Here is a 72,089-nt window from a genome sequence, read left to right as displayed (position 1 = left end):
GTTTGAGACCAGCCTGGGCAACAAAGTGAGACACAATCTCTACAAAAAATTTCAAAAAATAATAGATACGGTGGCATATGCCTATAGGGCTAATTCCTCAGGAGTCTGAGGTAGGAGGATCACTTGAGCCCAGGAGTTGGAGGCTACAGTGAGCTATGATTGTGCCACTGAACTCCATCCTAGGTGAGAGCAAGACCTTATTTCTCAAAAAAAAAAAAAAAAAAAAGTGTTCAAAATATACAAAAAATATCTAAAACTAAGAAGAAACCAAAAGATATGAACAGAAATCTCATCAAAGAAGACAGGCAGATAGAAAATAATCATGTGAAAAGATGCTCAACATTATTTGTCACTAAGGAATTGCAATTATGAAAGAGCTTGTGCAGGGAAACTCTCATTTATAAAACCATTAGGTCTAGTGAGACTTATTCACTACCATGAGAACAGTTTGGGGCACAACCTGCCCCGTGATTTAATTACCTCCCTCTGTGCCCCCCTATGACACATGGGAATTATGGGAGCTACAATTCAAGATGAGATTTGGGTGGGTACATAGCCAAACCATGTCACCTAGAAATATAGAGTTTGGGACCTGCAATTTTTATTTATTATAATATGCCAATTTAGAAAACACTTTCCTATTTCAATCTTAAAATTTTAAAAGGAATTCATAATATGTATCCCAATCTTTAACTCAGATCAGTTTTCTAGTTATTCTATTTTGATTATTAATGTCATTTTTCTTTGGTCACAGAAATATGGGCAGTATTTTAGTTTTCCTCTTTGCTCACAATTTGCTTGCCATTATTCACAGCCTTTTTTTCAATTTCTAACTTAATCCCTGCCTCTTTGCCTTTTACCTACACCAGGGTTGTCAAATATCCTATGAAATGCTGTCATTCACATCTCTTAGCCTCCTGAAGAAATAAATATCAAAATTTCTATTTTCAAGAACTAAAACTTTAAAAAATTATTTGGTGTTTCTTCATTTGAAGAAAATCTACTTAAGATGTTTAATGCTTTGGCATGTTTTGATGATAGAATATTATTATCTGGCCAGCATAAACAAATGGAAGTAAATATATTAAGACTTATCCAAAAGTTTCCAAACTAAAAAATAGTTGGAAGTCTGGAAGCTACTAAACTATTTTAGGGATCCTTCTATTTGCCTCAAATAGAATGGGTGACTGAGTAAAATATAACAAAATTATTTTTGAGTCTATATTGAAATAAGAGTTGTATAATTTTAGGATTATAGATAAAACTTAAAGTCAGAGAAATGTGTGATACCTCAGGAGAATTTATACCAAATATAAATCTTAACCACAAGTGTTGTGTCTTTAATACCATATTGGGAGAGAAGTCTGTGCAACAGGCTCCATGTGAACAATAGTTAAAGTGAAATATGAGATTAAAGTTAAAATGGATAGAAAAAAATCTAGTAAGTACAGCACACAAAATAAAATGCTATAAACGAGTTACCTATATTATAAATATTAATAAAAGTAAATGGAGTAAAATAATCAACTAGAATAAATAAACTATATTATTATGAAACTTTTAAAAAATTATTAATTAACATCAGTCCTTCTCAACCTCTTTCAAATTCATTTTATGATGTCACCATTATTCTGATACCAAAGCCAAAGATACTAGAAAAAATTATAGACCAATGTCCATGATGAACATTGATGCAAAATTCTCAACAAATGCTAGATAACCAAATTCATTAGCACATTAAAATAATATACACCATACCAACTTGAATTTGTTACTAGAAAGCAAGGATGGTGACTCAGCCCATTTTGTGCTATTATAGCAGAATACCAGAGACTGGGTAATTTATAAAGAAAAGAAACATATTTCTCACAGTTCTGGAGCCTGGGAAGTCCAATATCAAGGTGCTGGCATCTGGTGAGAGATTTCTTGCTGCATCATCTTATGGGAAGGGATGAGAGGGTGAGAGAGATAAAAGGGAACCAAATTCATCCTTTTATAAGAAATTTACTCATGCAATAATGCCATTAATCCCTTTATGAGGGCAGAGCCTTAATGGCCTACTCACCTTTTAAAGGTCTCATCTTTTAATATTATTCCAAAGGCAGTTACATTTCAACATGTGTTTGGGAGGGGACACAGAGTCAAACAATAGCAGATGGTTAAACATGTAAAAATCAATTAGTGTAAGGTGCCACATCAAGAGAACGAAGGTCAGAAACCACATAATCATCTCAGAACAAGAATTTGATGCAGAGTAAGAATTTGATAAGATTTGACTCCCTTCATAATGAAAATTCTCAACAAACTAGGAATTAAACAAAATACCTCAACATAACAGAGGCCATATATGAAAATCACATGGATAACATTACACTTAACAGGGAAAAATGGAAAGCCATTCATCTAAGATCAGGGACAAGAAGGGGATTCCCACTCTCACTACTTCTATTCCAATAACACTGGAAGTCCTAGTCAGAGCAATTAGGCAAGACAAAGAAATAAAAAGTATACAAATTGAAATTGCAGAGGTAAAAGTATCTCTGATAGCAGATGACATAATCCTATGCGTAGGAAACTCCAAAGAGTCCACAATTAGTTATTATAATTAATAAACGAATTCAGCAAAGTTGTAAGATCTGAAATCAACATGCAAAAATCAGTCACATTTCTATAAACTAACAATGGATAATCCAAAAAGGAAATTAGGAAAGCAATAACATTTACAGTGGCATCAAAAAGGAAAAAGTACTCAACAATAAACTTAACCAAAGAGGTAAAAGATGGACACTGAAAACTACAAAGCATTGCTGAAAGAAATTAAAGACACAAATAAATAGAAAGACATTCTCTGTTCATAGATTGAAAAACTTAATATTGTTAAAATGTTCATTCTACCGAAAGTGATCTACAGATTCAACACAATCCAAGTCATGAGTGAACTCCCATTCACAATTGCTACAAAAAGAATAAAATACCTAGGAATACAACTTACAAGGGATGTGAAGGACCTCTTCAAGGAGAAATACAAACCACTGCTCATGGAAATAAAAGAAGACCAAACAAATGGGAAAACATTCCATGCTCATGGATAGGAAAAATTAATATTGTGAAAATGACCATACTGCCCAAAGTAATTTACAGATTCAATGCTATACCCATCAAGCTACCATTGACTTTCTTCACAGAATTAGAAAAAACTACTTTAAATTTCATATGGAACCAAAAAAGAACCATATAGCCAAGATAATCCTAAGCAAAAAGAACAAAGCTGGAGACACCACACTATCTGACTTCAAACTATACTACAGGGCTACAGTAACCAAAACAGGATGGTTCTGGTACCAAAACAGATAAATAGACCAATGGAACAGAACAGAAGCCTCAGAAATAACGCCACACATCTACAACCATCTGATCTTTAACAAACCTGACAAAAACAAGCAATGGGGAAAGGATTCCCTATTTAATAAATGATGTTGGGAAAACTGGCTGGCAATAGGCAGAAAACTGAAAATGGACCCCTTCCTTACACCTTATACAAAAATTAACTCAAGATAGATTAAAGACTTAAACATAAGACCTAAAACCATAAAAACCCTAGAAGAAAACCTAGGCAATGCCATTTAGGACATAGGCATGGGCAAAGACTTCATGACTAAAACACCAAAAGCAATGGCGACAAAGCCAAAATTGGCAAATGGGATCTAATTAAACTAAAGAGTTTATGTGCAGCAAAAGAAACTACCATCAGAGTAAACGGCAACCTACAGAACGGGTGAAAACTTTTGCAATCTGTCCATCTGACAAAGGGCTAATATCCAGAATCTACAAAGAACTTAAACAAATTTTCAAGAAAAAAACAACCCCATCAAAAAGTGGGCAAAGGATATGAACAGACACTTCTCAAAAGAAGACATTTATGTGGCCAAAAAACATGAAAAAAAGCTCATCATCACTGGTCATTTGAGAAATGCAAATCAAAACCACAATGAGATACCATGTCACGCCAGTTAGAACGGTGATCGTTAAAAAGTCAGGAAACAACAGATGCTGGAGAGGATGTGGAGAAATAGGAACACTTTTACACTGTTGGTAAGAGTGTAAATTAGTTAAACCATTGTGGAAGACAGTGTGGTGATTCCTTAAGGATCTAGAGCCAGAAATACCATTTGACACAACAATCCCATTACTGGGTAGATACCCAAAGGATTATAAATCATTCTGCTATAAAAATATATGCATATGTATGCTTAATGCAGCACTGTTCACAAGAGCAAAGACTTAGAACCAACCCAAATGCCCATCAATGACAGACTGGATAAAGAAAATGTGGCACATATACACCGTGGAAAACTATGCAGCCATAAAAAAGGATGAGTTTATATTCTTTGCAAGGACATGAATGAAGCTGGAAACCGTCATTCTCGGCAAACTAACACAGGAACAGAAAACCAAACACTGCATGTTCTCACTCATAAGTGGGAGTTGAAAAATGACACAGGGAGGGGAATATCACACACCGGGGCCTATCAGGGAGTAGGGGGCTAGGAGAGGGATAGCATTAGGAGAAATACCTAGCATAGATGACGGGTTGATGGGTGCAGCAAACCACCATGGCACGTGTATACCTATGTAACAATGCTGCATGTTCTGCACATGTACTCCAGAACTTAATGTATAATTTAAAAATTAAAAAAATAAATAAATAAATGATAACAAAAAAAGTTCAATGGCATTTTTTTGGAAAAATATCATAGAAAAATAAAATTCATATGGGAACTCAAAGGACCCAAATATCAAAATCCTACTATTTTGGAAGGAGAAAAAATGTTTTTACAATTTTATGCTTCAACTTTATATTCTGCACATTGAGTATTATATAAACATTTCCTTGGGATATAAATATTTGACTTGGGCAATATTATTTTGTCTGAATTTATGTGAAGATATATATATACAACTTAGCTATTCTGCATATAAATATCTAAAAATATACCAAAAATTGAGAAAGCAAACAGAGCTGTAGGATTCACAGTTTTTGATTTCAAAACACACTACAAATTTACAATAATCAAAACAGTAAGGTACCTGCATAAAGACAGACACATAGACCCATTAAACAGAATGGAGAGCACAGAAATAAATCCTCACATATATGGGTCAAATGATAGTTAGCAAGGGTGTGAAGAATACACAGTTGGGAAAAGATAGTCTCTTCAACAAATGGTGTTGGCAAAACTGGATATCTACATGCAAAAAAAAATGAAGTTGGAATTTTACCTTATGCTATATGGAACAATTAACTCAAAATGGATTAAATACCTAAATGCAAGACATGAAACTGTAAAATTCCTGGAGTAAACCATCTGGGAAGCTTCGTGACATTGGATACAGCCACAAATGTTTTGATGTGATCCTAACAGCACAGGCTATAAAAGCAAATATAGACAAATGAGGCAATATCAAATTTAAAATCTCTGCAAAGCAAAAGAAACAACGGTTTGGCAGGAAATGAAAGACAATATTTGTAACTATTTTTAGATAAGGGTTTAATATTCAGAACATATAAGAACTCCTATAACTCAAGAACAAATAAATGAATAAATTATAAAATGGACAATGGGCTTAAGTAGACCTTTCTCCAAAGAAGATGTACAAATGGCTAACAAGCAAGTGAAAAGATGTTCAACATCATGAATCATTAGGGAACTACAAATACAAACCCCAAGGAGATAGTACTGCACACCTCTTAGGATGGTCACTATAGAAACAAAACAAAACAACAACAACAAAAAAACAAACCTAGAAAATAACAAGTGTTGGAAAAGGTGTGGAGAAATTGGATCCCTTGTGCTACATGGGTGAGAATGCAAAGTCATGCAGCCACCATGGAAAACAACATGGAGGTTCCTCAAAACTTTAAAAATAAAATTACTACATGATCCACCAATCTTACTTTTGGATATATATTCAAAAGAATTGAAAACATGATCTTGAAGAGATATTATCTCATCCATGTTCATTGCAGCATTATTGACAATGCTAAGAGGTCAAAATAACTTAGATGTCCAGGATATACATGCAGTGGAATATTATTCAGCCTTTAGAATAGAAGAAAATCCTGCCATGTGATGCAACATGGATGAACCTTGAGGACATTGTGCTCACTGAAATAAGCCAGTCAGAAAAACCAATGCTTCATGAGTCCATTTAGATCAAGTGCCTAGGCTGGATAAATTCTGAGAAGCAGAAAGGAGAATGGTGGTTGCCAGAAGCTGGGAGAAGGAGGAAAAGTAAAGTTGCTGCCAAAGGATATAGAGTTTCAGTTTTGCAAGATGAAAAGTTCCAGAGACGTGTTGTATAACAAGATGCATATCATTAATGCCAGTATACTCTACATATTCTATACTTAAAAGATGATTATGATAGTAAATGTTGTTGCTTTTTAACCACAGAAATAAGAAAATTGCAAAAAGAATTTATACTTGTTTGCCATTACAGCAAATTGTGCTGCTCGGTTGTGAAATTTCATGTTTGCAATATAACTTATAACAGAGTTTATTTTTAACAAAGTTTTGGGAAATTGAACTTTATTTTCTTTATTTGTTTGACAAAATATCGCGTTTTAAACATTTTTTAAAAGCTAAGTTGTGCTATCTGAAAGAATCTCACTTAAAGGAAATTTTTTTAAGTTGAATATTAAGGGATGAAAAAAGATATAGCAGGAAAATAGTAAGAAAAGGAAAGCTGTGGTGACAATATTACTATTATAAAAATATTATTGGCTGTGCACGGTGGCTCATGCCTGTAATCCCAGCACTTTGGGAGGCCGAGGCAGGTGGATCACGAGGTCAGGAGATCGAGACCATCCTGGCTAACACAGTGAAACCCCATCTCTACTAAAAATACAAAAAATTAGCCAGGCACGGTGGAAGGCGCCTGTAGTCCCAGCTACTCAGGAGGCTGAGGCAGGAGAATGGCGTGAACCCAGGAGGCGGAGCTTGCAGTGGCTGAGATCACACCACTGCACTCCAGCCTGGGTGACAGAGCGAGACTCTGTCTCAAAAAAAAAAAAAAAATTATTGATGGCAAATCACACTAAATAGGAGGAAAGAGAAACACCCCATAGTGGTGAAAAGGAAATACCAACCAAGAAACTATGAAAGTAATCAAAAACTATGAAACTATGAAATGAAACTATGCAGTAATGAAAAGAGTCTTTCATACATAAAGCAGAATTTTATGAAAAAATGACATTTCCACCGACCTAATAATATTTATTAATCTTCTCTCAAAATCTATGGTATGATATTTTTTAAGGTGGCTTTAGAGGAATAGTTTGTTTCTTGTGGCTGCACCTGCTCAGGTTTGGGGGAGTAGAGGGCAGTAATTAGGGTGTGACTGTTTTCTCTGGAAGGAGACGGTGGTATCTTTGTGCCCCCAGGCTTCTGAGATTGAGCCTAAGTTGCAGGTTTACTGTTAATTTTGGAAGATACTTAATGTTTTTCAATACAATCTTTTATTGCCTAAGATAAACACATAAAATAAATACATGGACAGAGAAGTGAATAGACATAAAATATTAGATCAAAAATAGCAAGATACAGAATGTTTAAATTGATGAATGAACAAACTTTATAATGCATCTATAAAGTATATTTATACATTTATCATTTATGTAAAAATAAAGTATGTAGATATATTATTTTTAAAAGCAATGGGATATCTAGCAAGAATAAATGAGAAGACACCAAATTTCAATATAAGAAATGCCCACAAGATATAATTGCAGATTATATAAATATTAAAAGATCTTAATGTGACATTACATGCAATTTTCTTAAATTGAAAAGCTTTAAAGAAGTTGACAAACTAATAAATCTGAATGGATTTATTGGTATATTTTTACTATCCTGACTCCATAATAACTGGTGGAATCAGTAAATTCTGGTCGCATTAAAGTCGTCTCTGCACTGTTTCTTCTCAGTATTGTGAATTAGTAGTAGTCTTCTTGAGCTTTATCTGATTTGTAAGAATTTCTCTAAAGATGATAGTGATAACAAAATAACAAAAACAAGTCTGTTCAAATTAGAGTGATAAAGGAAAGGCCTAGCGCTACCTATTGCTTAAGTAGTTGATATTATCATGAAGTCATTTTATGCCGATTCTTTTCAAGTACTCTCTCTCCACCCCATGATTTCTTTTTTATATAAATTCAAATGGAAAGGGAAATTATATATTGCAAAGTACAATGAAAAGGGGGCCAGTTCTAATCTTCTACCTACTATCTTTTATTTGCAAGTGACCTGGGAAAATTAAGTCCCTTGTAAGTTTTAGTCTGTTTTCTAACAGAAAATAAACAGATGAATTAGGTAACATTTAGGATCACTTTTAGTTTTAATATTTTAAAATTTGAGGTAAAGTAATTATTATATTAATAATTTAAGTATACAATTTTTTTCATTGTTCAAACCACATTTGTAAGTTGTGAAAATACATTTCAATTGTATGCACATATTAGTGTAAGCACAAAGTAATACATTACACACTTTAATAAAAGAAGAAATAAATATCTAGTATATGTCTTATAGTTCTCACCTTTTCTTCTAGTGCTACCACTCTCTCCAAGAGTAATCACAAGATTATGCTTACTTTTTCATTTTCTTTGAGGAAAAATGGCCTCACCAGTTCCATATACCAAACTGGATTCTGAAAAAATAAAAACCTTCAAATTTTATGTCTGACACAGAATCACAGTCTTAAAAGAAACAGTATTCTATTTTATAGTAATTAATGTTTAGTAAGCATAGAGTGTTGTTTATTTGTTACGAATACAATGTTATAAGTTTTAAGGAAATGGATACTTTCATTATTGATTTAAATCTATTATTTAAAGAAACAGTTTTTAAATTCTAAAAGTATTATAAGTTGAAAGGTTACAAAACTGCCTTAAAATGTAAATATTCTCAAGCATACTTTTACTGTATGTATATGCGAATACTATTGATTTAAAAGCAATCATTGAGAAATGACATAATTGAATCCGTGTGAAATTGGTTTATCACTAAACTCTTATGTATGCTTAAAACATTTATTGATATGAACCAGTCTGTCATATTGAGAATTAAGTTCCTCAGTGGGACTGAGGTAGTTATTGATATTAGAACTCATACTCTGGTGAATGGTGAGATAGTAGAAGTAGTAAAATGAGGTCATGTGACATTTTAGGGCAGTTTTCTTTATCATGGGGACAGTACTCCGTCCTTCCTTTACCCTGAAATATTATTATACAACTATGGTTAAGAGCCACAGTACACGTTGTATCTTTCATCATGGCAAGTGGAGCCCATATCTTCTGGGCTCAGTATTTTTGTGGTTGCTGGAGGAATATAATCAGAAGAACAAATACACAAGCACTCACATAAACATACACATGAGTACAGTTTTAGTCCTCACATAGCTTCCAACCAAGATGTGACAAAATTTCTTATATCTCAAAATATGTAAAACTCTGAATTGTTTCAATATATTCTGGGTCCCTTGAAAGGAGGAAACGTTCACGTTTATGGAGCTAAGACTTGACAAAAGGACAACTTGAAAGTTTCGCATGCAAAACATTTTGCTCAGTGATTTATTTAATGGTAAGCATTTATCTTCCTTACCCAATGATGCCAAAAATCATGATAATATGTAGATTGAGATGTTGAATTGTTTTTGTAATTAAGAGAGTTAAAACATTAGCTTTTGTTGTCGTCTTTTGTCATGTGAAGACCTTCCCTTTTCTCCATTTCAGTAGTGAATGACTGTTCAGGTGAAATACTTTTCCATAGCAATTGATAGTATTACTTGGCATCAATATATGGGATTACAATATTTCAGTACGTTACACACAAAATAAAGATTTAATGTACACATGTATAAACAATGTGAGGACATATTGTTTCTTTGTGGTAAAATATCACATGTCCTTTCCTTCCTAGGTTGCTGGCTCATGTATTTCACACTATGGTGTTACGGTAGCTAAAATGTGCACTCACAGATGTGCCCAATAGGAGAAGCTGTGATCCACAGGTAGTTTACAAAGTTGGTTATAGAAGCAATAGGAAGTAAACTACTAAGTAACTTGAGAAGCAGCAGGATTTGATTTTCAGCTGAACGACTACCTTCCTTTCTAGGATCATTTTTCTTTTCCCTTCCACCTGTGATTCAATTATACTTTTCATCTGTGCTGCGCACAATATGTTATATCCTTTTAGATTGTTGCTTTTTATGGGACAAAATGCAGTGTGCAGTGTTGTTTTAACCCACACTGGATTAACCTGCTTGCTTGTTTGTAAACTGCTGCTGTGTGGCATTTACATTCTCCTCATTACATTCTCTTCGTTAAGCTCAGGTGCACAGGACTGGAGATGACTGCTACCCTACATGCTTGCATATTGAAAAAGGGAGAGGGGCTGTAATTTAAAAGTGACAATAAACTGAAAATTTCTTAGTTTATGAAATTTTCCCCAGTTCCTTTCTGATAGGATTTTCATGGAAAGTCATACTTGTTTCCCTAGTTCTCTGACAAATACAGTCAAAACAATTTAACAGTTTGCTTTTGAAACATGAAAAAATTAAATGATTTCCTTACTTTTTCCTTTCCAATATCTTCAACCTTAACACCTCCCTTTTTGGAAAACAATGGGCACAAGTTATTAAAATAATGTTTTAGATTTACGTGTTATTACATGTTATTAAATAGTATCTTAGGAAAACTGGACGGTTTTAATTTCTTGCTATTATAATGTTTTATTTCAATAAATAAATATTCATATATTACAAAAACATATAGACATTTACCAGAGGATATATTTAAAATAGAATTCAAGTATTGATGAGTATATATAATATACATTTGGGTTGATATTGCCAACTTGTACTGTTTAGTCCAAGCTAAATGATATCGTAATAATGAATACTTTGGTATGAGACAAGTGTCATTGGGAATGCTTCCATTGTTTTGCCATTAAACATACAGTAAATATAAATATGTTTGAGTGCGTGGTGTGTGTATGCATGTGTGTGTGTGAGAGACAGAGACAAAGAGAAAGAAAGATGATGAAACTATTGATCTATTTTAATTTTGTTTGTCTTTTGCTTGTTCATATGAATGTGTAAGAATTTTCTCAAATGCCTTTACAATATCCATTGTGATGTTGCACTTTCTCTTTTGACCTAATACCAAGAGTATCATATTAATCAATTTTCTAAACATAGAGCATTGTTGAATTTCAGGAATCTAGCTCATTTGATCAGGAATTTAGCTCATTATTGATCATGATGAATTAATTTTTAAATAATGCCTAATTTCATCATATTCATTCATTCATTTATTCATTATTTTCCTAGACAATGCTAAATGAGATTGGTTGAAATATTTTATTGATCTACACTTTTCTATGGGGAATAGTAACTGTCTTCTTTCCTTAAAAAATGTAAAAACTGTTCCTTTTTTTCCTATGGTATGACATGGTCAAATTAGTATTGAAATAATTTACCGTTGAGAGTTTGAAATTATTTGTGTATGAAACCATTTGGATCTTACTCTTTGAAAAGAGACATTAACTGAATGCTTTGTCAATGTCTTCATATTTTTTGTTTGTTTGTTTTGGATTCTTACTACTTCCGGGAGCAATTTTGGTAAAATATTTTTCCATCAATTAATCTGTTTCATTGAGGATTTAATACATACACCTATTTAAAAAATTACTTTGTAGCTATAACTATATTCCCTTTTACTCTTTTGATATTGCTTCCTGTTTGTATTTCTATATTTTTAAGATAATTATTTCCAACTAGTGGCTGTTTCATTTTATTGCATTTTTGTGTGTGCTTGTTTTGTGTTTTTTTCTTTTTTGGTTTTCTCATTGGTTCTTTGTTTTACTGTAATGTTATTGCCCTTAAAAAAAATAAATATTTGTGCTACATGGTAACACCGTCTATTTAAAAATCCTCTTGGTTATTTATTTGTGCAGTTATTAAGGCTATAAATTGTCCTGTGAATACAGTTTTAGCTATATTCCATGCACTTTGATTTATAAATGTTTTCATTATCAGATAGTAATAATTTATGTATCATCTTTAGTGATTGCTTACTAAGTGTTGCTTACTAAGATTTCATAACTTCTAGATATGTTTCTGCTTTTTGTTTTTTCTATTTTGATTATAATTTTATAATTTTATTTTCCATGATCAGAAAGTACAATCTACATTCTGTTTCCCTTTTGGAATTTATTGTTCTTTTCTTGATGATTGTATATATTTACAATTTTAATTAAATGTTTTATACAACTTAACATATATTTCTATCGAGATATATTTTATTATTAGTTTAATCTTATCAATTATGTTGTTTTGATCCCTTACACATTTTCTTACTTTTGTGTCTTTGCTTTCTCTGAAGAAGTGGAATAGTAATCACTACAATTTCTGAACTGTATGGGTGAGTTAGATTGTGCTAGATTGCTGCTGTCTGGCACATAAACATTTTTGCATAAAACCTCATTAAACATTGTGCTCTTCATTATTATACCTTGCTTCACTGGATCTCACTGATCTCACTCTGCCTGTGGAAAACCCACTCAGCTTTCTTTATGTGAATATTTACTTAGGGATTTCTTGTCTATTTTTTTTTTATTTTGAGGTTGAATCTTTTGTGTTTAACATATACTTTTTTTTTCAATTCAGTCTTTGAGTCAACTTTATTAAGTGGGTTTATTATATCTTTATTGATATAAAATAGATATTTAGACTTTATTCAGATATCCTTACTACTTTTATTTAATCATATTGCATATTCCATAAGGCCAACTACTACACATCTTTTGGGGGTTGAATTATTTTTTATTGAATGTGTGAGTCTACTATAGACATAATACAAGTTCAACTACATGCAAGCACAAAATCAATTTTTCCAATGCTAACATGAATGTTTCAAATTCTATAGCTCTCATACTCCACAAAATCTTGTTTCCTATATTAGGTACTCTGGGGCCCTGTCATGCAATAATGGTAAGTATTGCCTTATCCACTACATTAATATTAAATTTAATATTGGTGAAGTAAAGATGTCAGTGAAAGCACTTGATCAATCTTTCTATATCAAAGTATGTTGTTAGCTCTTTATTAAAAGTAGAAATCACATTCTGCAATCAATTTCCAAGAGCATTAATGTTATATGCCATTAATCATGCTGTATTCTCCAAATAAAACATCGTGAGTAACGGCCAAAACTTAGTTACTGAAAATAGTAGCAGAAAAATAAAATCTCTGTATTCCACAAGTAATTTATGGTGCTTTTGCCAATTGATAGAAATTTCTTGTTATTAAGTGCTAATTAATTTGTTGGCTAGTTTACTCTATAGTCTAGCTGGATGTTCTCTTTTCTCATGCATATTTTATTACTTCAGTTAAGTAATTAAAGTTTCCTAAATAGCTTGTGTTTTGCTGTTTCTGTAGCTTATCTATGAATTTCAATGAACATGGAGTGAGTCTCTCTCAGGCAATCTATTTCTGAAAGCCACAAGCTGCACTTGGGAATGGCTTATAACTCTCCAAGTGCTGTCTACTTCTGCTGCCCTACGCTGCTGCCTGTGATGCCTGGAGCCCAGGGAAGCCTGGCCTCCTGTTGATGTAGCCTGAATGAAGTTGCCTTTCCTGTTTCCTAAGTGCCTGTGATCCAATGGAGCCACCTGGAATCTGTGGCTTCATAGGGATCGAGTTTCACAACACTCTGGATATGGAAACAGAATTTGGGAGATAGTCCTTGGTGTCAAGGGGCTGAAGGACACATCATTCCGTGCTGTGCAGGTGTCAGCAAACAGCATCCTCTCGGGATGGTTCTCCCACAATTTTCTTTTGATTATTCTCACGTTCTCTTATTTGAATTTGATCTTTGCATTTCAGATAATTAAAATGGATTATATAGGTAAATGTCATTGCTGGGAGAAAGTACATGGAACAAAATGCTTCAATTTACCAAAAAAGACACATTTGAGACACGATCAAAACGCTAGGCCAGACCGTGAGGAGTAAACTGTTTTTGTTGATTACTGTGTCCTGTCCCTAAGAACAAACATGGAGGAAGCTCATGGGCGAGTAAGTCTTCCTCATTCTATGCATTCTCTGTTTGCTTCACGGTATTAGTGCCCCTGGGCACTAGTGTCCCTGGGTGTACCTCATGGACAGCCTTATCCACAGCATGGTGACAGCAGCTAGAAAGGCCAGTGCCTCTACCTGAGGTTTGTCTGGTAATATCATTTCCGTATTACTGTTGAAGGTTTTTTTTTTTGGTGTATAAAACTTGCTTTGTTTGTTTGTTTGTTTGTTTGTTTTTGAGACAGAGTCTTGCTCTGTCACCCAGACTGGAGTGCAGTGGCATGATCTCGGCTCACTGGAGCCTCCATCTCCTGGGTTCAAGAGATTCTCTTGCCTCAGCCTCCTGAGTAGCTGGGACTTCAGGTGCACAACACCACGCCTGGCTAATCTTTGTATTTTTAGTAGAGACAAAGCTTCACTATGTTGGCCAGGCTGGTCTCAGACTCTTGACCTCAAATGATCCACCCACCTTGGCCTCCCAAATTGCTGGGATTGTAGGCATGAGCCACTGCACCTAGCCTGAAACTTGCTTTTTATAGATAAATGAATACTTAGTGTTGTGAGAAGACCTGTTTTCATGTGTAAATAGGTAAGTATGCACATGAGGCACTACTTCCACTTTATTGCAGGGGTCAGTGCTAGTTTTTGCTTTTCTTCTTAAAGCACTAGGATTTTTAATTGAATGTACCTTAGTTCTGAGTTTGATTTGCAGAAGCGTACAAACCATATATAGAGAGAGCAAATAATAGTCTCATGATTCAGCCTCAATGTTATAATGTACTATGTAATTTATAAAAGCCATGTACAGAAGAGTGAGGAAGTATTTGTTCGTCCCGTTCATTACTGAGCTGAGTTAGGTCTTGCTAGTTTTCTTTTTCTGAATCTGTTTCATCATTCATAAAGTGAATGAGTGGATATCTGCTTAGCTTCTAATGTCACTATCTGTGTCTTTCATTTTGTGAGAGGACCCATTCCATTTTTTTTACATTAGACATCTAAGAAATACTAAGTTAGAAAATACCCAACAATATTAAACATTCCAGTGACATTAAACATATTTTAAAACTTCTTTCAAAATTCAAAAAAGGGGGTACAATAGGCGACAGGAATCTAATAACTGAGGTTTACTGAATTATGAAAAATTATTCTCTGTAAAAATTCACAAGTTGAACACATGTATTTATAGAACTGATCTATTAATATGGACACATTAATATTTAATGTATATGAATATTTGAAGTAAAAGAATGTTCCACATTTGAAATGAAATTTTCTAAAAACATCACTGTTTTTAACTATGATCAATTGAAAAACTCTTTCCTATGAATAATTATAAACCTTGAATATGTGTTTATCTCATGATTATTTATATTTTCTCTCTCATTAGCCCTTTGTTACATATTTAGGCAATTTTTTATTCAATTATAACAATGCTAGTGGGCACCTTTCTATGAATTAATATTTAGCTACAAATTTCAAACATCTGGGCAGTGAGTAGCAATTTATTTTGTTGAACACTGATTTTTCATAAATATTCAATAAGAAAAGTAATTAAAGAATAATTTCATTTGCCAGCTACAGAACTCTTCCACAATATTTTTCTTTGGTCTTTACCTAATTTTCTTCTTGTAAAAGTACAACTTCTGACCTTCATTGGCAGCCTATTTTTCATAATCCTTTAGTAAAACCTGAAAATTTCTTTAAGAGGCCACATCTTTGAATCGAGAAAGGACTAATGAATTCCCAGATGAACTGATATCCTGTTGCCTCAGCTTAGTAAAAAATCTCAGACTTTAAAATAAACATGAGAAATAATATATTAAAATAATTATTACCTTCCACATACAAAAATGCTACTTAGGGATGCCATCTGCATCCACCAACCTTGGTGGTTATTCAGTACATATTTATAGAACCTCCCAAATTATCTTTGGAGCCTAGAACTAGCTTGTCTGAATATTCTAAGTGGCAGCAAACTTTTGTCTCTTGTGTGTGTGTGTGTGTGTGTGTGTGTGTGTGTGCGCGCGCGCGCGCGCGCGCACGTGTGTGTGCTTTAAAATCCCATTGCTATTTAGAGCAAAATGTGCTTGGTGGCTAACCCTAATACTATTTGGGATCAGAAATAAGAGGTGCTTACAAAATAATGAAATTTATTTATTCTGTGTTTCATAAGCTGTTCCTAAAGTCAATTCCCTTGAAAACATTATACAATAACTTTGAACAATAGCAGCTTCATTATAACAAGTATGTAACCTTTTAAAATGAATAATTTAAATAGTGTTATAAATCATAGAGCATCACGGGTTGACAAGTGAAAACACCATCTATCAGATCAAATGACCAAAGCATCTGGCTGTAGGAATGGCTACAGGGGTGCAAATGTTACCTGCACTTGTTTTCACCTCTCAGACTATCTTCAGTTATATGGACTTGGGTATCTGACTCCATTTAAGCAGACAGCCATGCATTCCTGTCTGGCTGAGAAGGATTTATCTCTAGCTGGCAACCTCAGATAAGTCTTGGAATTTACTCTTGCGAAATAAAATTGGGTCCCAGGGGATGTAATTGCATTATTGGGCAGATCCTAGGCCATGTATCTATCAGTGAATCCATTGAGTGAAAAAGTTTAATGTTCCATTAAATGTAACCTTCGTCACATGCTTCATCCTTGGGCTGCCGTTGGAGCCCCACCCTGACACCTGGACCAGAGGAGCAAGACGCTTGTTTCCTCAAAGCAAAGTCACTGTTAATGTAAAAAAGGAAAATGGATATTGAGGTGGCAGAAACAACCTGTTAGCCTACAAACTGATGCTTTTGAAATCAAGTGTTGGCTTATATTGCTGAAAAAGAAATCTCATTATTGTAAGCAATCAGATGTGAATGTAGATGTGAAGATCTGTAACATAACCGTGTGCACACATCCATTTCCACTGCTGTAAAAGAATACCCGAGCCTGGGTAACTCATAATAAAAAGGGGTATATTTGGCTCATGGTTCTGCAGGCTGTACAGGAAGTATGGGGCTGGAATCTGCTTCCAGTGAGGGCCTCAGGAAGCTTCCAATCATGGTGGAAGTTGAAGGGTAGCCAGTGTGTCACATGGAGAGAGACAGAAAGAGAGAGAGGGAAGAATCACACTCTTTTTAAACAACCAAATAACAATGAACTCAGAGTGAGAACTCATTCATTACTGTGAGAAAGCCACCAAATCATCATGAGGGATCCACCTCTATGACCCAAACACCTTCCACTAGGCCCACCTCCAACATTAGAGGTAACATTTTAATATGAGATTTTGAGAGGACAAAACATCTAAGTCATATTCTTCTGTCCCTGGCCCCTCAAATGTCATGTTGTTCTCACATTGAAAAATACAATTACCCCTTCCCAATAGTTCCCCAACGTCTTAACTCATTCCAGCATCATTCAGAAGTCCAAAGTCTCATGTGAGACTCAAGGTAAGCTCCTTCCACCTATAAACCTGTAAAATCAAAAATAAGTGATTTGCTTCCAACATACATTGGTGGTACAGATATTGTATAAACATTTCCATTCCAAAAGGAAGAAATCAGCCAAAAGAAAGGGGCAACAGGCTCTACACAAATATGAAACCCAGCAGGGCAGACATTAAAGCTTAAAGCTCCAAAATAACCTTTGACTCTATGTGCTGCATCCTGGGCATACTGGTTCAAGAGGTGTGCCCCCAGGGCTTCAGGCAGCCCTGCCCCTGTAGCTTTGCAGGGCATAGTCCCTGTGAACTGCTATCACAGGCTGGAGTTGAATGCCTGGGGCATTTCTAGGATCACGGTGCAAGCTGCCAGTGGCTCCACTGTTCTCAGGTCTGGAAGGTGGCAGTCCCCTTCCCACAGCTCCATAGGTGGTACCATGGTTGGGACTCAGTGTGGAGGCTTCAATCCCACATTTTCCCTTGGCATTTCCCTAGTAGAGTTTCTCTGTGGGCGTTCTGCCCCTGTGGCAGTCTTCTTCCTGGGCACCCAGGCTTTCCCAAACATCCTCTGAAATCTATGCAGAGTCTGCCAAGCCTCCCTCACTCTTGCATTCTGTACATCTGCAGGCTTAATACCATGCACAAGCCACCAAGGCTTATGGTTTTTTTGTCTTCAGAGTGGTGACCAGTGCAATATCTGGGGCCCTTTGAGCCAAGGCTGGAGCCAGAGCAATGGGGATGTGAGGAACATCCTTGTAGGGTGGCTCATAAAAGCTGTGCCCTGGACCTAGACCCTGAAACCATTCTTTCCTCCTAGGTCTCTGGGCTTCTAATGGGGAGGCACTACCCTGAAAATCTATAAAATGCCTTTGAGGTCTCTTTCCAATTACCTTATATATTAGCACTTGGCTCCCATTTAATTATGCTAATCTCTCTAGCAAGTGGTTGCTCCACAGCCCACTTATGTTCCTCTCCTGAAAATGCCTTTTCTCTCTCTACTACATGGCCAGGCTGTGAATGTTCCAAATTTTTATGCTGTGTTTCCTTTTTAAATGTACGTTTCAACTTTAAGTCATTTCTTAGCTCCCATATCTTATTGTACATTGTCGGAAGCAGCCACGTCACATCTTGAGTGTTTTGCTGCTTAAAGATTTCTTTTGCTAGATACCCCAAGTCATCATTCTTCAGTTCAACGTTCCACCAGTCTCCTGGGCATGGACACAATACAGACAAGTTGTTTGCTATACTGTAACAGGGAGATCTTTGCTCCAGTTTTCAATAAATTCCTCATTTCCTTCTGAGATCTTGTCAGCCTGGCCTTGTTCGTGTATCTATCAGCACATTGATCACAACCACCTAACCAGTCTCTAAGAAGTTACAAACTTTCTCTCATTTTCCTTTCTTCTTCTGAGCCCTACAAACTCTTCCAGCCTCTTACCTAGCCTGTTACCAAGTTCCGAAGCCACTTTTACATTTTTCAGGTAGCTTTATAGCAACATTCCACTCCCAGTACCAACTTTTTTGCATTAGTCCATTTACACTGCTATAAAGTAATTCCTAAGACAGGGTAATTTATAAGGAAAAGAGGTTTATTTGGCTCACAGTTCTGCAGCCTCTACAAAAAGTGTGGTGCCAGCATCTGCTTCTACTGAGACCTCAGGAAATTTCCACTCATGGCAGAAAGTGAAGTGAAGCCAGCATGTCACATGGAGAGAGGGGAGCAAGAGAGAGAATGGGGAGGTGCCACACTATTTTTAAAGAACCAGATATCACATAAACTGAAAGTGAGAACTCAAGTCCCTACTGTGGGGAGAGCACCAAGCCATTCCTGAGGGATGCACTCCCATGACCCGAACACTTCCCACTAGGACCCACCTCCAACACTGGAGGTCACATTTCAATGTGAGATTTGGAGGAGACAGCACATCCAAACGATATCACCTAGTGTTAAAACTAGCTTCATTAGAAGTATTAAAAAATGGATTCAAATTCACAATACTGTATTATTCTTCTCCGTTCATCATCTCCTGTAGGACAACTGTGGGTAATGAACCAGGCTCGTTTGTTATCACTGTCATTGTTTCAGGAAACTACCCTCACCTACTTAGGCACAGCTCAGTGCTTAGAGATTTGCCCAATTTGATATGCAAGTTCAGTGGTCTTATTTTTTCTTTAGAATCAATTTAATTAAAATCTGTAAGGTGTTCCACATTTTTTTATATATTTATGTTAAAGGCTTCACTTGTGGCTTTAATTTCTTCTATAACCTACATGTTTTTGCCCTTTTGTATGATAAAATAATCACATAAATGTGATGCAGGATAAGATTCAGGTTAATATGTCATTCATCACTATATAAATGACAATTTAGTGTCCACTTCTTTTTTCCATACTGCACATTTAGATTAATTCCTAAAGCATTTTTCATCTTTAGAAGTCACTAGACTACTCACTGTTCTCTCTTCCTATTATAAAATAATATATTACCACTTATTTTCTAACTTTCTGTGTTGCTAAAATATTCAACCAATTATCTCATGAAGGTATGCTGAGAAGATATAGAAAAAGGAGAAGTAGAGGGAAAAGAGGAAGACTTGGCTTTGAAACCTACTCTACTCTACTCTACACTACTCTACACTTCCGTTGGCCTTGAAATCCTCTCTTGAAGCTACAGTTAGATAATTGGCCAAACTTTGTTTCATTTTGTACTCATTCTGTCATTGGAATTGAATATGATGCCTCAATATGTATTTTTTTTTTCCAAATTTGCCATATAAATTTTAAAAAGGCACTTAAATCTAAAAAACATCATCTCCTTGGTATAAAATAAATTACTTAATTCTTTCTCTAATAGTTTTTGAAAAAATGTAGACTGATGTATAAAAAGTATTAAGCACATTTTAAAAATTTTGTTTTCATTTCATTTGAGTTTTCTTTTTCTTGTTTTTTATGTTATTTACGTACGTTACTTTAAATGATATTTAAATATTGCTAGGATGAGTAGAAATTGAGAAGCAGAAAGTCACTAGTGTTATATGCAATTTGTTTCCAGTACTTTAACAGCGAAATCTGGAAAACACATTCATTAACTCACTGCTAATGTACAAAATGGAAATATTTTCTATTTATACAAATGAAAATCTTTAATGATATTTTCCTCAAGTAAGGAGAGAAGAGATCTTTTTATAATGATTTGTCACTATCATTTCTTTTCTCTAAATACTTTAAAAAATAACCAGTCACCAGCTGAGAGTAAATGCTCACCAAAGATCCATATGCTCTCTTGTCTTTCCCAGGATCTTGTGTGGAGCCCTAGGAGTAGCTCCAGCCAGTGGACTAGGAGAAGTCCAAGGTGGTGAAGAGCAGTGTGACCTCCCCATAACCCTCTTATTTGCCACAAAAATCTTGAAGACCATATGTGCCTTATGGCACAATCACAAGGAGGACGAAGGCTGGTCTACCTGAATTGCACATTGTATGACTGAGAAATAAAATTTTACATTGTTAAACTATAATGTTTCCAGATTTGACCACCCTGATGGGTAAAATTAATCCAGATGTATGCACCAAATTTTATTTAAAACATTTGTCTTACTCTCAATTGTAGAAGCATTATGAAATCCTTGTAAACAAAATTTAGGAAAAAAAAAAGTAAAAAACAACTACTTTATGTCATCAGAATTAGTATGACCATTCTTTGGTTTTCTAAAAACACTATGCTGTTATGGTCCTAGAGACTCCCAGAGATTGTTTCTCGGGTAGCCATACCAACTCTATCATTATTTCAGAAAGCTTTGCTACTGTGAAAGGTATAACTGTCACACACCATTGCTTTATTTGCACTGGTTAAGAGTGATCCAAATTTGTTCTTTAGTTTATGAATCAATGATATTTTAAATTATATAATTTTTAAATATTCTCATTTGTTAATCTTTATAATAGACTAGTATATTTCCTTATAATTTAATTTTTGATTATGAAATATTCAGATATATGAAGTATTATAAGAAAAGTAAATACACATGAAGAACTGTTAAAATCATCCATGTAATCATTATGCAATCAGCTACGTTTTCCTCTCTGGTCCTCAAAGGTAATCATGATGCTACATTAGGTGATTAACATTCACATATTGTTATATATTAATTACACATATATGTAAATAATATAATTTTTGATATATCTTGGTTGACATAGAGCATTAATTTACTTAATTTTTAGTTGTATGTTCTATTCTCTGATTAATTTTTTTTTCAGTATTTATCATATTTCCTAGCAAATAGTAGGTGTTGGGTAAGCATTTTTTTTAATGGAATTGGATATGTGTCATAACTTTCATTTAAAATATAGCTTATTTGAAATTCACAAAGGTATCTAAAATATTTATTAAAAATTTCATCAAAACATCTTCCTTGTATTGTTTTTCTTTCCCATTTGACAGTTACTTTTAAATTGCTTAAGTGCTGTATATTTAATTGTAAAATGAGCATTTTTTACTTTTCTATGTAATAGGGAACAATTATTGCTCTAATACTCAATATTTAAATTTATAAATTAGCCACCTCATAAATCTAAGCCACAACCTGTGCTGTAGTTCGAATCCTTCAGTGTGTCAGGAACACAGTTGAATACCATAATGGAACAACTTACAATTCTTTGGAAACCAGAATATGATGTATAAATCTGAATCTGCTGAGAATTCTTATTTGTTGTTCATTCCAAAGGTCTGCAGACATTTCCCAGATACTTTTGGAAGAGGCAAAAATGAATTACAGAAAATTCAATAAAAATTAAAATTAGAAAATTATACAAAATAAGTGACTATCAAGAATAAAAAATCCTTTAAAAATGCAGCTAGAAAGAAGCAATTACAGAATAGAAGAGCAAGGAACTCCAGAAATCCACATCTCCATAAAAGTGGCAGAAACATTGGTAAAAATTGTCAAAATCAACTTTTTGGAACTATAAAAATTAACCAAAGGATTGCAAAAATCAGAAAACATTTTATTCAAAACAAATGACTCAATCTTAATAAGAACAATGAGTTTGTGGTATTTCACCTTTTCCATTCTTCTTTCCCAAGCTCCATGATAGCTTTCAAAACCAGTAGCCTTGCATTCATGAAGGTGAAATCCAGCAACCCATGGGCTACTGGGAAGGGCGTGGGTTTGAAGTTCCCTCAAAGTTCCAGTCCCACAGACTTTTAACAATTTTTGGTCCATCTGGAAGCTCCCAGGAAACTCCTCCTGGCAAGGTTTGTCTTTGTTTGACCTGACTCAGAATCTGCTCAGTGTGAATAGCCTATTATTTGAGGTGTTTGCCAAAAATAATCAGTGGCAATTGCTTAACATGATACCTCCCTGAGACAACTGTAGCAGTTCAGACAAACAAGAAGTTGACCAAAACATTGAAGGGGTGACCTGGAGAGTGAGATGTCCATGGAGGACTTAAAAAACTCCAACATATCCCTGGGGATTTAGAAAGCCACATGCAACTGCAGAATGATGCACATACCCTGGACTATCTGAGAAGGCCTGTTTTCTTATTTCTGACTGAACTTGAGGGTTTGTACAAGTAGGAAGCAAAGGCTAAGGCAGAGTTGTAAACTGTGAAAGCATGGAAGTCTTGACCAAACACACACACAGACTGCTTCAACAGAACTGGGAGGCATCTAAAAAAAAACTCTGTGCCTAATCATTGATTGAGCAGTACACTAAGCAAGCAGAAATGTCCATGGCCACACATGTCAAAAAATACAGTTTTACAGAATTAGTTTAGCAAAGTCACTAAATATAAACAGCTGTAATAACAACAAAAATAAAACCACAATGGAAAAACAAAATTTGAGTAGAATGGAACACAATTTCTAGAGTTTTATATTATTTAAAATGTCCAGTTTTCAACAAAGAATATGAAACATAAAGAAACAGAAAAATGTATTCATATATAGAAATACAGCAGTTAATGGAACTGTCCCTACCAAAGGTCACATGTTGGAATTGCTACAAAAAGATTTAAATAATCTGTTATAAGTATCTTCAATGAACTGAAGGAAACTGCAAACTAAAGGAAAACAAGGAATAATGTCCCACCAAATAGAGAAGACCAGAAAGGAAATAATAAAGTAATCAAATAGAAATTCTAGAGTTGAAAGGTAGAATGAGGGAAATAAAAAATTTACTAGAAATGTCCAATAGCAGATTTGAGCTAGCAGAAGAAATAATTAGCAAACGTGAAGACAAGTTAATCGAAATATCTACTCTTAAAGATAGAAAAAGAAATAATGAACAGAGTTCCAGAGATATGGGTGATGCAATCACTTGTACCAATATACACATAATGACAGTTTGACAATGAAAAGAGAGGGAAGAATGAATATTCACAGAAAGAGTGGCAGAATCCTTCCCAAATTTGATGGAAAACATAAATCTACATATCTAAGTAGATTTATAAAGTTTATGTAAGATAAATGGAAAGAGACCAGAGAGATCTACAAAGACACAGTCAAACTGTCAAAAGCCAAATTAAAGTGAATTATGAAAGCAGAAAGATAGAAACAACTCTGCTTGTGTGTGTGTGTGTGTGTGTGTGTGTGTGTGTGTGTATTTAAACAGAGTCTCGCTGTGTTGCCCAGGATGGAGTGCAGTGACGATCTCCTCTCACTGCAACCTCTGCCTCCCTGGTTCAGCAATTCTCCTGCCTCAGCCTTCCAAGCAGCTGGGATCATAGGAGCGAGCCACCAACCCCCACCAATTTTTGCATTTCTAGTAGAGACAGGGTTTCACCATGTTGGCCAGGCTGGTCACAAACTCCTGACCTCAAGTGATCCGCCCACCTCTGCCTCCCAAACTGTTGGGACTACAGGCGTGAGCCACCGTGCCAGGCCAGAAACAACTCTTAACATCCAGAAATGCTTTGTATTAAAATTGAATTTGGTTTAATTATAACATAAAAAATAGGGAGTAGAAAAAATAGAGAAAGATAAATAAAATGGAGGTGATTTTTCCTTGAAATGATCAATAAAATTGACATATATTTAACTAGATTGACAAAATTTAGACAAGTCAAATTTCTAAAATCAATTAAATTGGGGGATCATTGCTACCAATCTGGGCAACAACAACAAAAGGACTATAAGAGAATATGATGAACAATTTTATGTCAACAAGTTACATACTGTAGGCTGGGCGCGGTGGCTCAAGCCTGTAATCCCAGCACTTTGGGAGGCCGAAGCGGGCGGATCACGAGGTCAGGAGATCGAGACCATCCTGGCTAACATGGTGAAACCCCGTCTCTACTAAAAATACAAAAAATTAGCCGGGCGAGGTGGCGGCGCCTGTAGTCCCAGCTACTCGGGTGACTGAGGCAGGAGAATGGCGTGAACCCAGGAGGCGGAGCTTGCAGTGAGCTGAGATCCGGCCACTGCACTCCAGCCTGGGCGACAGAGAGAGACTCTGTCTCAAAAAAAAAAACAAACAAACAAACAAAAAAAAAACAAGTTACATACTGTAGAACTTTAGATGAAACAGAAAATTCCTCAAAACACTTAAATTACCAAAAATAACTTGATAAGAAATGAAAAATCTAAAAATTCTTATAACAAGTAAATCTTTAGGATGAATTAGCAATTGAAAAAAAATTTCACCGAAATTTCAAAGTAAAATTGAGTCCAGATGGCTTCACTAGTAAATTTGATAAAATGTCTACAGAAGAATTAACACCGGTTCTTCATAATACCTTCTGAACGAAGAAAAAAGAAGAATCACTTCCCAATTAATTCTATGATGCCATCATTGCTCAGATACAAGACAAAGGCAACATAAGGAAATAAAACTATCAGACCAAAATTCCTTTTGAGTATAGCAGCAAAGTCCTCAACACCACACTAGCAAACCAACTCTAACAACATATAAAAAGGATTATACACAATGACCAAGTGGGGTTCATCCCGGACATGCAAGAGTGTTTCAAATTGATAATACACCATATTAATAAGACTAAAAGACAAAAAACATATTATCGAGTTAATAAATGTGGAAAAACATATGACAAAATCCAACACTGTTTTATAGCCAAAAAAATGGCAACTTTGTAATACAAGAGAACTTCTACAATCTGATAAAGAACATTTGTTAGAAATCAACACTAAATTTAACTGTGAAAGATTGAATGCTTTCCACTATTGCAACTTCTAGTCCACATTGTACTGAAGGTTCTAGCCAGGACAACTTGGCAAGTAAAATAAATAAAAGACATCCAGATTCCAAAGGAAGATTTAAAACTATCTCTATTCATTGATGATATGGTTTTCTTTATGGAAAATCATAATAAAAACACAAATAACTTGTTATAACTAATAATGGAATTTATCAAGGTGAGAGGAGATGCATCAACAGGAAAAGTCAATTGTATTTCTATATACCAGCAAAAAGCAATCTGAATGTAAATTTTAGTAAACAATTTCAATTACAACAGCATCAAAAAGAATAGAATACTTAGAAATCAATTTAACATAGAAGTTCATGACACGTACCACTGTAAACTACATAACACTGTTGCACAAAATCAAAGATCTACATAGTTATTCCATGTCGATGCATCAAACTTTATATTCTGAAATTAAATAACTCAAACTTAATTCAAACTTAAAGCTGTTGGAACTTTACATCATTCTGAGCCTTGAAGGAATGTGGCTCTGCTACCTAAAGTAATAGCATTCAGCTGCAACTTCCGCCTTTTTCTGTAAATAATTAAGACTTAAGGGCACCAGAGATAAGATCTCCTCAGATCACCACCCCTCCTCCTGGAGTACTAGTCTTCCTTGGAACGTAGAGATCAACCTACAACCAACCAAATCTGTGATCTATGCCCCTGGTCTTGTATGGAAAATGTAATCCTGCTGGGACTTTTCTGTCTCTGCCTATAAAAGTGAAATCTTAACTTCACTTTGGAAACACAGACCTCATTTGTTTAGAGTCAGTGTTTTTCTGGATGGCCATCTTCAAACTTCGCACTCCAGTAAACTCTATACACAGTCATAGTCTCTGAACCCACTATTTAAGGTTGACAATATATTTAAGGTAGTAACACACCCCAAAACTGATATACAGATTCAAAATAATTCCTATCAACATCCAAGCTGCCTTTTTGTAGAAACGAAAAAGCTGATCCTAAATTCATATGAAATTACAAGGAATTCCGAATAGCCAGAGTCTTGAAATAAAAGAAAAGTTGAAGACTTACACATTCTGGTGCTGGCATATAGCTGAACACATAAATCAGTGGAAGGAAATGAATGGAATTTGAAGTTCAGAAAAACATATCTTACAGTTAGGCCCAACTAATTTGCAAATAGAATGCCAAGTCAATTCCATGGGGAAAGAGTCGTCTTTTCATCCAACAGTACAACAGCAACTAGTATCCACTTGCAAAACAATGAAATTGAATACCTACCTCACAAATTATATACAGAAGAACTCAGAATTGACTGAATACCTAAAGCCAACAGCTAAACTAAAAACTGTTAAGGTAAAACATGGGATTAAACATCTGTTTCCTAGGATTAGGCAACATTTTTTTTTAATCTGTGACAGCAAAAGCAAAAATGATAAAAAATAAATAAACAAGTTGGATTTCATCAAAAATTAGAAATGTTTGTGTTTCAAAGGTTACCATTAAGCAATTGAAGAGACAAGCTAAATATCGGGAGAAAATATTTACAAATTAGGTATCTAATAAGTCTAATAAGGACTTTTCACCCAGAATATATAACGAACTTATAACTCAACAATAAAAGGAGAAATAATCCATTTATAAATGGGCTTTGGACTTAAATACATACTTAACCAGAAAAGATAAACAAATGGCCAATAAATACATAAAAAGATGCTGGACATATTTAGTCATTAAGAAAATGCACATCAAAAGCACAATGAGATATTAACCTCATCCCCACTAGTCATTTACAAGCTGTAATTTATGAGGCTGACAAGTATTGGTGAGGATGTAGAGAAATTGGAACCCTCAAACATTGCTAATGGGACTGTAAAATGGTTTAGCCACTTTGAAGCACAGTTTGGAAGTCTCTCAAAATGTTAAACATATATTTACTATACATCTCAGCAATCTCATCCCTAGATATTGACACAGGAAAATTGAAAATATATTCACACACAAAAAAATCTGTATGGGAATGTACTGCAACATCACACATAATAAGCAAAAAGTGGAAATAACTTAAATCTTCACAACTGACGAATGTATAAATAAAACATGGTAGATCCACAAAATAAAACATTATTCACAAATAAGAATGAACGGAGTATTGGCATGCTGTAACATGGGTGAACCGTGAATATACTATGCTTAAAAAAAGAAGTCAGGGCAGGGCGCGGTGGCTCACGCTTGTAATCCCAGCACTTCGGGAGGTTGAGGCGGGCGGATCACGAGATCAGGAGATTGAGACCTTCCTGGCTAACATGGTGAAACCCCGTTTCTGAAAAAATTAGCCAGGCGAGGTGGCAGGCGCCTGTAGTCCCAGCTACTCGGGAGGCTGAGGCAGGAGAATGGCGTGAACCCCAGAGGCGCAGCTTGCAGTGAGCCGAGATAGCGCCACTGCCCTCCAGCCTGGGCAACAGAGCGAGACTCCGTCTCAAAAAAAAAAAAAGAAAGAAATCAGAAACATTTAATTTATACAATCAGAATAAACATATTTATAAATATAGCATGTAGATTAGTGATTACTAATTACTAGCTTGAGGGACAGTTGATGGCTACTGGATATATTTGGAGGATGATGGAATATTTTAAAATTAGATGGTGCTATGTATTTATTTATATAAATAAATAATCTCAGTTCTGTCACCCAGGCTGGAGTGCAGTGGTACAATCATAGCTCACTGCAACCTTGAACTCCTGGCCTCAAGTGATCCTCCCACCTCAGCCTCCCAAGTCACTGGAACTGCAGGCATGCACCACTATACTTGGCTAATTTTTTTAATTTTTATTTTTGTAGAGCTGGGCGTTTACACTACCTTTGTTGTCCAAGCTGGTCTCAAAGCTCCTGGCCTTAAGCAATTCTATGAGTCACTGGTATTACAGACATGAGCCACTCACATGGCCCATATTGTTTTATTAACCACCACCATCCTTCCCTGTTGTACACTTTAAAAAGTGAATTTTATGATGTGTGAATTATATATTGTATGTCAATAAAGCCTTGTTCAACTAAATTTGGCCTGAGAAAGCCTCTATATTCATATACTTGAGATCTCATGTAAGGGAAGGGCAACCTAACTTACTACGTCATAAAACCAAAAAACACTTCGGAGTATGCTTCTGTAATAGCTGAGTCCCAGCCAATCACAACAGCAGTGCTTCAACCGATCACAGGTGGCCAACTCTTCAAACCGTGTTCATGTAAGGCAAACGCAGAGTTGCACCCAGCCCAACTGCTTCTGGACCTCTTCCATTTCCCGTACACCTTTCCTTTTTCTGTCCATAGCTGTTATCCGACCATGCGGCAGCCCAGTCATGTCTCTGAACCTGTTCTGGTCTTGGGGGCAGGCTGACTGACAAATCATTGTTTGTGCAGTTAGACTCTGTTAATTTTAATTTGTCTCCAGATTTTATTTTAATATATTTTATTTTACATGAAGTTAAAACCGTATCATTGACATGCAAAAGTGTTTATATTTTCACTTTACTTATTTGATCAGCTTATTAGATGATGTACTGATGTCTGATTTCCAATGTCCATTTAGCATATATTTATTGGTTTACAATCAGTAAAAAAATCTCCTATATAATAGAAGTGTGCACATTTATCAGCAGCTATATTAAAAAAATGACAGAGCATTATACCTGTGTCACCATGTCACCACTCCTGTATAGTTTCAATCAACCACTGTTTTGAGATTTAAATCCCACAAAAGGATAAACAGGCTGATGAGGACACGCCTGCCTACCTCACAGGGCTGCACCAGCCGTCTCCAGACTCCTATTTTTGTTATGTTTAGATGACATCAATTCCACACCCAAGTTTACTAACTTTGTTTTTTGACTGCAGCAAATTTAATATTAGGCTCAAGAAAGAAGCCTTTTGGAGTGAAGGTGCATGCGTCCATCTCATGAGGATTAATGGAGCAGCTCCTGATACATATCTTGGTTATAACTTCTAGGCAGAGAGGTCTGGGCACAAATGCAATAAGACTCAGGAATGCTATTCCACAATATTCTCAGACCAATTTAGAATTAACACTTGCTCAAAAGTCAGACTGCTCACCTCAGCTGCTTGCAAAATAAAGCGAGCATACTAAAATTCTGCACAAAGAAAAGCTACTTTAAGAATCCAAAGGACCTTAGAACGCAATCCGGAACTGGGTTTAGAAGCATGTAACCTGTCACATCCTAGTATTGTTGTTTATTTCATAATGAAGTCCAGATGTTATTTTAGAATAAATATCCAAAAGATCCTTGGCTGGATGCTGCTGGATAATTCAGTATGTGCAGGAATACACATGGGTGCTGTGAATGTAGAAAAACATGGTGATTCTGGAAATGGCACACCTATAAACAATTTTGTATGCTTTCATTGAATGGCTAGTATGTGTGCTTGAAATCTGGAATATAGAATAAGTGATACCTAGTGACTGTTCTCAAGGAGCTCAGAGTCAGGCAGGATATGGGTGTAACTATATAAGCAAAGCATAATAAGGTAAATACTATAACCAAGGGAACACAAAAAGCCGAGAAAATTATAGGCATCAACATTTAGTACTTGCTGGGTTTTCAGGAAGAAATACTGGAAAAAGAAGTATTACTGAATGTGAATTTCAGAAATAAGCTGACAGGGAAGGGAAGGGCATTATCATGAGAGGTTAGCTAACACAAACAGATGGAAGTAAAATGGATTTGCGAAAAAAACAAGTAATAATGTATAGGATGGCTGCCCAAGAGTCACTTTTGCAATTTGAAGGCAGGCTACAAAGAACACTACATTATGCTAAGGATTATTTTATTTATTTTTGAAAGAAATTAACAACCATCTGTATGTTTTTTAATTATGGAAAATTACAAACACATAAAAAATAGAAAAATATGCTACATACTTCTAACATAGCTTAAATCATTATCAACTCATAGTTAATCTTGTTTTATCAAAACAGAACAACACACACACATACATTTTATTTATATCTGAGATTATTTAGAAGCAAAGAAAAAAATTTATTCATAAATATTTTAGTGTATATCCCTATAAGATAAAAGCTCTGGGAAAACATAAAAATTCCATTATCTTGCCTAAAACAATAAAAATATATTTTAATATTAATAACCACCTAATTGGTGTTTAATTGTTTTTAATTAATTAATTAATTAATTTCTTGAGACAGAGTCTCTCTCTGTCACCCAGGCCGGAGTGCAGTGGTGCCATCTTGGCTCACTGCAACTTCTGTCTCCTGGGTTCAAGCAGTTCTGGTCCTTGCCTTGTAAACTCTTGTGGAAAAATTGCTAATTGCATTCCTGTGGTATCTTTTCATATGTTCCTGTATCCCCTGTATTTTCTGTAGATTGGTAGTGTGAACTAAAGGTTTACTCTGAAAACAAAGCTTACCAAACACACCTCTTAGATGGTGTTGTCTGGTTCCTTTTATCAGGAAGCACAAATTTCAGTTAACTTTCTTTAGCAATGAGAGCAATTACTGATGTTTATAACCTTGTTCCACGGTTTCATTAGGTGTCATAAAATAGTAATAATCTCATTATTATTCATTGATATATTCTTCATTTATTATTTTGGTCAATTCTATCGAAAAACTTCTCACTACCTTTGCTTATACTGTGAACAAGTTCATAAAGTAAAGGCAAGCTAAATGCTTGATATTTTTTATTTATTTATTTATTTATTTATTTATTTATTTATTGCCAGTTTTCTCTCTTTCTGTTCTTTTTTTTTTCTTTTTTTTAAGACAGAGTCTGGCTCTGTCACCCAGGCTGGAGTGCAGTGGTGTGATCTTAGTTCACTGCAACCTCCACCTCCCAGGTTCAAGCAATTCTCTGTCTAAGCCTCCCGAGTAGCTGGGATTACAGGTGGGATTACCACCACACCTGGCTAATTTATTTTTATATTTTTTAGTAGAGACAGGGTTTCACCATCTTGGCCAGGCTCGCCTTCAATTCCTGACCTCACGATCCACCTGCCTCAGCCTCCCTAAGTGCTGGGATTACGGACGTGAGCCATGGTGCCCGGCCCTTTTTACCAGTTTTCAAACAAATGATTAGATTCCGTATTATCCTGACAAGGTGACCAATAAGGTCAGTTATTTGTATCTTTTATATTTTTAAAAACTAAGGGAGTCAAAAATATTTGTGTATTCAATCCACTGTGGTTATGATACTTACTGATGCTCAATTTTTTACTGTTTTTGGCCATTGAAAGCTTCTGTGGGTTTTTTCATAAGCATTTTTTACAGGAATATAAAATACATATAGAATAGGCAATATTAGTTTATAGCTCACTGAATTTTCACAAACTAGAATAGTCAGATCATGGAACAGGACATTATCAGCACTCTAGAAGCTAACCTATGATAATTGCTAAATATGGAACTGTAGGGAGGGTGGCTGGCAATAAGACTTCTGGCCATTTCTCTGAACCTTTTTTTTTTTTTTTTTTTGAGCTGGAGTCTTACTCTGTCACTCAGGCTGGAGTGCAGTGGTGTGATCTCAGCTTACTGCAACCTCTGCCTCCTGGGTTCAAGTGATTCTCCTGCCTCAGCCTCCCAAGTAGTGGGGATTTCAGGCACCCACCATCATGCCCAGCTAAATTTTGTATTTTTAGTAGAGACAGCAATTCACCATGTTGGCCAGGTTGGTCTCGAACTCCTGACCTCAAGTGGTCTGCCTGCCTTGGCCTCCCAAAGCGCTGGGATTACAGGTGTGAGCCACCACGCCCAGTCAACAATTTCTATTCATTACAGAGGTGGATGTCTTAGTCCATTTTATGTTTCTGTAACAGAATAGCATAGACTAGGTGATTTAAAATGTACAGGAAATGTATTTGGCTCATATTTCTGGAGGCTAGGAAGTCCAAGAGCCCAGAACTGGCATCTGGTAAGGGTCTTTGAGGTGCGTCATCCCAAGGCAGAAGTGGTAGAAGGTGGAAGGGCAAGACAGTGTGCAAGCAAGAGACCAGAGACGCCCAAACTCTCTTTCATAACAAACCCACTCTCACAATAACGCTCCTTGCCCTCATGACCTAGTCTTCTCTTATTAGCCTCCACTTCCTCTCACTGTTGCCCTGGGGATTAAGTTTCCAACACACCGTCTTTAGGGGACACATTCAAACCATAGCAGGAGGTAAAGAAATAGTCGCTTGTGAACAACTTGGTTAAAACTCACATGGTAGCATTGAAAGTCCAGGGTCTTCCTTCCATCAGAACAATATGATATTGGAACGTGTCTACAGATTCCTAAAGGAGTTCTAGGACTTGGAACAATGTTTGCAGATGATGAGCAATTATTTAAGGAGGAAATTCTTTCCTAAATTGTAGGTTACAAGAAGAGCTCTCCTTCTGCAACCTAAACTTGACAAAACTTTAGCCCTGATAATTGAGTTGTAGCTTTGTATTACAATCCAATTGTGATTTGCAAGCCTTACGTGTTTCAGGGAATGAGTTGAGCCTACATGAACATAGTCTGCTTAAGGAGTTTGCAAACAGGAACATAAGTTGTGATAAAAAGTGGAAAATTAATTTTTAATAAATACTATTATGTCAGGGATAGCCTTTGGTTCTTTATCTAAGCATCACAACCAAGCTTTACCAGAATTGCTTAGGCAAGTGTAAATAGAAAAGCTGATATTTTGAAAACAAACATGAAGTGACTAATTCAAGGGCAAAAAATTGGCAAGTAATTGACCCTGGAACCAAAATCCTTTCTACCATACCACACATTTCTGTCAGAATACACCAGTGTTCCTCTTCACCTCAGGCTAAATGGGGAAAGGCCACATTAACAGACTCTTAAAACGGACTGGAAACTTACCAGCAACTGTTCTGATATCTCACTGAAAAAAATCAGTAGCTGACCACAAGAGTCAATTCTATTAAACTGATCATCATATACCCTCTCTCAAGTGATCAATTCTTGTCTCTATCTATACATAATAACTGAAGATTTGGGAAAAGTCTAAGACAGATTCTGCACAAGGCTTTGTCTATGCAAGGCTTTGTACTCTGCTATCAATATCCTACAAGTTGATCACGCCAAGGAGCTGTGGGCTCATACCTTTATAATTGATGTCACCCAGAAAGGTGATGTTCTCTTGTGGCATGAAACATTAACCTACTGGAAAGATGATTCTCCCAGGGTTATTTGGCAAAAGACAGAGTCACCGGAAGCATGTTCTCTTGGATAATGTGGTTTTGAATTTTTATTTTACCACCTGGAATGTCATTAAGGCTACACAGGAAAATGAAAATAAGTAACGATTCCTATTTATTTTTGTTGTGAAGCTCATATTACTCCCCATCGTCTGCAATATCCAAGGATAAGTCCATCAGAACGCATACATTAGTGGTTGAAATAACCGACAGAGAAGGCAGACATGCATATTAGGTAAGCCAAAGGTGACTGTGGTGCCATATTATCTGTGACATTGGCATCCCACAGTGGTTTTGCCAATAATGTTTTTCACGGCAGTAAAGCACTGTTTTGTTGAAGATGTCATCATAGATGATACTTTGATTGTTACCAATAACATATCGCTTTTAATAATTAAGCCTGAGAGATTTGTCAGAAACAAAAATTTGAACTGCATGTTTTGTTTCATCAGGCTGATTCATACGTTCTTATTTAGCAAAATCAAAATGCCATGGGGAAGCCCTTTGAAGCAGGTGATGGAAACAGAGCTTTCCTCTCAGTGTTAACTCACCCAGAACACACAGCAGCCTAAATGCAGCACAGGCAGGCAGCCCACTGTCTACAAAGAACAGCTGCTGCTGCGTCTCACGTTCTCCAGGGATGGCAGCTAATACCTCAGGTAGTCCTTCTCTTCTATTGTAATTTGGTAACTGAAAATCAATTCATCCACCAGGAAATGGAATTGATGGAACATTATCTTTTAGATACAAATGATCTTCTTGTTTTCATCCTTTAAAGAGAACCGCTGTCATCATTGTACATCCTTGCAGAGTGTGTTCAAAGTGAGACATAGTACCAGATAATCTAGGAAATTTGTCCTTGGATTATCATATGTTTAACAGAAAGTGCAGCAGTACAAAATAGTTCCACTTGCTTTGATTGCATGACACAGAGCTTGACAACTTTATTTTTCACGTATTCCTGTAAGAACCCTAGAATTTGGGCAGTTGAAAAGAAAAATAAATAAACTCTCCACCCTTTATCTCTTCCCCGGTGCCATGTAAATGTTCAAACAAACTGAAAAGTGAAAATAAATTATCTTCTTCCTTCACTATCAAAACTTAATCCCAGGAAAGATTTGTAGATTGATAGAGAGGTGCAAGTGACTGATAATTATATATTACATCTTCTGGATTTGCCTTCCTTTGGATAGGTGACATAACTATATATATATATATATTTAGGAGATATATACATATATACATGTATATACATATATATTAGGAGATGTATACATATACACGTATATATGTATACATCTCCTAATATATATATGTGTGTATATATATGTGTGTGTATATATATGTATATGTATCTCCTAAATAGTTTTGGGTAAAGCCTGTCCAGTTAAGGATGTATGTTAATAAGTGGGTGCCTGTTTTGCCCACTTAAACATAAAAGGTCCATTCACATTCCTAACATCTTGGTATTGGTCTGTACAGATGACTTCTCCAAATGCTCTCAACTTTTTGCATTGAATTAATCGTTCCTTTTTCACCTTGGGTTAACTCTAGGAAAATACAGATCATCTTCTATTGATTTATGTGCACTCAATCATATGTTGTCTTTCCTATGTCTTCAGGGACTGAGGGAGACTTGTAGATAATACAATCTAGAGACGGTCAGATTTTCAACTAATGCTATTTATGTTCTCTCTGGTATATAAAAATACTTCGCAGAGGCCGGGCGCGGTGGCTCACACCTGTAATCCCAGCACTTTGGGAGGCCGAGACGGGCGGATCACGAGGTCAGGAGATGGAGACCATCCTGGCTAACACGGTGAAACCGTCTCTATTAAAAAATACAAAAAACTAGCCGGGCGAGGTGGCGGCGCCTGTAGTCCCAGCTATTCCGGAGGCTGAGGCAGGAGAATGGCGTAAACCCGGGAGGCGGAGCTTGCAGTGAGCTGAGATCCGGCCACTGCACCTCAGCCCGGGCGACAGAGGGAGACTCTGTCTCAAAAAAAAAAAAAAAACTTGGCGGCAATTTTAATTCTACAAAATGTTAGTTCCTAGTGTGTCACGGATTTTGGTCACTTGGTAAAATAATCATATTGAATAATTATGTCAAATCAAAACACAGATATTTGGTTCTGGTCTTATTGTTTTAGTTGCTTCTGTCATTCCGAAATTAGTGATTAACATTGACTTACTAGTATCCATCTAACCAGCCTCAGATTTAAGCCATCTGAATTTACGCAATTGTAAGACAGCCTCTGTAAAAGAGAGTTGTTTCCTTTGCCATGTAATGGGGATGACATATTTTAATATTGGAGACAGAGAGAAAGGCGTCCACCTTCACCTTACTTCTGACTCTGTTTTACTCAAATGACTTTAGAAAGTCTTGCATCATTTTGAAATTGAAACAATAATTGGCCCCTTTGCACCTGTGACGCCTCTTTTTAAAATGCATTTTCCTCCTTCTTTGCATGACCAGATTTTTTCTTTGTCCCTCTGGTCTCAGCTAAAATATCATACTCTCCCCTAATATAGTCACCTTTCTTTTTATTTTTCTGTTTTAAAATTTCTTTGTGTCAACATATTTCTATCTGAACTTATCTTGTTGCATTTGTTTTGTTGTGGTCTTGTCTGTTTAGCCCCGTTAGAATGTGAACTCTATGAGAACAGGTTCCTGTCTGCTCAATGCTGTTTGCACAGGTGTAGGTAAGTGTGGGCACATAGTTGGTGCCCAATAAATATAGATGGAGGGATATGGGGCTTCTATTTACTTTATCTTCATAGATTTTTAAAAATTAATAGACTTTTTTTAGAGGATTTTTAGGTTTACAGAAAAATCTGGCGGCAAGTACAGTTTCCATATATTCTTTCTTCCCTGTCCTCACAGTCGCTGTTGTGAACATTTGCATTGATGTGGCACATGTTTGCAATTGGCGAACCAGTACTCCAGTTATTTTTAACTGAAGTCCACAGTTCACTTTAGAGTTGCCTCTTGGGTTGTAGGTTCTATAGGTTCTGCAAAATGCATAGTGTCAGCCTCCACCATGATAGTCTCTTACAGGTTAGTTTCACTGCCTTTCAGAGTCCCTGCACTTGGTCTAGTCGTCTCTCCTTCTCCCCATCCCTAGTACCCACTGATGTTTTCACTGTCTCCACAGTCTTACATTTTCCAGAAGGTCATACAGTTGGAATCATACAGTAGGTGCCTTTTCACAGGGCTTCTGTCACTTCGCAAAGTGCGTGTAAATGTCTTTTCTCTGACTTGATAACACTAAACAATTTCTTTTTATCACTGAATAATATTCCATTTATGGATAAACCACAGGTTGCTGAGCTCTTCACCTATGGAAGGGCATTGCAACTGTTTTTTATTAATAATTATTTAATCGTTATTTTGTTCATAATTTTGAAAAGTATGAACAAAGCTGCTATAAACAGTTTGTGCAGGTTTTTGAGTGGACATAATTTTTCATTTATGTAAATACCTAAGGGTGTGATTAGAACTCCTGACCTCAGGTGATCCACCTGTCTCAGCCTCCCAAAGTGCTGGTATTACAGGCATGAGCCACTGTGCCTGGCTTCCTATTGCTTTTTAAATTTGCAATTCTCTAATGATATATAATATTTTGCATGTTTTCATACTCTTATTAACCATCTGTGTATCTTCTATGGCAAAGTATCTGTTCAAATTATTGGTCTGCTTTTTAATTGTTTGTTTTTTGTTATTGTTTTTACTGTTTGGTTTTCAGAGTTATTTATATATTTTGGATACAATGCCTCTATTATTTATGTGTTTTCCTAATATTCTCTCACAGTCTGTGGCTTATCATTTTACTCCCTTAACAGTGACTTTTAAAGAACAGAAGGGTTTTTTTATTTTAATGAAGTCGAAGTTAGTGCTGTTTCTTTCACAGATTGTGCTTTTGGTGTTGTATTTAAAAACTCACTGCCAAACAAAATGTCATTTAGGCTTTTTTCCTATTTTATCTTCTAGGAGTTTTTAGTTTTACATTTTGTCTAGATTTATTTACTTCGCATGCGGATGTTCACTTGTTTTAGTACCATTTGTTGAAGGACTAGTGTTTCGCCACTGAATTCTCACTGCTCCTTCATCAAAGATCAGTTGATTACATGGATATTTATGTGGAAATATTTCCAGGCTCTCTGTTCTGTTCTCTGTTTATCTCTGTCCTTTTCTTTGTTAAAACTACTTTGTCTTGATTACTGAGGCTTTATGCTAAGACTTAAAGTTGGGTAGTATCTATTCTCTCACTTTATTTTTCTCTTTTAATATTTGTTGGTTATTCTGTGTCTGTTGTCTCTCCATGTGAACTGCAGAGTCTATGTGTAAATATTCACAAAGTGATGAATATTTTTATTGGGATTCCAAAGAATGAATCTTAGGTTGGGCAGAATTAATAATTTAAAAATATTGAGTTTTCCCAATCACAAACATGGAATATTTTTCCATTATTTGGGGAATCTTTGATTTTTAAATTTTTCCCCACATAGATCTTGTTCACAATTTGTTAAATTTACACAAAAATTTAACCAATGTTTTTAGCGTTTCATGTTTAATGTTGATGGTTAAGAATTTATCAATTGTATTAATCTATCCAAATAATCAACTTTTAGTTTTGCTGATTTTCTCCATTATTTTCATCTTTATTGATTTCTGCTCCAATTTTGGTTATTCCTTTCTTATCCATACATTGAATTTAATTTGCTCTTCTTTCTCTAGTTTCCTCAGATGGAGGCTGCTGTGGTTTGAACGTGTCCTCCCAAAAAGCATGTGTTGAAAACAATCTGCATTGCAATGGTGTTGGAGGGGGGGTGGCCCTAATTGGGGTGTGTAGGGTTAACTTGGGTTATGATGGGTCTGAGACTGAAAGCTCAATCTCTCATCCTCTGCCTCTTGCCTTTGCTCAATCTCTGGCTTTCTGCCACGGAGCAACATAGCAAAAAGGGCCTTGTCAGATGCTGGCACCTTGAAATTAGACTTCCCAGCCTTCAGAGCTGTTAGAAATAAATTCCTTTTCTCTATAAGTTACCCAGTCTCTGATACCTTGTTACAGAAGCACACAATAAATGGAGACAGAAAGCTGGTACTGAGAGTAGTGTTATTGCCATAACAAATACCTGACAATGAGGAAGCAGCTTTGGAACTGGGTCATGAGTCAAGCCTGAAATGGTTTTGAAGTGAATGCTAGAAAAAAAAACCTGTTTTTCCATGATCTGAGCATTAAGGGTATTTGAAGGCTCAGAAGAAGGGAACAGTTGTAGGGAAAGTTGGAAACTTCTTAGATATTACTTAGGTTGCTATGATCAGAATCTGCATTGAAATATGGATGGTAAAGGCAATTCTGATAATGTCTCAGTCAGAAATGAGGAGCAAGGTATTGGAAACTGGACTAAAGGTCATTCTTGCTATATAGTGGCAAAGAACTTAGCTGAATTATGTCCATGCTTTAGGGCTCTATGGAAGGCAGAATTTGAAAGCAATGAACTAGGATATCTGGTGGAAGAAATATCTAAGCAGCAAGCATTTCAGGTGTTGTGTGGCTTCTTTTAATGAAATGAAGCAAAACCCAAGAGATAAAAGATAATGTAAAGATGAAATTTATAATTAAAAGAGAAGCAGAACAGAAAGATTATGAAAACTCTCAGCCTGGCCATGTAAAAGTATAAAATGGTGTGTTTAGAAGAGAATACTGAGGGTATAGCCAAGAGACCATTTACTAGAGATTTGTGTGGGAAAAAGGAAACCAGATTATATTCGTCAAGACACTGGAAGAATGATCCTGAATGCATTTCAGAGATTTTCCAGGCAAACTAGAACCTTAAGGCAAGGTTTCCAGAAAAGTGCCACTGGACTCCAACGTTTGCTTTCCTGCACCACCCCCAAATGTCTGCTTCCTGTATTCCGATGTGGTGCTCCTTGGGTCTGTCAGCTGTGGATCAAACCAGCCCAAGTGTGCCTTAGGCCAACCCTCAAGAAGGTACAAACTGAAGCTTGGCAGCATCCAGTTAATGCTAATTCTGCAGGTTCACAGAATGCAGAGTCTGTGGCGGCACGACTTCTTGCACTTAGATTTCAAAGGATGCTGCAGACTGCCCTGGGGCCCAGCAACGTGTCAGGCGGCAGATCGACTCCAGAGAGTCCCAATCGGGGTAATGCTTAGTGAAGCTATGGGAACAGGACCACTTGCAAATTGCAGAGCTGCAGAACCACTAGCATGTAACTTCAACCTGAGAGAGCTGCAGCATGAGAGTCTAACCCAGGAGAGCTGATGTATGGGCTGAACCCAGCAAATCCATATGGAAGGGCTGCCTGAGGCCTTTGGGATCCATTATTGTCCCACTATGCCTAGAAGGCAGAACATGGAGTCAAGGAAGATAACTTTGGAGGTTTAAGATTGAATGTTGTTTTCCCTATTGGATTTCAGGCTTACTTGGGCCTGTTACTCCTTTCTTTTTCCTGTTTCCTCCTTTTGGAATAGTGATATTTATCCTATGCCTATCCCACCATTGTATTGTGGAAGCACATAACTGGATTTATTCTCACAGGTTCACAGCTGGAGGAGAATTTGCCTCAAAATAAATTGTACTGTGAGTCTCGCCAATATCTGACTTAGATGAGACTTTGGACTTTTGAGGTGGTGTTGGAACAAGTTAACACTTTGGGCCTTTTGAAATGGAATGAATGTATTCTGCAAGTGAGAATATAATTTAGGGGGCCCAGGCGTGGGATGCTATGATTTAAATGAGTCCCCCAAAACGCACATGTCGCAAACTTAATCCTCAATGCAATACTGTTGGGAGGTGGGGCCTAATGGGAGATATTTATGCCACGAGGCTCCACCCTCACAAATGGATTAATGCTGATTATAACAGGGCTTGCAACTTTCAGTTGTATCTTCTGCTTTCTTATTCTCCCTCTCCCTCTTGCCTTCTGTCATGGGATGATGCTGTAAGAAAGCCCTCACCAGATGCCTGCACCTTGATATTAAACTTTTCCACCCTCAAAACTGATAAATTAGTTTCTTTTTAAAAAATAAATTATGTAGTCTATGGTATTCTGTTAAAGCAGTACAAAATAGACTACAATAGAAGCTTAGACAACTTAGTTTATTTTTTTCTCTTCTCTTCTAATGTATGCAGCCAGTGCTATAAGTTTCCCTCTAAGTGCTGCTTTGGCTGTATCCCCACAAATTTGATAAGTTGTATTTTCATTTTCACTTAGTTTAAAACACTTTTACATTATTTTTGAGACATCTTTAACCTATGGATTTTTTTCAGAAGTGTACTGTTTAATAACCAAATAATTTAGATTGTTCAGCTATCACTCTGTTATTGATTCCTGCTTTAATTCCATTGTGCTCTGAGAGCCTACTTTGTATGATGTCTATTCTTTTAAATATGTTAACTTGTGTTTCCTGGCCCAGAATGTGATCTCTACTGGTGAATGCTCCCATCAGAGGAATGTGCTTTCTATAACTGTTAGGTGAAGTGATTAGTCAGACCCTGATGACTGACTGTGCTTTCAGTTCAGTTACATCCTTACAACATTTTTGTTTGTTGGATATGTTCATTACTGATAGAAGGGTGTTAAAGCTTCCAACTATAATAGTAGTATCTGTTTCTTCTATCATTTCTCTCTGTTTTTGCCTCATGCATTTCTATACTGTTTTAGGGCACATACACATTAGGGTTTTTATGTCTTCTTGGAAAATTGACCCCTTTACCATTATGTGATGCCTCTCTTTATCTCTGATAACTTCCCTTGCTCTGAACTGTTCTATCCGAAGTCAATACAGCTGCTCTCACTTTCTTTTGATTTGTATTAGCATGGTACATGTCTCTTCATCCTTTTACTTTCAGTCAATCTGTGTCTTTGTAAAGTGAGTTTCTTGTTGACAATATGTACTTGGGTCTTATTATTTGTATCCACTCTGAAAGTTTCTATGTTGTAACTGGTGTACTTAAACCATGCATATTAAAAAATTATTGACATATTTGGATTAATATCCTCCATATTTGCAAGAGTCTATTCATTGTCTTTTTTCTTTTTTTTAAATTTTACTTCCAGTGATTTCATGCCTTCTCTAGTTTTAGTTGAGCACTTCCTACGATTCTATTTTCTCTATTCTGTTGGCATATCAATTTGTTAAAACTTTTTTTTTTTTTAAAGTGGTTGTTCTAGAGTTTTCTTTCTTATTTATTTATTTCGAGACAGAGTCTCATTCTGTCTCCCACGCTGGAGTCCAGTGCTGCGATCTCGGCTCACTGCAACCTCTGCCTCCCAGGTTCAAGCGATTCTCCTGCCTCAGCCTCTCGAGTAGTGAGGACTACAGGTGTGTGCCACCACACTCAGCTAATTTTTTGTATTTTTAGTAGAGACAGGGTTTCACCATGTTTGTCAGGCTGGTCTCGAACTCCTGACCTCAAATGATCCACCAGCCTTGGCCTCCCGAAGTGCTGGGGTTACAGGCATGAGCCACTGTGCCTGGCCCTCTAGAGTTTTCAATATACATTTATAATTAATCCAAGTCCACTTTTAATAACACTATGGTGCTTCATGTTTAGTGCAAGTACCCTATAACAGAGTATTTTCAGTTTCTCCCTCCCGTCTCTTATAACATTGCTGTCATTAATTTCACTTACCCATAAGCTATAATCATCGAATACATTGTTGTGATAATGATTTTGAACAAACTATTCTCTGTTCAATCAGTAAGAATAAGAAAAATGAAATGTCTCATTTTACCTTCATTTGTTTATTCCTTCTAAAATGTTCTTCCTTTCTTTATATAGATCTGAGCTTCTGACCTATATCATTTCCTTCTCTCTATGAAGCTATTTTAACATTTCTTGCAGGGTAGTTCTACTGGTGATATACTGCCTCATTTTTTTTCTTTTTCAGAGTCTTTCTTTCTCTTTCACTTATATGTTGTAATTTCACTGGATACAGAATTCTAGGCTGATGCTTTAATTTTTTTCTTTCAACTCACTTCAAATATTTCCCTCAATCTCTTTTTCTTGAATGGTTTCTGTAGAGAAGTTCTATGTAATTCTGATTTTTGTTCCTCCATAAGTATGGTGGGTTTTTTTTCTGTCCTGTTTCAAGATTTTATCTTTATAAAAAGTTTCTGTAGTTTGACTATAACGTGACTAGGTATAGATTTTGGGTATTCATCCTATTTGGTGTTCTGTGAGCACCCTGGATCTGTTGCTTGGTGTCTATCATCAACTTTCCAAAATGCTTCACCACTATTTCTTCAAATATTTATTATTTTCCTTTCATTCTTCCGCTTCTTGTATTCCTGTTATGTGTATTTTATGCCTTCTATAAATTGCCCACAGTTTTGGGGTATTCTGTTCCATATTTTTCATTCTTTTATTTTTGCATTTCAGTTTGCGAAGTTTCTATTGACATATCTTCAGGGTCACTGATTCTTTTCTTGGCCATGTCCAGTCTACTGACGTGGCCATCAAAGGCATTCCTCACGTGTTTTACAGTGTTTTTGATTTCTAACATTTCCTTTTGATTCTTTTCGTTTATATTATCCATATGTTTGTGCATGTTGTTAACTTTTCCATTAGAGTTGATAGCATATTAATCACAGTTATTTTGAATTTCTGGTCTGATCATTCCAAAATCTCTGCCATATCTGAGCCGGCTCTGATTCTTGGCTTGCATTTTTTGACTTTTTTTTTGCCTTTTGGATGCCCTGTGACTTTTTTTGTTGCAAGACAGGAATGATGCACTGGGTAAAAGGAATTAAAGGAGATAGGCTTTGAGTGTGAGATTTAGGTTTTTGTGGCTAGGAGTCAGGCTATGTTTACTGTTTGCTGTAACTGTGGTATGAGAAGTTAAACGTTTCCTCTATAGTCTCTGTTTTTGCCTCTCTGATTTTCACTGAGTGTCCTTAGAGACTATGAAATAGGGTCTAAGTCAAACACTTCTTTAACTACAATTGTTTATTACTATGCTATTGATGCAGAGGAGTCCTATTGATTTGGAGGTGAGCTGTTGGGAGAAGGTAAGCTCTTGGGAGAAGGGAAGCTGTTGGGAGAAGGGAAGCTGCTGGGAGAAGGGAAGCGTCTATACTCCTAAGATTAAGTTCTAGTCTTTTAAAAATGTGACATATGTAAGGTGTACAACATGACGTTTTGGCCTACATATACACAGTGATATGATGCCTACAAGTAAGCAAATTATCATACCCCTCACCTTTCATAATTACCTTGTTTCAGTCTTTTAATGAGCCTGATTGGGTGTTTCCTTTCCCTCAGACTGGTTAGGTTTTAGAAGAAACCCCAGTGGGTTAGGCGATAGCCCACTAATTGTCCTTGAGGGCAAGTCTCCAAGGAGAACAGAGAGCTCTGGGCTTATTTCAAAATAGTTCCTTTTCTTCTGCTCCAGCAGGAACTCCCAGAGACTTTTTCTCAGATCTGCTCCCAGAAAACCTGGGAGGCTTCCGGAAGTCAAACTCAGGAAAATATGCCCAACTCACCCCCAACCCACCCCCAAAACTGGGATTTTTAACTTTCAAGCTACTTCACATGGAGCCTTCAGCAATTTACTGATTACCATTTAAGGCATCCCTACTTTAAACTTTGAAGTGGGTTCAGCTGTGGGCTTCTGCGCAGGTGAGCTGTGATTGTCTGTGTCCACCTGTCTGCCTCTCCAGTTTTTCAGGAAGCAGTTTGCCCTGTGACCTCCATTCTCTCACGGATCTGAGAAGAGTTGTTGATTTTCAGTTTGTTCAGCTTTGTTTTTGTTGTAAGGATGGGAGTGATGACTTCCAAATCCTATAACATATCAGACTGGAAACCACTTTGCATGGATTTTTTTATGGGAATTACTTAAGCACTCCATGTAATTGCTTTCTTTGTACTTCATTGCTGTGGATGCAGCAGTAGGATCAAGGTGAGTAATGACGTGTCCTCTATGTATGGAGCTAAGGCCATACCACACATTCTCCTTTGACATGTGTAATTCGTGCTGACAATCATACAGACCTTGAAACATTGTTAATTTTAAATATTTCTAAATTATGAATAAAACTTAGATCATATTTATACATGTGTTTCTAAACAAGCTATATTCATACATATTCATATTCCCTCATATTGTATATTGATTTTCATATATATTTTATATGTTTTTGCATTTTGTTCATATATATTTAATTCGTATATATTTCAGTATTTATCACCTTCTATAAGGGGAAAAGGAATTATGACAGCTATAAGTTAGTAAACCTATAAAATATACCTGTTGAAGTAAACAAGTCTAAAGCCATGTTCCATTCCATCCCAACATCTCTGTGAGTCAATGGCAGTTTCACAGAGTTGGCCTATCTTGATGGGTAAGAGCACATACTTTGGATTCAGATACACATGAGAGCAAGTTTCACATCTAACACTTGTTAGCCACAGTTCATTGTTTATTCAATAGCCATGTTAATAGCACCTAACATGCCTGATTCATTATTAGGTGAGCAAATGCATATGGGTGGCCAGAAGCCTAAGGCACTCATGTTATTATCATTGATAACATCGTCAGTGACATTACAGTCATTGCCCTTTGTATTATTTTTACTGCTCCTTATATGTTCTGTCACTTTCTGCTCAGCTTTAAAGAAATTAAAAGCACAATTGAGCATATAATCTGGGTATGCTATCCAGAAGCTACTGGCATCAACTCTCCTGTTGCCTGCTAACTTTAAGATGAATATCTCCATCCCCGAACTTTCTTCCAAACTCTGGAGTAAGAGTCTCATCTCTCAATTCTTCTTCTCCATCTGGGAAAGCAGGGAGATCAAACTGATAGCCCATCCTTCCCCAGACATCATTTTTTGCTAAATCAAATGAGCAAAGATTGAAACATATAATGAAAGTTGATAAAGGTATACTGTGTTAGTACTTTTATATACTGCTCAAGAGAGTTCATGTTTATTCATGAAACCATTTGGTTATATGTATCAAAATCATTTTGGTATTCTTAATATTTATACCAATATTTCTACTGCTGGGAATCTAGCCTAGGAAAACATTCAGAAATGTGGACAAATATTAACGTAAGATTGCGTTAATTATGCCTCCATTTATAACTGGGAAAATTAGGAAGAATGTGAAGGTCTGATTATTGAGTAATGGTTATATATATATATAGACACACATATATACACACACACTATGGGGGATGCCAGCTATTCAGTATCAAGTGAAAAATTAGAAACCACAATCCATCTACAATAATCTGTGAAAGTAAACATGTATGTATGCAGGCACACACAACATACTCACAGGAGAAAATTGAAGAATCCTAAATTAGTCACTATGTTATGGCTGGAAATTGAGATATTGTAAATTGTCATTTTTCCCCTTGATACACATCTCCAATTCTACATTTTATAATTCTGATAAAAATAAATACTAAAATACTATAGAAAAAAGAGTAGGCTCAGAGTTTGGAAATGTTGGGTTTTATAAAGTCTATCTTCTTTATTATTAATTTTGTTCAAACTTGAACTGCTGTAGATTCATGTGGTGTACTCTGATTTGTCTGTGGTAGATTTTTAGGGTTGTTACTTGAATACTTAATGTATTAAATGTTATTTAATGTGGTAACTGATTCAATAATACAGGCAGAATAGTACACATCACAGCTCACTTTATTCTAGAGACGGAAGTGAAAAATGGTCTGAGAAAATGAATGGTATCAGAAGATGGTGCAGGCTAGGCTCCTAGAATGGCCACGCCTGGTCCTCCAGCCGCTTGCTCTTTGGGGCTCTGAGGCCATATTTCTAGAGTGCGTGGAGACGCCATTTCCCCTCATTCTGCGGAGGTGCCTACAGCATTTCCTACAGCTGCTTTTATAAAGGCCGGAGGGAACAGAGCCGGATGCTTTGGCAGTAAGCAGGATGGGGGAAGAGATCGCTGCTGCATGAGCCCCATGTCCGAGGGCTCATGGACAGACAGAAAAGCAAACTAGAGAAGCCAGACCTGCCTTTCATTTGTATTGTTCTCATTGCGAGGCCACATTCCCCCAGCAAGTTAGACATAATGTTATTTTTCTTTTACCCACAAGGGAAGGAGGCTCAGAGAACTTGTGTAGCCTTGTTAACTTTATGTGGCTGGGAGTTGGCAAGGCTGGGATGTGGACCCCAGATGTGTAGCTGACAGCTCAGGTTCTTGTCGTTGTTCCCTGCTGCGCTGTTGGGGTAACTTAGGGCTATTGTCCCTTACTCATACCACTCTCAGGGGAGTGACCCTATGCAGGCACTCGGGAGATGGGGGCGGGGCGATTCCAGGAGATTCAGATGGTCTGTGTGATGGTTAATACTGAATGTCAACTTGACTGGGTGAAGGATACAAAGTATTGATCCTGTGGGTGTCTGTCAGCGTGTTGCCAAAGGAGACTAACATTTGAGTCAGTGGGCTGGGAAAGGCAGACACACCCTTAATCTGTGTGGGCACCATCTAATCAGCTGCCAGCTCGGCTAGGATATAAGCAGGCAGAAAAATGTTAAAAGAAGACTGGCCTACACGTCCCGCCTACATCTTTCTCCCCGGCTGGAGGCTTCCTGCCCTCGAACTTCGGACTCCAGGTTCTTCAGTTTTGGGACTCAGACTGGCTCTCCTTGCTCCTCAGCCTGCAGACGGCCTATTGTGGGACTTTGCGATGGTGTGAGTTAATACTTAATAAATTCCCCTTTATATACATATATATGTAACACATATATACTCACATATATGCAATACATATATACTCACATATATGCAATACATATATACACACACATGTATATCTAAATGTATATGTATGCATATATGTATATATGTATATACACACATACATACATGCACATATACATATATGTATAAATACATACACATATATATGTATAAATATATAGATATTTATATCTGTAGAAATACATATTGATATATGTGTATACACACATTTATATGTGTGTACATATATACATTACATACATATAGTATATTTATATATGCACACATACATATATGCATATATGTATATATGTGTGTATATATATTCCATTAGTTCTGTCCCTCTAGAGAACCCTAATACAGTCTGGAAGGGAGAGAATTAGTAAGGCCTGTGGATCAGTCCTCTTTCTCCAGTACCACAAGACCTCAGCTTCTTGCAGTTGCGATATTCTGATAACTGGTCACCTCCCTTCTCTGTAATAAACTGTATGCATTGCTGTTGGAATACAGCACTAAGTGTGTATGGACCTTGCATTAACAACACTGGTGGCTGAGGGAGTAAGATCCTAATCCTGCCTGGCATTCAAATCTCTTCAAATTTGGCCTCAAACAACAGTTACAATTCTTAGTCACACATATTCTCCTGCATGTACCCTCAGAAATGGTCCAATGACATGGACATCACCTTCTTCTTCCCAGACTTACCTGTTCTCTCACCTCCAGGGACTCACTCAAGGTCTTCCCTCTTCCTGGAACACAGTCTCCACATCTCTCAAGAATTAGCGATGTTGTCTCCACCCAGCTGGGAGAAATTGCTTCCACCTCTTGTACTCTCAAGATATTTAAATGATGTAACTTCCAGGGCTCAGTCACTTTCTCTATTATGGGACGGTGGGAGCAGAGGGCAACATGACAAAGCCCAGTGGCTTCGGAGTCCACAGTGAACATACAGGCTCCATCACTTTCCTTGTGTGACCTTAAACACAACATTTGAACTTCTCTCAGACACAGATCCCTCGCTCCCCAAATGGAGACATTAATATCAATCTGACCGAGTTGTTCTTGCGATTAAAAGTGAAATTTTCTTATACCTGGTTATGGCAGATGCTCAACAAATTTAAGGTAAACGAAATAATAGCGACAACATTGAGCAACTGCACCGTTCTTAAATGCTTTCTGGATCCACGCTCATCTTAGCTTTATAACTGACGTTTGAGAGGAGCTCAGCTGCCATTTCCGGTACCATAGAGATGAGGAAACTGGGGCCAGAGAGACTAAATCAGCAGAAAGGACAGCTTAGCACACACACTCTCTCATGGTCTGAATGGAGAACCAGACCAGTGCCAGGCCGTACCTTCCCACAACCCTGTCAGCCCGGAGCCATCTTGACCCAGAAGGACCTCAGAAGGGAGAAAATAGGGGTTAGACTTTTTTAGCCCTAGTATACACATTAAGCAGAAAATGTGAGGCCTTAAAGGAAGAAAACTGAGCCTGGCATGTTCTGGAATATGAAGACAGCATTTTGGTGCTCTTCTGCAGCTAAAACAATGCATATCAGAGTGCAGACAGGTGTAGAAACAGTCCCAGCCCGTCCTGGACTGTTTGCAAGAAAACAAATGCCATACAACATGGTAAAACTACACCTTTCTCACAGTGTCCATTCCAGAAATGTGCAGCAGTGTTTACTGCTTAATTATTCTGTCAGGAGAGGGTAGCCTTGTGACTAAATCCTGGCCCTTTTTACTAAATGTTTCTCTCAAACTCCTCAGCTGGGAAGAGAGCTCAATGCATCCACCATGTCCATCATACATTTGACACAGCACTGCTTGGCTGGTCTGCCCTGGCCAACTGGGTCTCCTCCGTGATTTTGTGTCCCTGCTAATGATGAGGGGTGTGCAGTCCTAGTCTTGCTGGCTTAGCCCCGGGGGATATTTAGCAATCCATCTTATCCCTTTCTCATGCAGAGGACATCTCACTGATGTAACTTATTTTTATGACATTAATTTTAGAATGTATTTTTTTCTGTTCTAATATAAATATTCATTGGCCAATAATTCAGGAAAAATAAACAATAAACCAGGATACATGCACAAAAGAAAAAAGCGAGCCCACTAAATATATTATTGGAAATATCTATACAAAAACTAGAAATGAGGATGATTTGACCTCTAGCTATTTATGAGCTCTTAAAACATTATTTTCCAGGGGAGGCCTATGTCTGCCTTCTGTTTTACGCAGGGAATAGTGGTGTTGCATCTGTGAAACCTTTAGCGTGGGTTCTCTCAGCTTGCCCTGTTGGATGGTATCACAACATTAAAATATCTGTGCCTTCCATGAAAAGAGCTCAAATGTATTCCTTTCTCCCCTTCACACAGCCGTGAATGCAGCTCAGGAAGCAGTGGGACTTGCAGGCTCATCCCTCTGTAATTATTCCGCTGGCTTCCAGAGCGTCCTGAGGTTTGCAGGCTCTTTACAGAGAGGCTGCTTCCATTTCTCATGCAGTGTGATCCAGCAGCACACCCCAACAAAGGCTGTGAAGGCAGCTCAGGGCTCGCAGCATCTCCAGCGCTCCGCCACAGTCCCGCCTGCCTGCGACGGTAAAACTGCTGAAGGAAGCGCTAATTAATTTCTCCTGCTTATCCTGCACTCTCCTTGCAGGCTATCGGGTCTCAGAATCGACTTCCTGGACTTGTATTCGTTCACCATCCAAATTAGCTTAATGCACGACAGAAATCTCATCTTGACCTAGAGGTAGCAGCGAGTCTCTAGGGAGAAATCAAATACTGAGTCAATTTTTTTAAAAAAGTAAAATAAAATTAGACCTACCGCATCAAATTTATTTCCAGCACCCTTGAGATGGGAAGGAGAGGAGGGGAGGCAGTGACTCTTGGTTCCTGAGAGAAGCTGTGTGCACACACTTGGAAAAGCAGCTCCCGAACGCATTCCTGGATTTTAACTAAATCACGTTAGTGTCAAAATGCAACGTGTGCATTTATTGACAGCATAGGGACAAAGAAAACAAATCGTAAAGCAACAATTTTAGATAATTACCTCAAATTTATCGCCAGTTCTGTCTCCTAGTTTCCCCTCCGTCTCATGCCTATATTGTTTAAATTTATCAGGTGGTTAGTTCAAATAAAGCACCAAGGTATCTTCAACATACCACCTGTGTTCAGGATATATTTCCCTGAGTTCCTGCCAGACTTTGGCACGTCTGCTGCTGGAAATGAAACAGAATGCAGGGAGAGGGCTAATTGACAGGTCTGTGGATGCCGAAGGTAAGCTGCGACCTGAAATGAGAACTCTTCTCTTAATGAGACACAGCAGAAGCTCGTGTGTGGCCGCGCACGCTCGTGCCTCGCCGCGGCCAGCAGATGGCAGCAGAGCCTTGGAAGCCGGCGGGCACCAGGCTCTGTTGAAAATGCCCTCGTTCATTTCCATTCATCTTCACTTGCCAGAGTCTTTATAAGTGCTTTCTGTAGAACTGACCCTGAAATTGCATCATTTAATCTATAATCATATATTGTCAACATTTCTCCCTTTTACCGCTTATCAATGACATTAAGTCAGAGGAAACAGGGACCAGTGATAGCTTTAGAAAACTCTGCAAAAAGGAGATATTCCTAACAGGCAGACACACTGCCAGGGACGGCCAGCTTGACCGAAATAAGGAAATGCATTTGAACAGAAACAGGGGAGCACATAAAAAAAAATCACGCACACTTTGTATTTCTTTCTTCCTTTGCTTTCCTTTAGCACACTTTACTTTGTGCTCAAAATCGATTTTTGATTTAAGGTGTAGTTGCTTAAACAACCAGTTGAATATTTCCCCATATTTAATGAGATTATTTTTTATGTAATGTATTAAAATACTCTTTCTCCAGGATATGTAATCAGAAATTGATGTCTAGGACGGAATTTCACATGGTAAAGACTAGGCCCTGTAATACCCCAATTACTTTCAGCAATATCTTAGTGGTCTGATGATTGCAAAGTAGAGGCGTTTCTGGGAATTGAAAAGATTCGGTAGAAGTGATGGCTGTCTGCATACATAGATTTAATTCTTTAGAGCTACGCTGATGAAACAAAGAAGAAAATACATTCTTTTTCTTCTCAGACCTCTCTAAATTCCTCGGAGAGTAAAAGAATGCTTCGCTTATTAGAAAGATTGTCATGATCTCCCAAGACTCTAGATGGTACTATGGATTCGTCCTATAGTTTCTATACTAACATTTGTTAAGATTCTTCTTTTTATCCACTTTTTAGGGTGTATGGGATACTTGCGTCAGAAAATATACAGAAAAGAGCAGATATAAAGAATAAAAGGCAATGCAAGTTAAATCATGAGAAATTGACAGTGTCTGAAGATGATGAGACAGACGTGTGTTTAATTTTAGATCCCATAGTTAGATTGACTTTCAACTGAGTGTAACAGTCAAAAATGTTCTACAAGTATTTAGTAGCATCACACTGCCACATTAACGTATTATGCTGAACTGAAAGGAGGTTTTCCTCAAACTCATCAGCAAATAGAAGGAGGCATCATTTGTCAGGAAGCAAGTGCCAGACTCTTCTCTCTGTATTTTGTGTGTGAGCGTGTGGTGTAGGCATGTGAGAGTTTGTGTGTGGTATTGTGAGCGTGTGGTGTTATACGTAAGTGTGTGTAGGCACATGTGTGTATGATGTTCTGCGTAAATGTGTGTTGCAGCTATATGTGTGTGTTTGAGTGTATGTGGTGTAGGCATGTGTGAATATGAGGTGTTGTATGTGTGTGGTATAGGTATATGTGTGTGGTGAGTGTGCGAGTGTGTGTGATGTGGTGAGTGTGTGTATAGTGTGTGTGGTGTAGGTATGAATGAGTGTGTGAGCATGTGGTATGCGTGTGTAGTGTAGGCATGTGTGGTTATGTGTGAGTGTATAGTGTAGGTATATGTGTGTGATGTTATATGTGAGTGTGTGGTATAGGCATGTGTGAGTGTGTGGTGTTTTGTGTGAGGTGTGGTGTTTGTGTAAGTGTGTAGTGTAAGTATGTGTGTGTGATGTTATGTGTGAGTGTGTGGTCTGTGTGTGAATGTATGTGATGTTGTGTGAGTGTTGGTGTAGGCATGTGTGAGTGTGTGTGATGTTATGTGTGAGTGTGTGGTGTAGGCATGTGTGTGAATGTATGTGATGTGTGTGTGTGTGTGGTGTAGGCATGTGTGAGTGTGTGGTGTTTTGTGTGAGTGTGTGGCAGAGGTACGTATCTGCATTTGCATTTTAATCTTCTTTTAATGAAGAAGCAGCTCTGTGTTTCCCAATGCCCAAACCCCAGTGCACACATATGTGCCCGCACATGCCTGGACCCTGTTTCCTCAGACATACCTGCCGTGTGCACTATTTTAAGATCACTCTGTTGCCTTCCAGGATAACAAAGTGGAGACATCGTGCCTCCTGTTGTACAGTGACGTGAGGAAAAGGAAACCAGGTACAGAGCTGAACTGGCAGTAAGGATGACTATTTACAGAAAATATCCTGTGATTATTTATAGAGCTATTCAGTCAGAAAAAGGTTATGTCCCATACCTTACATGGCAATGACCCTTGGGAAGGGGCGCCCCTCTTTAGCTCTGTTCCGGGCATGCTGAATGGTGGCCCTTGCCTTCACCTTTGCAAGGCATTTAGAGCAGGGGTCTTTGGAATGCGCCCCAAATTCCTTTTCAGGCTCTTTATTCTGCTATTGCCCGCCCACCTCCCTTCCAGGCACCCTCAAGCACGAACAAACTTTACCTTTCCGTTCATGGACTATTTTTCGTCTTCTTTCCAAAACGCACACGCAGGCTCATGCACACACAGCTGTCGTTGCGTGTTCACTGGGTACCAGATCCCATCCGTAAACACTGCACTACGTGACCTCAGTTTCACCACACATCGCTCTTCCTCAGACGACATCATCCCCACGTTACCAATAACAACACTGGTTAAGCAACTCACCCCAGGGCTCTCAGCCAGGAATAATGGAAATTAAAACCTATTCCCATCTCATTCTAAATCCTTTGTTGTTAGCAGCTGTGTTAACAGGTCTTGTCATAGTGTAGAAATATCTGTCCTATTAAAAATGTACATTAAGGCCTGGCACAGTGGCTCACGCCTGTAATCCCAACACTTTGGGAGGCCGAGATGAGCGGATCACGAGGTCAGGAGATCGAGACCATCCTGGCTAACACGGTGAAACCCCGTCTCTACTAAACACACACACACACACACACACACACACACACACACACACATATATAGTAGGGCATGGTGTGGGCACCTGTAGTCCCAGCTACTCGGGAGGCTGAGGCAGGAGAATGACCTGAACCTGGGAGGTGGAGCTTGCAGTGAGCCGAGATCGCGCCGCTCACTCCAGCCTGGGCGACAGAGCGAGACTCTGTCTCAAAAAAAAAAAAAAAAAAAAAAAAAAAAATGTACATTAAGAAAATCCTAATAAACTGCAACCTCTTCCTGGGTCCTTCATCTACTGCCATCTAGTACTGCCTCATCCTCGTCATTAATTCATTAGCAAAACCTTCTGCAGCCCCTGCTTGGTGTGGTCACAGTTTTCTGTGAGCTCACAGCCAAGGGAAGGCAGCCACGTAAAGCCACTGATACAACCGAGAGCGCCAATTGTGTGTCTGTGTACTTAGCAGGCCTCCAGCACATATGGCTAAGCTGTTGTGTTCTGTCCGTCTAGAGAATCGTCATGGATGGTCATGCACCGTGCAGCTTCTTTGAAAATTAAGGTCTCCATCACTGTGAGTGGGTCACAGCTATTGTCTCTAAAGTTATGAACCTTTGAGTTTGATGTTTGGAATGTCCCATATCAGGATGTTCCATGTCAGATTACACAGCTGCAACAGATATATAGAATATACGTGTTTGTTGATTTTTCTCCATGTTCCAAAATGAAGAGAAAATATTTTTCTTTCCCTCATGATATTCCGCAAAAGGAACATGCAGATAAAAATAGCACAATATGCCCTTGGATACAAAGCCCTTCGGGAAAGGTAGGTGGGGCAGCCTCAAAAAAGTAAACATCCCGCAGTTGTAATGGGGTGAGAGGTTGCCACTGAAAGTTGAACATGCACCTGTTCTCCACGAGTGACTTTTTCCCTTTGGAAACCCAGACTTTTTCCACGGAGCAATGCTTATCCCAGCCTGGACAACGTATTTACTGTTAGCAGATTGCTTTACATTAACTTATATATCCAGATATCAAGAAATCTATTTTCCTTGAGGGTAATTACTTTTACTATCAACAGAATTTAATTATGAAACATACATACAAAACAAGGAATATTCCAGCAGTTTGGGACGCTGAGGAGGGAAGATTTCTTGGGCTCAGTAGTTTTAGACTAGCCTGGATGACATGGTGAGACCTGATCTCTACCAAAAAACACAAAAATTAACCAGGCGTGGTAGCACATACCTGGAGTCCTAACTTCTTGGGAGGCTGAGGCAGGAGGATCGCTGGAGCCTGGGAGGTCAAGGCTGCAGTGAGCCGAAATTGTGCCACTGCACTCCGGCCTGGGCGACAGAGTGAGACACTGTCACAAAAAGAAAAAAAAAAAAAAATGGAAGAAAGGAAAAAAAACAGCAAAAAATACCCCGTAACAATAGAATTGTACATATTGTGACTGTGGACGAAGTCCTCCTTCATCTCCCCACCTACTCAATGCACATCTTCCCAATCACGTTTTTTGACCTTTTTCACTGAGGAAAATAGCTTTTGGAATTTGATGTTGATGCTACTTACACATTTCCTTTATACTTTTATTTAAAAATACATTTATCATTAAGCATTGTATGATATAATCTTGCATATTTTATGTACTACATAACTGATGTAAACTTAATTTTTTTTCCATCAATGTTTGTGAGACGAATCCATGTTGATGTATGGAGGTGTGATTCCTATATTTTCATTTTGGACAGTATTATATTTCTTTTCTTTTCTTTTCTTTTCTTTTTTTTTTGAGATGGAGCCTGGCTCTGTTGCCCAGACTGGAGTGCAGTGGCCCGGTCTCAGCTCACTGCAACCTCCGCCTCCCGGATTCACCCTATTCTCCTGCCTCGGCCTCCCAAGTAGCTGGGACTACAGGCGCCCGCCACCACGCCCGGCTAATTTTTTTGTATTTTTAGTAGAGACGGGGTTTCACCGTGTTAGCCAGGATGGTCTGGATCTCCTGACCTCGTGATTCACCCGTCTCGGCCTACCAAAGTGCTGGGATTACAGGCGCGAGCCACCAGCCCAGCGACAGTACTATATTTCTTGAAGATACTACTGTCTATGTAAACATTCTTTTATTAGTAGATATATTTGTCATTTCCATGGGAAAAATACAATTAGAGAACATTCATTGGCCATGTCCACTTGTGAACTTGTAAAATATTTTTTTCTTCAGTATTAATATTAGGAAACGTATTTACTGAGCTGTAGGGTATTTGCATTTTCAACTTAATATTACTAACTTAATATTCAATGTAATGGTGTGAAATGGTATGATTATTAACGGTGCAAATAACAAATAACTGTTCACATTACTCTACATACTTGGTAACATTTAACATTTTCATTTGTGCAAATGTTATGTGTGAGCAATAAATCATATATTTTAAAAGGAACACTTTTTGTTGCTTTTGAAGTTAGATTCTTTTTCATAGTTTACCTTATATGTGGGTTGGTTTGCTGTGAACTGCTAGTCTAAATCTTCCATTCATTTTTCTATTAGATTTATCTTTTCTTACCTTTGATACTGTTGTTTATGATGTACAATCTAGTTTGCTTTGTTGGTTATATGCATTGTAAATATCCTCTCCAAAAATACATGTTATCTTTTCAGTTTCTTATGGTGTGTCTAGATATGAAACTAATTTTTATATTGGTGAAACTGAATTAATCAGTATCTATTTTGTCATTAAAAAATTATTCCCAAGATTACAAAGATACTCTATAATTTCTTTCAATATTTTAATGTTAAGTATTTAATCTATGCAGAAATAATTTTCATATTATTAGAGTGTTATATACAAATTAAATTTTTACAAATATAATTTTATATTATATATGAGTGTTATATACAAATCCAGTTAAATTTTTTCTGCTACATAGCCAGTTGTAATGGTATCATTATTGACTGCTGTATAATTTGCACACCATTCTGTAATTTCACTTCTATATGCCTAAATTTTCCATATATATGAATATTCTTAGCTGTCTTTTGTTTTTGATTGTGTTTTGCCATCCTTGGCACTCAGACTTCAATCTTAGATACTACAACTTTATAGAACCTTCTTGTCTGGTAGGAAAAATCCTCTTATATTTTTCTTTTTCAGAATGTTTTTGCGTGTTCTTAACTATTGTTCTATGTAAATTTCAGATTCAGCTTCATAAGATCTAGAATATGTTTGTAGTTGCTTGCAAGTTTTCTACATAGAAATAGTACAATATAGAAACAAGACAGTCCCTATAATATTTTTTTTCTTGCTTTTGTGTGCTACTTGGGACCTTGATACAATGTTGATTAAAATGACGTGTTAGCATACACTGTTGTCCTTTCACTGGTCTTAGAGGAATTATTTTAGATTTTTTATAGTCATACATCTTCTGTGCTGGAGTCATTTCTATTGTTGTTTGTATTTTTGTAGTAACCTTTTCCAAAGTTAAGGGAGATGTCCTTAACCCTGGCTTTCCAGAGTAATAAATTATGAGCTAATGTTGAATTCTGTCCAATACTATCAATTTCACTAATGGATTTTTTAATTTGAAATAAACATTAAAATTCTGAAATGAATCTAATTTGAGCATATGTTTATTTTATATATTTATACATTAAATTGTATAATACTGTTTTTAGGAGTTTGTATTTATGACAATGAATCTGATTACTTAATTTGCTAAAATTAAGTAATCTACTAAAAATTTGCTATCTCTTACTGTCCAAGTTTGGCTTAGTATTATGGTTTTTTCCATACTCACAAACTGGAAAATATTTCCTCACTTTTAATTCTCTGGAAGAACTTATGTACATTAGAACTAATTTGTCTTGAATATTTTGTTAATTCCGTTGAATAGTAAGGATTTTGTGTTTCATGTGTGAGAATAAATTAAATCATTAATTGAATTTGGTTAAGGAATATAGGACTATTCAGATTTCTGTATCCTTTTGAGTCCCTTTGGAAAGTTATATTACTATATACAAGTGTTCCTTTCACTTACATTTTCAAATTTATTGATGTGAAATTGTTCATAATATCCTTTATTATCATTTTAATATCTATAACACCTGTTGGGTTGATATCTGTTTAATTCTTAATTGTTTTTTCTCTCCCCTTCTCTCTCTCTCTCAAAAATTCTAATTATTAAAGGATTAATTTGTATATTTTAGGAACAAATTAGTTCAAATTATGATTTTATCTTTATTGATCATTTATAATCAACTTTTTTATTGCTTTCTGCTTTTGGTGTTATATACTTATTTTTACTTTATGTAAATTTATTATATTATTTCCTATCCTGACTTCTTAAACAAATCAAATTCCAACGATAAATGCAGCTAAACAATAATTTGAGGCAAATTTATCACTTTGAATATGTATGTGTGTGTATGTTTACTGATTTTTTGTTTTGTTTTGTTTTGAGAAGGAGTCTTGTTCTGTCCCCAGGCTGGAGTGCAGTGGCGTCATCTTGGCTCACTGCAACCTCTGCCTCCTGGGATCAAGCAATTCTCTTGCCTCAGCCTCCCTAGTAGCTGGGACTACAGGTGCATGCCACCAGGCCCAGCTAATTTTTTGTATTTTTAGTAGAGACAGGGTTTCACCAGGTTGGCCAGGATGGTCTCGATCTCTTGACCTGGTGATCCACCCGCCTCGGCCTCCCAAAGTCCTGGGATTACAGGCATGAGCCACCGCTCCTGGCCATGGTTACTGATTTTAACCTAAGATGTATCTTTGGTATGTGTTATAAAAATAAGTTATTAATTTCTAGATATTGATTTTTTCCTCCAGTTAACTTTTCAGATTTTGATCTAATTTAATCACAGACTGGCTAAGTTTTGTTTTTACAGTATCACAGACACTTAATTTTCAGTATTATTTCTTTGAAATCACTCTTGGCTCACAGATTTTATATGGTTAATTTTCTAAAATTTGCTTTTAAAAGATATGATTTGTGCCTGTGGGTCACACTTGGTCTCTTGGCAGCCCCACCATACCCACCCACAAGGCCAACTCTTGCAGTCCTAATCATCAGGCACCCATAGACCTAGCCTCTAGGCTGGCTCTTCTAAATATAGGCTGCAGGCTGCCCAATGTCAGGCTTCCCTTGAAGCCCATGACTCTGGGTTGAGACCTGTGAACTCAGCCTCTAAGCCTATCCTGGGACCAGCCACGATTCTGCAGCATCAGGTTCCAGGGTGGCCCTGTAAAGTCAGTCTTTGGGTGAGCCCCAGCACTGGGCTAGCCCCCACAGCCTCAGAATTCAGGCCTTCCCCAGCACCAGGCTGGCCAACGTGACTCTAGACATTAGGCTGGCACCCAAAGGCCTAGCCTCCAGGCTAGTCTCTGCAGATAGAGTATCGATGCCCCCCCTCAGTGCCAAGCCAACTCCTGAGGCCCCAGGCTTCAGGCCTGCTCGAGTGGCACCCTTGGCCTCAAAAAGCAGGTGAACACCCATAGACACAGGCTTCAAGGCTCCCAAGGGCCAGGAAGGTCCCCACAGCCCAAACTACATGTTGGCCCCTGCAGCCTCACAGACCCAGGTTCCAGGCCTGCTCCAGCAGACCGGGTTAAAAAGCTGTCTAGAACTGGAAAGTCCACCAAGGGCGCAGGTTCCAAAATCATGCCTGTGTTCCCAGGTCCCAGGCGGGCCCCTGAAGCCTCAGGACCCAGGCCAGGCCTCCCAGTCCTCACTTCAGTGCCAACACCAATGGACCCAGTCTCCAGACTTCAGGCCAGCCCTAATGGACCCAGACACCAGGTTAGTGCCTGTGGTCTTAGGTACCAGACCAGCCCTCATGGACCCGGGTTCCGTGTCAGCCCTTGCTGGTGACTGACCCCAAATTCAAGGCAGTCCTCATTGCTCCAAGCTTTAGAGGACCCATGGTCCAGGCCTACCTCAATAGACCCTGGTAACAGGCTGGACCCTGTGGACTGAGGTTCCAAGACTAATTCTGTAGAGCTAGGCTCCAGGACAGCTTGCATGTACCAGGACTCAGAACTTGGGTACATGGTACATGGACTCTGGCTTCAGGCTTGTCTCAGTGGTCCCAGGAATCAAGCCCAACTCAACACCAGACAAGCACCCATGGACCCAGGCACCAGATTCATCATGTTTAACCCTGGTGCCCATCTAAGAGCATTGCTATCCCTGCAGATTCAGGCTTAAGGACTACCTCAGTATAAGATCAGCCCCTGTAGATCCAGACTTCAGGCTGACCTCCATGGATAAAGGATCCAGACTCACTCTCCTGAACCCAGGTTCCAGACCCAACTCCACAAACCCAGGTACCAGGTCCATCGGCCTACTTAATCCAGGCACCAGGCCAGCCTGCCTAGGGATTCTAGTAGCAAGCCCATTCTTAGACCATGCCAGACCACCTGCCAGGAATATCTAGATAGGCTGACAAGTAAAGGTCTTTCTTGGACAAAGCCCTATACAAAGTCTAAAATAATTTCCTACTTCTTCAAATGCACAGACGATAACGTAGGCAAAAAATACATAAAAAACCAAAGAGACATGGCATCACCAATTGAACACAATAACTTCTCAGTAGATGATCCAAAAGAAAGGGAGCTATACAATCTGCCTGATAAAAATTGAATATAGTTGTTTTAAAGTGGTTCAGTGAACTTCAGGAAAATAGAAAGAATTTCATAAAGTCAGGAAAGCCACAAAAGTCCAAAATGGGAAATTTAACAGAAAGATTGAAATTATTTAATAAATCATACAGACGCTCTGGAGCTTAAAAAAAAATACAAAGAACAAACTTTCTAAAATGCAACAGAGAACATAAACAGAAGAGTTGACCAAGCAAAAGAAATAATCTGTGGACTTGAAAACAGGTTATTGAAAAATATATAGTCAGAAGAAAAAAACATTAAATAAAATGAAGAAAGATTATGGGATTCATTGGACAGCATCAAAAGTGCAAATATGTGAGTTATAGAAGTTTTTGAAAGAGAAGAGAAAAACAAAGGAAAGCTTACTAAAGAAATAATAGCAGAAAACTCCACAAATTTGGAGATACAAATATCCAGATACAAGAATGTCAGAGGTCTCTAATCAGATTCAGTCCAAGTAAGACTTAATACAAAAATATATTATAATCGATCTGTCAGAAATCAAAAACAAAGAGAGGTTCCAAAAATCAGCAAAAGAAAAGAAGCAAATAGCAGATAAGAGAGTTCTAATAAGGCCAGGAGAGAATTTATCAGCAGAGAATTTATAAGCCAAGAGAGAGTGGGAAGATATATTCAACGGACTGAAGGGAAAAAAGCAATACAAAACTGTCAGCCAAGAATACTGAACAAGACAAAGCTGTCTTGCAGTTGTCCTTCATATATTTAGTATGAATGTTAAAAGACAAAACTATCAAAACCAATAATAAGTATAATAATTTCTTAAGAAATAAAATTTAAAAATGTAAATTGTGACATCAAAAGTTTTAAATGTGGAGAGGGTGGAGTGACAGTATATTTTTAAGCAATCAAAGATAACTTGTTATTTGCTTTAAATAGCCACATGTAACATTCTTGTTTAATTATTGCAACAACCCTGAGAGACCATTTTATTTTCACTAATATTTCCCTTGACAAAGATCTCTTCTGTTAGAACCTTCAGGATTATATGCTTTGTTTTTGTCGTGAAGTCCAGGGCCTCATGATGATTTAGCAACTTCCTGCAGCCTGATTACCCATATCCAAAGTCACAGGCTGTCTGTGAGCTGGAGAAGAGGTCTTGGTGTGCTGGTGTGGCTCTTGGAAGCAGCAAGTGTGGCTCACACACACGTGCCTGGTGAGTGGGTGATTATATGCCGAGAATTGTTTGACTTAAACCTGCCTTGGCGTGATAATGCTTCCCTAGGAGGTGAAGAGTCAATGGCCCCTCATTACGATTGCTGTTTTTCTCCTCCTGGCTTATGGTTAACACCTTTCTTTAGCCAGTGAACTGCTCAGTAGAGAAAGTGCAGTACTTTTGTTTGTCATCTTCAGACCAACTGGAAGCCCCTGATGTGTGTGGAAATGGAAGAGGCTATTACTTGACAGCTCCAAGATCCATTGATCACCTGTACTCCTGTTATCAGAGTACAGCTTTTGGCTAAAGGCATGAGATAACACGTGAAGATTTGTACAAGCAATATAATTTGCTTGCAGGTTGTTCTTCTGAGCAGTAATTTTCCTAATCATATCTCCTTTCTGGGATTAAAAAATGAAATAGCTATGAACGGATGTGTGTGATGTCAGCAAAGAAAGTATAAAACTAGTAACTATTCTGCAGATATGAGAAAGAAATCACAGCAGCCCAATAAATTCTGTGGTTCATTATTTGTTATTCATCACATAAAAAACACAAATGAAAAGACCTGACCTTTCCCCAGCAGCAGCACTGCTCTGACAGTATAGTCAATAGTAACAGCTAATAGTGTGCAATTTAAGATCTGCCGTATAATGATGCATTTGTAAACACATTTTTTTTTTTTACAGAGCAATGTGAGTAGCAATCTACTGGCAGCAGGTATAAAAATAAAATATCTCCTTCCTGCTGGTTGTTATCCCCTCTTCTAGAGTTAGAATTCATGGGAGATTCATTCAGGGACACATGAGGCCAGGGTTGGAGGAGGCAGCAGAAAGAAGGTGGTTGCAGTGGAGATCCAGGCCCTCTGTGTTTTCTGTAACCAAGCCTTTTACCAACTAAAAATCTGTGGTTCCAAAAATATTATGTTGACTATTGGAGAGCAGTGTAGATGTTTGTGATGAAGGAGATGCAAAAAAAAAAAAAAGTGTATATTAAAAGAAAGTGGCAGAGGTGACAATGATATGGTTAGAAATATAGTCTGTAGCTGGATTCACTTTCAAGTCTAAGATATTATATCTCAGTCTATTAAAACTGCTTTCTACTTGCCCTACTTTTCAGCAGTTATTTGCTGACCTCCTTGTCAATATCCACATGCACATGAAAATACGCTCATAAAAAATAAAATATCTATTTCTGTCATTTTAGAGGTGTGAATTTCATAGGCTCACTCATTTCTCCACGGATATAAGCCGGCAGTCCCTATTCCAATACCTGCACATCTGGTACTTCACCAGGAAACCTGCCAAAACCATCAGAAATGCTTAACACAGGGTTTAGGCCAACTGTGTGCTATCAATTCATAGAGCAAAAACGGAAAAATGAAAGGAAAGGAATGGTGCTAAATTGCATCACACATTTAATTACCGTTCCTCCGCATATCCACATTCATGCATGCAGATACACACACACACATACACACACACATACGCGCGCGTGCACTCGCACACACTATTCACTGGAAGCTTCAAAATTAAATAACATAACAGGTCTCTTTTTCTGCTCCTCAGCTCCATAGTCTCCCAGGCCCACACACACACAGGCATGGTCCAGACACTTGCAGGCCCTGTGCCAGTGCTGCAGATAAAGATGGCTCTGCCCTGGACCCCTCACAGAACGAATCACAGTCTAGTGGGAGAAACAGAGCAGGGAAAAAAAAAAAGTAACATAGCTCCTTGAATAGACATCTCCAGAGATAAAAGTGGAAGCAGAAGTGAGGATCTATGCAATTTTGCCTCTAGAATGAGAAAGAGCATTCTTGAGAAGGCATCTATTGAGCAGTCTCATCTACATTGTGTCAATGCAGATGCAATAGCGGGGCTTGGAACAGCTGGAACAGCGGCTGGGGTAGATGGGGAGACCGTGAATTTTGCCTGCTCTTTCTGAGGCTTACACTGGGCATGGGAACCCTGTAATGGATGAGAGAGGAACCAAGGCCATAAGCCATGTCACAGTGGCTTTTCCTGCCCCAAAGAGGAGCTTGATCTCTAGTCCACAGTGGAGACAGCTCCCGGCTTTCTTGACTTTTTGACTCCTGGGAATCATCTCCAGTTAATCACAGTGACGACTTGATTGATTGTACATGTGTTATTGGCTACCTTCCTTCCCTGTCTCCCTTTTCCACCTCTGATTTCTCCAAGATAAAACACTTACACCTAATTTTTTTTCTTAGTAGTAACTTTGGGGAACATAATTTATAAGTAAAGAAGGCTGTGAGAGTGCTTCTGTGAATAATATTCAAGAGAAAGAATCGTCAGGCCATAGTTGATGTTTGGATTCATAGAGTAAGGGAACGCGAAAATACTGAGATGAACTCTAGGCTTCTGGTTAGAATAACTTGGTGAATGTTATTACCATATAGAATGAAGGACAAAGAGAAAAGTTGAAAAGGAAATTAGGCATATACATTTGGAACATGTGGAATTTCAGGAGCCCTGGAGGCAATCAGAATTGATATTAATAAATAGACATCTAGGACCAAGGCTTAGAGGGAATTCTCAACTAAAGAGAGATATTTGTGAGTCATTAATGTGAAGCTGAAGTCATGGAAGAAGAAGAGGCTTCAAGGTGAAAGAAGAGAAAGCGCCTGAAGAGATAACCATGAGTTATTCCAATATTTAAGGGGGAGAAAGAAGAGAGTCATGTAAATTGGAAGGAGAACAAGTGCCAGTAACATCAAATCACTGGGGCAGGATTACATCATAGTGAAGACAGAACGTCAAGAGGTAAGGAGAAGACAAGTGCGTAATATATGCTTGGTGGTCAGCTAAGACAAGAAAGAAAGAATTTGGGGCCTGCGGTGAACAAAGGAGGATTTTGATGGGGCGATCTTATTGGAGTGAAAGGGCAGAAGTGAAGGTTAAGCCGAAGATCCAAAAGCAGAGGCAGGGTTTATGCAGCAGAGCTATTCAGATGTTTAACGACCCCAGGACTGAATGCAGAAAATATAGATGGATGATGGCAGTGGCCTGATGCAGGCTCTTCAGACCAGACTGGGCCAGGGGTGTCCTTTCCAGCTGCTGGATCATGATGCAATTCAGTTTTGGAGAAGGAGCGTCATAGTGAAGGGGACTAGGGGAGCTTGGGGTGGCAACTCTTTACCAACAGAATCACACCAAGTTGTACTTGCTCACTACCAGTCCTGCGTGCCCTTGCACTCTACATGCAAACCTTACATATACAGGTTAAAAACAATCTCCACCATGCAGTTGCAGAAAGGCCCCAGTGCGGTCAGCTGTTCCATTGTGGGGTACGGCTGCCTGTGCAGCGAGTGCTGACAGGAGGCAGGGGTGGAAGGCATGCAGGGTAAGGGCAGGGGTGCTGTGGGGTCTACCGAGAAGGAATATTTGCAAAAAAGGGAAAGGAAGTCTAGGATGCATAATTGCAATGGGAAGAGAGATGATGATTAAAATTAGTTAAGTGCTGATGTGAAATCAGACACTTTGGAGTCAGGGTATCTATGTACAATGCACTGTGTATGACCTGCCAAGGAGGACTTAGAGAGAATTGGACACTCTAATCTCTCATTGGTTGATATCTGAGGGACTTGTTCTGCTCTTGTTTCAGGGAATACAGGATATATTTAACACCGTTCCTTCTCCTGACCCATACCTTTCATTGCAGAGAAATGTATGGACCCAAGCTTGTGGCCAGTTGTCTACTTTTCTGGCTAAACCTAATGCTCCTTGATGAAGTGAGTGAACGAAGTCTCCTCAGTTCATCATTGTTAGCAAGGGTTCTGGAGTAACAGGAGAAGGGTCAGCCCCTAGGTGTGCAAATTCAGAGGTGTGCTACAGTGTGCCATAGTGTCCGTGTGTGTGATGCTGAGGAGCTTCCCGGGGCACTTCATTGTGTATGCTCCCAGATGTCCTACGGTGTTCAGGTTTTCAATTGTACAGGGGCTCAATTGTGCATGTTTCCAGGTGTGCTATAGTGTCAGTTTCCCAGTTGTGTAAGTTCACAGGTGTGCTAGGGTGGACAGGTTCCCAGGTGTGCTATGGCTTTTGGTTCCTAGGTCTTCAGATTCCAAAGTGATCAGGTTCCCAGGTAGGCTATGCTGTGCTGATTACAAAGCATATTATATTGTCCATGCTCCCAAGTGTGCATAACGTAATCCCAGGTGTATGATACTGTGCGGGCCAGGTGTGCTCTAGCCTGCAGAATCACAGATGTGTTCTTTTGTGCAGGTGCCTACATATTCAACTTTCCACTATGGTATGGTTTTTCTCTTCAAGCCAGGTAGAGTCTTGACTGGCAATTCAACTCTCAGGAAGCATAGCAGATACAGACCTGTTTGTCTACCGCCAAAGTTCACAAGTACATGTTGAGGATAATGGAGATTCACACCAAATGTTTAGGGGCTCAAATTGTGGGGAGTCACTTTAAAATTCACTTGTCCTTTGGCGAAATGGATTGAGCAGCTGCCACACTGTTTTCCAAGAGAGGAGGCTTTGTGCCCTTATATAGAAGCGCTGGCATTTTTCCAGCTCATGGCCACATTTAGCAACAATATTAATTTCAGCTTCTCACAGTTGCAGCTGTGAACAACTAAAAAAGGTCATTTTTCTATACTTGAAATATAGAACACAGATTAATTTTCCAGTAGATTAACCTAATGATCAAAACTGGAAAAGAAAAGAAAATACGTTTTTGGGACAAGGGAAGGAAGACAGCCATTGCTTTACCTTGAATCCTCCTATTTGACACAGTTTTTTTCCTGCGGAAGTGCTGGAGTCTGTAGCTGACAGCTACATTCAGATTGGGTACAGCCCTATGATTTGATTCAGAATAAGCTTCTGAGGGTCTGCCCATGGTGGTCAGGGGAGGGGCTGCAGAGTACACTTTTGTTATGCGGAGAGAGACGTGGGCTTCAAAAGAGGAGATTTTAGGCAGTATATTCCTAAAGGTGTTGCTACCACTAATTGTCACTTTTGCCTTGAAATCTCTGGAGTTCTTCTTTTCTGTTTAAATTAGAACACCAAGATCTAGGCAACTTGAATTCCTTGACACACTTTTGCTGACCACTCTCACTTCAGTAACTCCCTCCTTTGATTTTCTAGGATTCTTAAAACATAAACGCTTCTACCAATTGGCATTTTGAGAATGGCATTTAAAGGATGATAAAGTGATGTAAGCAGTTAGATCAAATCCGCCACCAAATATTCTTTTTTAATTCAACTGAATCATCTAGTCACTTTGTAATCTTGTTGCTCAGTTGGGGAATTCAAACAAAGGCTTGAAAATACTTGAGTACCTACATTATCTTAGCTACTGCAGATAAAATAAACAACGATAAGGGAATACAAGACATGACAGAGTGTGTACAGAAAGTCAGTGTGATGAATAAGATCCCTGATCATGATACCGAAAACGAAAGCAAAAAAAAAAAAAAAAAAAAAAGCAGGGGTTTTGAAAACCAGGAGATAATCATTTGAAGGAGGATAGTATCTTACTCTCCTTTAAAAACTCTTTCTTGCCATACAATCTCTTTGAGATACTTCTGTCTTCTTTTATTCACTTCCTTTTGACCTACAACATGACTGGCACATGGCTGAGATCATGAAAAGTTAGCTCTGATCATAGCTCTGACCGTAAGACCATGAAGAAAGTAAATGCCAGTATTCTGCCTGCAGAAAATGGAATTCAGTTTATCTGATTTCTTATGAAGATTAGAGACAGAACAGAAGGGAAAGACTTTGTACCAAAACCCCAAATTATGGGTAATCACTGAATTATTTATATGCGCCCCCCCTTGTGTACAGACATTCTGTGTTTGTTCTTCATTTTGGCTTTCTAAAAATACCTCCTGTATTTTCTCTCTTCTATCTTCCCCCAAATGCTGGCTTTACATTAGAAAACTATTTTCCTCAATAATATTGCCACATTTATTACTACAATCTACATAATGTCTAACTTTTTGTAACTCAGATGTGCATATTCTCTTACATTTATAACTATTTTCCACAAAGAAAATGAGGTTCAAGCATTGAAGCTCCATTCTTTACGATTGCAGGCATGCCTGCATTTGCATGTGAACTTCCCTTACAGCTATTTTGTTTGTTTATTTGTCAGTTTTGATAAAAAGTCCTGCTGGGATTTTAATCAAAATTGCATTAATCCTATTGATCATTCTGGGGGAGAATTGACATCTTAGCTTTATTGAGTCATCCAAACCACATACGTGAAATATTTTATTTAGGCCTTAAATTTCTCTTAGCAATGTTTGGTAGTTTTCAGTGTTTGGATTTTTGTGTTTTTGTCAAATTCATTGCTTAACATTTTTTAATGCTATTGTACATGAAATTTTATTTATTTCAATTTCCGTTTGTTTGTTGCAAGTACAGTTGTTTCTTGATATATGCAGAAGATTGGTTCCAGGTTACTCCCCAAAACCAAAATGCATGTCTACTGAGGTCCTACAGTCAGCCCTGTGGAAGCCGCATATACAAAAAGTCTGCTTTTCACATGGTGGGTTTCCCATCCTGTGAATACTGTATTCCAGATCCAAGTTTCATTGAAAAAAAATCTGCTGTATAAATGGACCTGCACAGTCCAAATCCCTGTTGCCTGAGGGTCAACTGTATATAGAAATACAATAGAGTATTAGTAACTTTCTACACTACAACTTGGTAAACTCACTTATTAGATCTAGTATAATAACTTCTTTTATAGTCTATCAGATTTCTTATGTGGATGATGTTGTAATCTACAGTGTAAGATGGTTTTTTTTCCTTCTTTTCGTAGGTGGATGACCTTTATTTCTTTTTCTTGGCTGATTGCACTGGCTATGATCTCAGTATAATGCCGAGTAGAGGTAAAGAGAGGAAGCATTCTTGTCTAATTCTGATCTTAGGGAAAATCATTCACTCATTCACCATTAACTATAATGTCACTTTCAAATTTTGTAAATGACCTTTATCAGGTTGAGGAAGTTTTACCATATTCTTCTTTTTCTACATTGCTGAGAGCACTTTCCACAAATGGATGTTGGATTTTTGTCAGATACTTTTATGCACTTACTGAGATGATCATGTTTATTTTCAGTTTTTAATCTTTTTAATATATGGAATTACATTGATAGATTTCTGAATAGTAAACCAACCTTTTATTGCTATAGTGAACCATGTTTGTCTATGATGTATTTTCTTTTTATATATTGTAGGACCAATTAGCTAAATTTTGTTAAGGATTTTAGCATTTATGTTTATGGGGGACATTCGACTATAATTTTCTTATCTGGTAATGCCTGTTTTTCTGTTTTTGGTATCAAGTTTCTGATTTCTGGCCTACCAAAGCGATTGGGAAGAATTCCCTCCACTTTAATGTTCTTGAATAGTTCAAATAGAATATATTCTGCTATTAGGTGCATAAATATTTAGGATTGTGATGTCTTTTTGAATAATTTACTTTCTTATGATTATAAACATATCTTCTGTATTTCAGGTAATGTACTTTAATTTGAAATCCTTGTTTGGTGTTAATGTAGCCTATCAGATCTCTTTTTGACTAGGGTTAGCATGATTATATCTTCTCCCATGCCTTTCCTTTTAACCACTTTATTTTTAAAGTACATTTATTGTAGGCAATATATAATTTTGTCTTGCTTTTTAAATCCAGTTTGGCAATCCTTTTTAATTGAAATATTTAGACCATTTATATTTCAATGTGACTATTGATATATGCAATTATATCATCATATTTCTTTCTAATCTATCCTGTTTGTTCTTTATTACCATTTTCTCCTTTCTTCTTTCTTTTGGAGTAATAGAACGTGGTTTATAATTCCACAGTATCCCCTTTATTGGCTCATTTTAGTGTTTGCAGTATGTCTGAAAATGTCTTGGTTTTTATTTTGTTTTTATTTGTTTGTTTATTTATTTATTTATTTATTTATTTATTTATTTATTTTTAGATGGAGTCTCGCTCTGTTGCCCAGGCTGGAGTGCAGTGGCGCGATCTCAGCTCACTGCAAGCTCCACCTCCCGGGTTCATGCCATTCTCCTGCCTCAGCCTCCCGAGTAGCTGGGACTACAGGCGCCCACCAACACGCCCGGCTAATTTTTTTTTGTTGTTGTTGTTAGTAGAGATGGGGTTTCACCGTGTTAGCCAGGATGGTCTCGATCTCCTGACCTCGTGATCCGCCTGCCTCAGCCTCACAAAGTGTTGGGATCACAGGCGTGAGCCACCGCGCCCGGCCTTTTATTTTGTTTTTAAAGATTTTTTTCTATATATAGGGTTCTAGGTTGATAGATTTTTTCTTTCAGTACTTTAAAAATGTTGCTCCATTCTCTTCTCACTTGCATTGTTTCCAATGAGAATCTCCCATTGTCTTTAACTTTGTTCCTTTCTACACAATGTGTATTTTTTTCTCTGTCTGCTTTTAATGTTTTCCCTGTTCATTTTAATCATTTTAAATGATTTCTTTCTCAGCATCAGATACTTTTTGTCATATAAACACATTGATTGATAGTCTGCTAAAAACTTGAGAGGGACCCTCTGCAAAGATCCAGATCTCTCTCTCTTAGTTTCTCTCTCTCTCTCTCTCTAGGTCTCTCATCTCCAACATGTAGTCGTGTGATTTGTAATGAGCGTGGTCTCCCCAAAGCTTTTACTCTGTCACCTCAAATCACAGAACCACAAAATTTTGCCTAATTTCCTCTTCTCTGTGCTGTTCTGTGATAACTTTTGAAGGCAAAAAGCTGTGGTGGTTATTGCCCCATCTCAGTTGTTTCCGATATATTAGGGATCACTGTCTTTAATGGCTTGATGTCCAGTCTCTCGAAAGTAATCATTTAATTTATTTTGTCTGTCTGTCTGTTTGTTTGTTTAGCTTGTTTCAGGCAGGGGATAAAATCTAGTCTCGGTGAGTCCATCTTGGCCTGACATAAAGGTGCCATTATAGTTAAATCTTAAAATTCACTTAGAACATGAAATATCTTAATGCACTTAGCAATTATGGAAGACTGTGTATTCCTTCAATTCATTTTTCTTTTGATCAATACACATTGATTCCGACAATTGATACAGTTGTTGGACATGCACTTCCCTTGGAATCCTCTAGTTTCAATCAAATCAATAGCTATTGGTAAAGAAAGAAACATTCATCATCCCTCTGAATTTACCTTAGGACCATAGAATATATTTATTGGTACTAAAAAGAAGTGCAGAATTGTTAAATGAAAGACACTTTCACTTAACTTTTGGTTAAGGTCCAGAAAAATATATGTTCTGGTTGTCTATTGGGGCATAATAAGTGCTTCCATAACAGAGTGGCTTTAAAAAAGCAACAATCATTTTATTATTAACTCTCATGATTTTGGACCATGATCGTGGCTAGACTCTCAAAGATGGTTCTTGCTCACTGTCTCTCTTGCAGTGGCTGGACTGAGGTCACTTGGAGTTTCACTCACATGTCTGCAGGTTGGTACTGGGTGTCATCTGGTAGTTCAGATGTAAGAACATCTGTAAGAACACCCATGCATAAGTGCTCCATGTAGCCTCTCTGTTCCTCATCTCATGGTGAATGGCTTCCAAGAACAAGTGTCTCAAGTGGATCTGGCAGAGAATGTCCATTGTCTAGCCTTGAAAATCACATAGTGTCATTTTCACAGTAGCCACCGTCCCACTCAGGGTGCACTTGATAGTAAAGGGTGTCCAAATCACAGTATAGGAAGGAATTAATAGGAGACCCTTTGAGGTCTTCATGGAAAATAGAACCTACCACTGTGATCCTTGGATCAAGGAGATCCTTGACTATAATAATATGTCATAATAAGTGTACTTCCATGAGCAAGAATGTCCAAAATATACCTAAAAACTCATTCTGGCTTTTCTGGGTCCAAGAAATACCTAAAGGCTCATTCTGGGTTTTCTGGGCAATGAACTAACTAGGACTGAGAGTCCCTCCTTCCTGTAGTGGTAGGAGAGTGATGGCATTTTCCCCCCAGTACTGGAGATGGTCCTTCCTGCAGACTCTATGTTTCCTAGCTGCTGAGCAGTTGGGCTTCCTAGATAACTCTTCTAAAGCATTGGCACCTTCATCCAGACTTCTTGGGGTGCCAGGCAGCCCGTGCCTGCCCCATTGACAAGTTTGCCTCACTAAGCTTGTCCCACAGGAGGACAGATTACCGTGGAGACTTGCCCTTCCGGAGCAGTAGCCTGGCCCTAGCTTGCCTCCCTGTGAGATGATGGGAGGGACAGGGAGCTGTCTTTGGTATAGTGAGTTTTCTTTTTCTCCAATAAAGTATTTTTCTCAAGCCATATTATGTGATTTTGTAAAACGTTTCTT

At 37.6% G+C, this 72,089-nt stretch overlaps 1 long non-coding RNA gene across 1 annotated transcript; it reads right to left on the bottom strand.

Annotated features, from left to right (window-relative positions):
• Window positions 1-32,464: 32,464 nt before the first annotated feature.
• LOC110743194 lies at window positions 32,465-52,508 on the bottom strand. Its single transcript, XR_002521843.2, has 3 exons — window positions 50,765-52,508; window positions 48,419-50,478; window positions 32,465-34,942 (listed from the first exon to the last, which is right to left on the bottom strand). It is a non-coding gene; the product is annotated as an uncharacterized LOC110743194 (long non-coding RNA).
• Window positions 52,509-72,089: the final 19,581 nt, after the last annotated feature.

This window comes from Papio anubis, chromosome 6, assembly GCF_008728515.1.
Source record: "Papio anubis isolate 15944 chromosome 6, Panubis1.0, whole genome shotgun sequence".
Lineage (NCBI taxonomy): Eukaryota > Metazoa > Chordata > Mammalia > Primates > Cercopithecidae > Papio > Papio anubis.
Note: the sequence above shows the minus strand (reverse complement) of the source record. Positions and strands in the feature narration are given on the sequence as shown.